Here is a 60,948-nt window from a genome sequence, read left to right on the forward strand (position 1 = left end):
CCAAGGATAACGTATGCTCGCTCTCACATATGAACACACATGCACCATTTTCCATATGAAACACAAAGTCAACCTTGTGAATGAGCAAACACACACACACACAAACACACGCATTCACACAAACACACACACACACACACAACCTGCTGTGAGCTCAGTGGCAGACATCACAGTCGGACATGAAATACTGTCCAATAGCATCATTCATCTGCTCCCTCTTTCTCTCTCTCTCTCCATCCCTCCATCTTCACCCTCATTACTCTTCTAACTCCTCCTCCCTCTTCCTCTCATCACCATTCTGCTCTCTCAGTCCTTTCCCATGTCTACTTCTCCCTTTCTTCATCGTTTCTTTTATCTCGTCTTCCTCTAACCCGACAACAACTCAGGTTTTGTCTTTACTAAACTGTGTGATATGGCGAAACAATGCCTATCATGTAGGCTACCTTGTTACCATAACAACAGACTGCTCATTTCACATGCTGTATCAGACAATGCTAACTTTTTTTTGCTTTAACAATCACATTTTATAATGACGTCATACTGGCGTCAACCATGAATTATTAGAAATTATTAGATCCATGTAAGTTTTTGGTTGTATCTTTTGTGTTATAGGAATCAGAAATGCAATGAAACATTTATAAATTCATAAATAAACATGATGTTATTTTCTGAATAAACCCATGACACCATATGATTAAGAATACTTGTCTGATCAATATAAGCTATAGATTGGCTTTATTATTTGCAAAGATAGCCTGGGAATTGTCTTTTTGTTTTTCAGACCATATTTGTGTTGACTTCGACCTTTAACTGATCTGCTCCAAAGGTTAATCATCTGGAGATGCTCTCCCAAGTAATACTTCCAACAAGTTTAGTGTATAATTGTCCATGCATTGTTTAATTATTTTGCACAGACACGCACACACACACACACACACACACACACACACACACACACACACACACACACACACACACACACACACACACACACACACACACACACACACACACACACACACACGGACATAATAACAGTACCACCAGTTCAGTATAGTGTAACATACTGTCGGCCATTTTCACTTTGAACTTTGATAGCAGGACCACAGCCCCATTAGACTGTGGCTAATGATATTCACATGTAGCCTACAGTAGATACCTCACTGGCTGCTGCCAACAATGTGTCAACACAACTGCCATATTTTTAGTTCTCAGGTGCAATATTCATATTTTCACACACTATTTTCATAAATTGTACAAAGAGTATATCATTAGGTTTGTGCATGTTGTTGGAGTGTAACATTCTGGTTGATTGATCAAATCAAGCAGAAGAGGAGAACACAACAAGATGATGTAATTAAAAGAGCTCCGTCCCAAAAAATTATAACCATGATGGCAATATGATTTTTCATGTTGTATATTTATATAAGGAAGGTTCATCTCCTCTTGTAACATTCAAGTGACAAGATTCGTCCATGCCATGGTTTCTTTGCAAATCCATTTTCCATTGCACTTTGTTGCATTTTGCTTTCATCGATACATATAAATAAAAAGTTTTAAACTGTGCCTCGACTTACTTGTGAAATTTTGACTTTTTGATTTTTCACTGCAAGCAAAAATGCTCATAAAAATACAAATGTGTGTGTGTGTCTCTGTCTGTCTGTTTGTCCATCAAATGTCTACAGTATATATTTTTTTTAAATCCTAGTGATGTAAATCATCTTTTAAGAGCCACAAAAAAAAATAAGCAGTGATCTGCTCCTTATGACGGATTAAGCATGCCAGTGTTGACCAGTAGCAGCTTGCTGGTGGATTGATTTCCCATGAACCCTAGGAAGAAACAATAAGACCCAGTCATCCTGGGGGGAAACAGTGTTGCTTCCTGATGCCACCTGGTGGAAGAACAGAAAACTATAATGCCATGTCTGCCATTACACATCGGTGACAGTCATTCTCCTGTGACCTGTGATCTTATTCCGGGAACTGAAGATGATTGTGCCGTTGGATTCAGGAAAAACAGTAGTTCAGCGTCAATAAGACACAAGAGAAGCAACTGGAGAAACTACACACATACACACACACACACACACACACACACACACACACACACACACACACACACACACACACACACCACAGCCAGTCACCGAGTCTGTATTGTTTCAATGTGTATTTAGTCACACTATTAGAGAGGGAGGTCCAAAGATCACAGGTCTTGGATCACGCCCCTCCTCAATGTCCACCCACACAAACACACACACACATACACACACAGAGAAACACACACACACTGACCTCTGACCTGCTGACTCCTCATTTGTCTCACTTTTGCTGTCTGACCTTCTCTTCTTTTCTTCCTTTTACTCACCACACCTCTCGCTTGCCCTCTCTCTGTAGTTTTTTTCCTGTCAGGTCATATATTTACATAGATAATTGCTCTTTTCATCTTTTTACAAGAAGTCCAACCTGATAAACTCTCATCTTCTGTCTGTGCTTTAAAAGATAAGTCTCTTTTATGGTTGACAATTACAAACTAATAACTAAATAACAACAATGATCTAAAACAGAAAAAGCTTATTACTGCGGCCCATGCAGCTCCACTGTTGTCCAATAAACTGTTAAAATCAGTGAGCCTCATGTTGGACTGAGTGACAGTTCCTTCAGTATCATAAATACAAACTCTAGTTTATTTTATTTATTCAGTCACCGTCCACTGCCCTGCATCCACAAGTAAGTAGCTAGGTAGATAGATAGATAGATAGATAGATAGATAGATAGATAGATAGATAGATAGATAGATAGATAGATAGATAGATAGATAGATAGATAGATAGATAGATAGATAGATAGATAGATAGATAGCATGTGTTTACTTGCTGATTCTATTTGGACAAGCATGGCAATGGACGGGGAGAGCAAGGGGCATATATGTACAGGGTTCTCTCACTATAACCTCTTTTTCAGTCACCTTTTGAACCTTTGACCAGCTGCCAGGTTCACCCGTCTACACACACACACACACACACACATTGATCCATAAGCCCTTAGGAGGGGTCATCCAGGGGCTACAGTGACCAGTGCAAGGGTCAGTCTGGGGTTACTACGTTACCACGGCAAAGGAGGCAAACCTCTGTCAAGGTCAGTGAATGGTCATTGCAAACATACTCGCACACTATAGACTTCTGTCACACTCTGGTATGCAAATATGACATAATTATACGTGTGCAAATACACACACACACAAAGATACTTTTTTTCCAGACTTAAACTCAACTCCGGATAATTCCACACTATATTTAAATTGTAAGTAATTACAGTTATAGATGTCATTTAAAAATTATGACACCAGCAGATTCGGTGTCAGTGGACAGCAGCTTTGATAAAAAGATGATACATAGTTATTGTTATTAGTATTTTTTTTCTTTCATCTAAAACCTGCTGCTTGGGATACAGAAATGACCAATTCCCATCATATGTAATGACTTAGTAAGAGTGGAAAGGGAAAAATCACTTTTAGGAAATCTCGAACAGACGCAGACCCGGTGGCCATTTGCCTTGACTGGTTGGGGTGAGCGGAGAGAAATGGGAGAGAGAGGAGATAAAGGAGGGAAGAGAAGAGAGGGAGAACAGGAACTATGCTGTTGTATCCAAGCTCTGTTGGACTGGTTGTTATCGTGCTGATAATAATAATGATTGTGATGCAGAGGAAAATCCAAACCCACACTGGGACTATGCAACTCTGCACCGTTACATTGGCAGTGACCACTTTGTCCAGAAGGTGGCTCTGCATCCCTCTCCAGGACAATGACCTGGCATGTAACGCTACACCTCGGCCTAGGCACAGCGACCTGGCCTTCAACCCTGACCTCTGACACCAGCTGGGTTCAGCCCGGGGTCGGCTCTCACACACACCCACCGGTTCAGACAGGGGTCAGTGGGTAGGCACCACTGAGGGTCCCTACAATGATTCAGCTGCGTGATGCTCTTTATCAAGCACAATAAGCCTGACACTTTAATGAGACAGCTTCAAATGAGCATTCGCTGAACATCAGTTTGTTTTGATTTGGTCATTATCAACATTATGGATAATGCATTAAAATAATAGATTAGATTAAAGCTGCACTGTCAATATCGTTGTATTAACGATTGATCAAACGTCTATGTGCAATGTGAAAGAAGATTGCCTTTGTTGATAAACCCAATTATCACCAAAGTCTGCAGCTTTTCTCAGCACTACAAGGCTTTTTGGCTACTTTTAGGGAAGTGATTTGGTTTCTCATCGACTATCATCAACCCTGGAGCGGCCATAGAGAGAAAGAATCTAAACGTCGAGGCCACATTTTACGACATTGAGCACTCAAATTGCTACTGCGTGCACACCAGATTAAATTCATTCCAATGGTTTGATGAATTTGTGCACAGGAGACCCAGCACAACAAAGCAGCCTTTCCCAGAGCGAGCTGATATCCTGAGGTAGAGACTTTATTCTGTCATTCTTCTCATTTTCCAAAGACAAGTGTTGCAGTATGAATGTCTTAGAGAGGCTGTGAAATCTTAATTACACCCAAGCACACCCCATTCAATATAATTTATCAAATTGTGTCAGACATGGTGAAGTTAATGTGAGGATGCGTGTGACTGTGTATGTGTGGTTATCCAAATAAGGTTTTACCGGAAACCAAACACATTGACTCGTGGTGTGGTTTTGTATCTGCACGATTCATCTTTTGAATGATGGATTTTATCTTTGGAAAGTCTTACATAAAGTACATCATAGAGGAGCAGAGCAAATTAAGACTGCATGTAATGTCGCCATTAACACGCCAGTCCCGTGCATTTCCATGGCAGCCAGAGTTGGTGAAACAATCGCCTCGGCAGCCATCTTGAGTGGAGCACATGGCTCAGTGAGGAATTGTCAGCTTCAGCTCTTTTCCCCTTCACTGATCTCAGTCCGGGTTTTTATTTATCATTCATATTTATATCATTCAGAAGTGCTTCTTACAAAGAAATCCACCTCGTGCTATGCAAACATCATCATCACTTCCTCTTTAAATGGTAATTCATATTCATTTATAGTCATTGTTTGCTAATGCGAATATGCCATAAAGCTTCAATTTGATAAAAGGAAATAAGTCACCTTCACATGAAATACTGAGGCTGTGTGAGCATAGAAATCTCTTCTGCCACGTTAAATTCTAAAGCCAATAGAATTATTTGTCAAAAACATAAATATGAGAATACCTTGTTGATAATTGTTCATGTCAGTAAAAATACACTGAACCAGCTTTTTGCAGATAAAAAAATGGAACGTAAAAAATGTGCTTCATGGCCCCTTCTTCTACCTCGATATGTGGTAGAAATACACATATAATTTATAAACAATTGTATTCCTTTAGATCATAATAAAACAATAATATCAAAGTCTAGATGATTGAAAATAATTTATGTTCTCTACTTCCTCTGCCATCATGGGAGATGCTGACAATAAGACCAGACATGACAACTAAAGCATGCTTATCATTTTTGTTTCTTAATGACAACTCAAAGTTCATGTATAAGGTTTGGGAGAGAGAGTGTGTGTGTGTGTCTTTTTTAAATACGTTTTTAGGATTTATATATATATACATATATATATATATCCTAAAAACGTATTTATGTATTTACATACATTTGTTGACTTCCATTGTGTCCTATGTTGAGTGTCAGCAGAGCTTGAAGTTGAGTCTGGGTTCAAATCCGGGTCAGAACACAGAGAGCCGTAGTTCATATTGTCTTTAGATCTAATCGACAGTGCCACTACAATTCAAGTTGAATTGGTTTTCTGCTACATCACAGACTCAAAGTATCAACTTGTATTCTCTGTTGTCTGCAGGGGTAGTGTCTCCATTTTTTTGTATTCACCTTTCATTTAAAAAAATTCATTGGACAGTGGAACGTACATTCTGCGGCTGGTGTTTTCCAATGATAATAACATTACTTATATTGTATAATTAAGGGGGAAAACCCTTCAAAGAGACTTTTCACTGTTGAACTGCACTCTATGTTTATTCTACACTGAGAGTTTGAAGTTTGAAGTTGATCTAATGATTTTTTAATCGATAGAAAAACTGAGTATCCTCCATTTATATTTAGATTTGCAATAAAGGCCCATATAACCCATTCCTGCAACATGCACACAGCATACTGTCTTATATATTCCAAACAACAGGTACACAGAGAGGGCCAACTACCAGTGAGATTTGTTCTGATATACCCCTTACCTCTCATGTAGCCTTATACACACAAATCCCATTCTGTCACACAACTTCAATGTTATGTATCATGTGCGTTATTATGTAAATTTCTTCTTGGGTATGCAACATACACCTGTATATCACGATGACTACACCACCGTGCAGCACAAATCTGCAAAAAGATAAAGTTAGCAAATGAACACAGGAGCATTTAGCAGCTGAAGACCCAAGCCACTGTAATGGCGGTGGTGGAGACCAAAATGTAGCTTCAAGAGGAGTGGACATAGTGATATCAAGTCCCCTGAAACACACCTTCAAATGAGTGCTAATGGTTCTGACTTTGGTGATCCTCTGACTTTCCATGCGGAGTTGGGTTAAAAGTCTCAGCTGTTCCTTGATTGTTAATGTTTTTGCAAAATATCTTAAAAAATATTAACAATCAAGCAACAGCTGTACTTTGATAATGACCAAATGTCAGCAATCACACTAAACTTAGAACATGGCAAGCATTATACCCAGTATATTGGGAATAAAATTGTTCATTAATGTGTATAAATTAAGTTACTGGAGGAAACCTCTCGACACACCAAAGAGCCCACATAGTATGCAACCACCAGATTTCTGTAATCCAGGGGACAAACATGTCTAATTAGCATTGGCCCCACAAAATTATTTTTTTTCAATATTGCATAAATGCAACATTTTTGGGTTTCTTTTCATTTCTTTTTGTAAATTTCCATGATGATTTATAAATAAACAGTCAATGGTCTACAGCTCTTTTCTTGTCACTGTGAGGCTTTGATAATAAATCGTACGGATGCAGGTGATTGCAGACTTGATCTTTAAGCTTGTCCTCAAAACCTAAACTGACCCGATCGTTCATGTGCCTATTGCATCTTGTGAAGCACCACTTTCAGAGGACATATTAAATGGCACTTAAAATAGACGCAGGGTATTCAAGGCAGACATCATATGCACACAAACTGGGTAATAAAACAATATCAACAATTATCATAATATAATTTTCATCAATATAATAAAGTCCAATATATATCAATATAGTTCCTATACTTTTTGCAAGCCCAGTGAGGAGGTTTAACACATAATTAACATTCCTCAGATTTGTAAAACGTTTTGCTGTTTGTCTTTTCTGTTCATGAAGAAGAGATTGAAACCACAACCTTCCCTCAGGAGCAAAATCAGGCTTAAAACTGATGTGACAATTATAGTGATAGTTATCAATATCAACAGAATTTTTATCTTGACATAATTTTTGGCAATATGGCCCAGCCCGAACACAAATGTGTAGTAGTAGCAAGTATATGTCTGGCCCTACAATAATATAATAATATTTATCTTTTTGTATAGAGCCCTTTTCAAAACCAAGTTACAAAGTGCTTCACAAGGCAGCAATCAAATATAATCATCAGATTTAAAAGTTTAAATTAAAACCAAAAAGAAAGTTCAAAGAAAATTCAAGTAGGATAAAATCAGGAAAGACTGAAATAAAAGTTTTTGTCTCAAGAAGGGACTTAATTAGCAGTTACAGGTTCATTAATTTGCTAAGGCAGATTTTTTTCAGAGCCTTGGAGCCCTAACTGAAAATGCTCTGTCCCCTTTTCAACCAAGTTTTACCGGATTTCACCTATAACTAATAACAGATGGATTAAAACAGGCATCACCTGAATGACTGAGGACAACCATTCACATACCAGGATTATGGTTGAAATTACAAACATGACAAGTTGCATGCCCCTGCTGTGGACAGACGTCACTGGTAGTTTCAACCTGAATGATCACAATCTCTCAGGAGCAGATTGTATAGAGTCTCCAACAGCAGTAATTGAGCTTGTTTGTGTGTTTTATGATACTACACTATACTGTATAAGTAGGTATATATTAATTAATTTTCAAACACATTAGGGCCCATTCACATTGTTATAGAGCAGAAGAAAGGAAGTAAGACTGGGTCTGGGTGTATTCATTTCTTCATTTTGTTTGGATGTATTGGAAATGAAGACGTGCAGAAAAGATTTCAGGGCTGCGATCACTGTGCAGCAGACGTGAGACATGAGAGAGAGATGGAAGAGGAAGACAGAAACGTACTGGGTTCAACAGCAGGGCAACGACTCTCTTCATATACTCCATCACACACGCACGCACACACCCTGGGGGCACACAGCACAGCATGCTGCCATGCATTAAGGCATTTTTGTATGTGAGTGTGTGCAGATATACCAAATGAGCACCTTCTGGTTTCTCTGGCTCAAAAAAAAAAAAAAACCATGGAGGGAGAGCTGCAAGCAAGAACTAAAAGAAGAGTCAAGGAAGAGAAAAAAAAGCAAGTAGGAGGTGGAAGAAGGAAAAACAAATTGATGATTACCAAACTGCATATCACCGTTAAAAATGACAAAGGATGCATGAAGACAAGTGACTCCACTTTACATCAGTGTTTGTATTCAGCTCTTTCAAATCAGCATGGATTACATAATACGCCTGGGGAAAAGAAAATTAAGAGAGAGAAAACAAGAGGAGGAGGGAAAGTAGGTAGAAACCAAGGATTAAGAGAATAAACATTAGCTTACTTGATTGTGTGTGTGTGTGTGTGTGTGTGTGTGTGTGTGTGTGTGTGTGTGTGTGTGTGTGTGTGTGTGTGTGTGTGTGTGTGTGTGTGTGTGTGTATATATATATATATTTAGAAAGTTGTATAATATTTTTTATTTTTGTATTCATTCATATTTAAGATTTAAAAAACTGAAATCTCATTTACATGAGGTTCAGAAAAAATAAATAAACTTCAATTAATTGTACCAGGACAAAATTACATTATAAAAGTAAGTCATTGTGAAAATCCACTATTTGATAGGTATGCAGCTTTTATTAAATGATTTATACAATTACATATATAATTAATGGTATAAAAGAACTGCCAGATTAAAATCAGTTTAAAAAGCATTTTCTACATTACAGGTGGTGAAGACAATGAGGATCACTGGAGCATGAACTCATCTGACAGATTCAGGGTTCATGGGACAAAACAAAGTTGGGAACTAGGCTTCTCAAATGGCCTCAGGAATCTACAGTGCTGGGCTTGGCTGAGATTTGCTGATAGTGTTTTGCTACTGACGAGGCTTTGTCTAACCTTTTTACTACAACTCTATGCTGACCAGTGGTCTCTGCTGTTTCCGTAGAATGTTCCCTCAGCGCTGCCCCAATGGAATTTGTCTCACAACACTTTGATGCTCCTGCCACAAAGTCCTTTGCAGCCATACTGCAGAGAAGCCTTTGAGAACCCTAACCCTAACCCGAACCCTGAGGTGCTTCGTCTGCTCTTCGACCTGTGTGCTCTTTGTAGTCTCTCTGATCACATTGTGGTTATGGTCCGGTGCAGCATGGAGCTGCGCCTCAAAGCTCTCTGTCAGGAACTTTTTTCTCTTTGTGTCATACTTATGCTCACATTTCAAAATCATCTCACCTGACGCCCACTGGTGTGTGTTGGTGATGTGGTGCAGGGCAGATATCCACTCTCCTTCAGCTTAGTCACACTTCTGTTACATGAGCTAGCACAGCATGGATGCATGGTGATCGTCCTCCAATCAAGAAGCTTCTCATTGTGGCACTTCGGCGGACTCTTTTTCACACAGTAGACAATGTGCCGCAGATCATACGTGATGTTGACATACTCCTCTCGCATTAATCTCTGAACAGACAAGTGGCAATCAGTTGCTATGGCACAACGATGGAGACAATGTGTTCCTCCAGCTTCTCCAGACCTTCGACCTCTAGCCAGTAACTGCTCTTCACTTCCATGACGTTCACAGTCTCAACCACCAGCCCTGACTTTGTGTCAATCAGTGAATGGCTGCCATATGATGCATCGTGACCTGGGCTTTACTCACTACAGGGATGACATCAGGCCTTTTGGATGTTGATCCACTGCGGATGTGTTTAACAGACCTCGATGAATGGAGTGCATTTATTCCCTGTAACAAACGCTGCAGGAACTGACTGCACTCCATTACACCCTCAACATAGAATAGGAATGCCAGGTATAGCTGTGGCCATTGTGCATTATGTCTTCACCTCCATCTCAAATCCATTATTACAAACTGTTGGCAGCTGCATAAGACATTGAACTATCCCAACAACATGCAGTGCAGAGTTCTAATAGCTCTTGTGTAAATGCTACGCTCTATCTGTCTTCTGGCTGATTGAACTCCTCACCCTCAGATTCAGTCAAGTTAATTTCCCTTTGTTCTTCACTCACGCAAAATTCATCATCGGGCTCATCTACGCTCTGCACTCTCCTCATGGACCGACCCCTCACTGCTCATGCACTCAAATGATATCTCACTGTGGTGATGAAGCCCTTGGCATTGGGATGCTGACCAACACAATGAGGTCATCTACTGATGTACAGTAATGGTTGTTGATGAAGGAACACCATGTTATTTTTCTGTCATCAATGACTGTGCCAATGCTCACATGTGCCCTTTTCCTTCCCCTCAATTTTATCGTTCCAGATCAGTCTGGGTACTGACATTCACCATGTTTCTGCTGCCTTGACTTTCTTCCACTTCCTGACACGCTTAACCCCCTTTTCACCGCTTACATCTGGCTGCTGTCTGCAAACTCCTCTCCTAGCAATGGGAAAGGAGTGAATTGTCTTTTTTTAGCACATTTAACCCGTTAAGGTTGATGTAGAATTACAAATTTCTTATCAACTGGCGCTCCGCAAACACCCTGCTCCCCATGGTTATCTGACATTTGAAAACAGATAGTTCAGTGCTGTTAGGCAAAAATAATTTTATCAAAGGATAATCCACACTCTCTATACCCAGCACAAATATATTTATATATAGAAGTACATTTTTTTAATGAAAGGATAAAATAGCTCCTGTTTCCAGTTTCCTGCAGACTGTTGTTTGCCTGCGTTTCCACTGCAGTATAAAGACCACAAAGACAATGCTATATAAAGCAATACAACATACAACAACAGTAATCATGGAGGAGATTCAAATCGTGCTGCTGTTGATCACAAAAAAGACAAACAATAGCAACAAATTATATAAAGAAACATGTGAAATGAACCTGAAGTAAGGAAACTGATTTTATGACCTATATATTGCAAATATGACAAAGCATAAATGGCATTGTGTGGCTGAAAATAAAAAGTGCAGTACTTGACCAATCCTTCCTTTTCAGTACAGCAAACCCCACTCAAAGTTTCCCGTACTTTCATTAAGTATTACACCCTGAGCAGGGACTTTTTGGGGGGGGGTAAAAAGATTGCCTCACAACCTAATTTAGACCCTTGTCCCAGCGGCGGAAAGGTACAGAGTTCCTGCAAAGGTTAGTTCCTGAGGAAATTGTCTGTGGTGGAAATGCATTTTATGTCCAATCAATTAAATTTGCCATGGGCATGACTCCAATTAGTTTGTAGATACATCTTAGGGATAATTAAAGCAAAAGGAATACATAGAACATCATTGGGAGGGCCACAGCAAAATTTCTTTATACTAATCGATTTTTAAGTTTGAATTTTTTTACTTTGTCATTGTTAAGTGGATATTGGTGGGAAAAATACCATTTCTATCCAACTAAAATTATACCCACAATCAAGTGTATTGTACAGTACATACAGTATGGATACACACACACGTATACAGGAGTTGAAGAGAATAAAAGGAAAAAATGACTATTCATACATTTTACTGAAAAATGTGACAGTACATATACACATTTGACTGCCTTAAAAGTTCAATCATGCACTGTATGTAAGTTTAAGCCCATGGACGCACGAACACACGGTTACCCTCTCCCCAAGGCTCAACACATGACATATATGTGTGTGTTGTCATGGCAACGACTGTCACGCCTCCAAGTTCTCCCTCTCACCCTTTTTCTTCAACGTACTCGACCCAACGAGCGTCTTCATTAGATTGGAAATCGGGGAGAAAAAAATGACAAACAATAACTACCATTGTGTGTTTGTGTGTGTTTGTTCGTTCCCAGCATCTCTTTCCCTTCACTGTCTACACTCTCTATCCCTCTCTACCGATCTATCCTCTTCCATTATCTCTCTCTCCATCGTCAGGTCATTGTGAGGTCGGGAGGAAAAATGAGGTGCCTCGCTGCCACTGATGAAAATCTCTCTCTCTCTCTCTCTCTCTCTCTCTCTCTCTCTCTCTCTCTCTCTCTCTCTCTTCAGTGATTTCCCATTTTGCCTCTTTCCTCTCCTCTCAGATCTCTTCTTCATATCTTTCTCATCCTTGTAGTTGTCCCTCTAAACACTTTAAAAAGAGGAAACCTACAGTTACGTTTAAGAGTTTTGTGAAATTTAAATCAATGTAGATTTTAGACTGAGCGACAAAAATACGGACACAAAATGCAATGAACTAGAATTGTGCAGACTGTTTCTGCTCGCAAATTCACTGGATCACAGAATGGCCTGTGTGGGTTATGCCTGTATGTACTGTATGCCTGAAAATAACTACTTCCTGCGATGTACTCACACGTGTTCAGCTGCCTTGAACAGGCACACAGGAAGGTGGAGTGAAAATCCAGCTCTCAAAGAGGCAGGGGAGATAAGGTAGTCATTTGTCGTTAACTTCGTTAGGCTTTATTCTGCTTTTATAACAATAACAGCAACGTAAAAAACCTAATCTCAAAGAAATTTCATTTCATTTCCAAGTTGATGTTGATGTGAAATTTGGGTTCATGCAATTTAGAATTTTTACAATACGCTGCACCAACTCCAAATTCAATTTATTTGAAATGTATCACTTATTTGGCTCTATTTTAAATATTAAAGCATGTGGTCTAAAGCACATCGCACCGGTACATTTAAGGGTGTGTATCAAATTGGGCATGTTTTGGGCATAGCACACCATTTCCTTTAAAGGTTCAGTGTGTAGAATTTAGTGACATCTAGTGGTGAAGTTCACCCGCCCCTTCCGAACATGAAAGAGAACCTGTAGGAACCTTCAGTTGTCATAAAAACTCAAAAGGTGCTTAGTTTGTCCAGTTCGGACGACTGTAAAAAACATGGCAGCCTCCATAGCAGCAGGTCCTCCTGATGTAAATATAAAGTATTTAAATATAAAGGGCCCATTCTAGGGTAAATAAAACAACAATTCATACAATTTAGGTGATTACACACTAGTGAAAACATCATCAGGATTATTTTAAATTAAATTTCTGCCAACAGATCCTTTTCATCTGAACCTTTAAAGGCTGGATACTCTTGAAACGTTGCAGGTGGGTAAGAGAGAGGAAACTGTTTCACTTTGAGGAGATCATCTCTTTATGTATACGCATTGTGCTCCTGCCTGTGTAGACACATATTACCATCTTGATAATTCCACCTTAAAACAATTATTTAATATTGCCCCACTGACTTCGGACCAGGTTTTTTGGTACGTTTTTGCTGCCTTTAGATAGCAATAGACCAACATTGGGCCAGACCACACCTCATTTGAACACAAACACAAGGGCACAGTGCATTTGAAAAGCCAGATGTTAATGAGTGTAAGTGTGAAAGGAGCTATAGAGACAAAGAACCTTTCATGCTCACATTCCAACCAAAAGGCAATCAACGTATCCTACTTGTCTTTGGACTGTGAGAGGAAGTCAGAGTATTCAGAAGAACAAGGCACAAGGATACATGCCCGAGACGGACACAACCTTTGAACCCAGGACCTTCCTAGTGAAAGGTGACAGTGCTAAAGGCTGCACCACCGTGCCCCAAAGTCCATTTTAAATCGTTGACTCTACATCTATGCATACAACGTGGTCTGGGTTCCTTGTGGCTCTGAGAGGGATTCGAGACAGATGTAGCTTCCAGATTTCTGAAAGTTCTGAAAGTGAAATTAGACCATTATATTCAACTGTATTTTTTTATTTAGTATGATTTGTGAACATTTACATGCCAAGGTTAGCAGATTAACACAAAATCAGAAAATTTAAAATGTCTGTTTGTATATTATATATTTCATATATATCAGTATGTTTATATGTGGAATATGTACTGCATAAGTCCTAATAATGTTATTAATGAAAAAAAGATATAGCAATTGTAGTTTATAGTTTAAATTGTTCAGTGCTGATGCCCCCCAGTGAATATATGCATGTAGTAAAGGTAGAAATAAAAAAGATTCGAAGGTTCTCAACGTTCAAACTTTCAAATCTGCTTTTTCCCCCTTTATGCTCATCACCACTTTCAGCTGGAAACATCATACAAGGTTGAACATGTCCAGCATGTTTCATACATTATTAAATGTATTCAATTATTTTATATCATTTTATAATTTACAAAACATAAATATGCTGAATTTAGTTTCCACTTCCTTTCCAGTGGATTGGTTGTGCTCTGCACCACTGCACCATCTGCTGCTAGAAAGTGACATTATACCAACCAGCTGTGACCTGTAACAACTGGAGTCCCTGTTTGTTGTCATGCTGGCATCAATAATGTGATCAAAAATAGCAATAATAAAATAAAAGCATATAAAAACAACCAGGGAATATTAAATGAATTTGAATACACTGAATGGTCAAATGGACAATGCTTTGTGTTAGTTATGTAACACACTAAATTTAGAACCTTACAGTTTTATTTTATTGGTTTGATTAATATATTGTTTTAATGTTTTATTTTATATTTGTATGTACATAATATATATATATACTTAGACAGTATACACTATATGTGAGTTCATATACGTTTGTATGTATGTGTGTGAGAGAACGTGTGTGTTTATAATACATTCATGAAGAATATAACTTATATATATATATTTATTATATTATTAATATTATATACAAATAACAATAGCTTTCTAAATGAATTAAATGAAATTAAAATAAAGGTTTAGTTATAATTTGTTTCATGTTTTGTTTTCATTCTTTGTTTGTACCTGAGAAAATACCAAATAAAACTATAAAAGAGCTGCTGTATATTATAAAACAATAACATAAAATTAAAGGGCAATTTCACAAACTTTATAAAAAAAAAAAAACTTTCGATTTATCTGTTTGTAGACACACACCCCCACACACACACACACACACAGACATTATTTGTTATATTTTTTGTAGAATCATTGGACTGATTTCCTCCATCCCTACATTCCCAGCAAAAGGTACGTGACGGAGCAGAGTGTGCTTTCACTGTCGAGTTAGAGAAATTTGATTTGTCACAAAAGAATATGATGATGATAAATCCACACACTTCTGGGGTCACATGGTAACCATATATGTTATTATACTGTGTTTCTCATAGCAAATGAAAGCCATACATTTCAGCACACTTTCAGGTATCAGGTTATTTCTTATTGCTGAATCCCCCGCTGATCCTCAGATACTGACGCCAGCTGTAATTTAGTGTTCAGTATTCACACTGACTTTATGCCTCAGCGCAGAGCTTCCCTTCCTCTCACCTCTGCATTTAGCATGCCACATATGACATGTAACTGGGTATGTAACATTCACACAAGAATGTCAGCTGTCTGACAAAAGCAATATGCATGAATCAGTCTTAAACACACAGTAACTCTGTGAGCTTACCTTACCACTGGCAATAATACCTGCAGTTTCTGTGTAAAAGCCTTCATAAGATCCAGTGCTAGAACCAGGAGCTAACAGCTAACACCACTCTCTGCTCTAACAGGCAGGTGTCCTTCTTTAGATCATGAACATTTTCCAATTATTACTTTTCCTTTCCAGTTTGATGACCAGAAACCACTCCTCATATCGTCTCATTCATTTTGTTTTCTCCTCATGTTTGTGTACACATCTCACTGATGACAGCCATCAATAGAAGATGTGACAGTGATAAGAGTATCATAGCTGCTCATACTGACCGTTGTGGGTTCTAACAGTATTAATATAACATGTGAATGATGCTTGTCATGTTTCAGGGTTGAATCTGCAGGATGAGGAGTAAACTGGCTACCAAGCCCCATCTGGTGGTAGAAAGTAGAACTGCAGCCACAAGAAATGATGTGAAGATCAGCTGTCAGCGTCACCAAAAAGCTCAAATAAAGTCAAGTGAGAAGAAGGAGGAAAGAAACAAGTTGAGTTTCTGCATTTGAACACATATCCAATATCAATATACTGGTACAAATCAATGCTGAGGTTTCAGCCTCAAACCAGTATGTTTTTGTCCTGAATATACCAATAGATGAAATATTTTACTTTAAGTCATTTATTCTTTGACTGGCTACAGAAAATATTGAAATCCTTTCACCTGTTGCACACTTTATTGTATTGTTGTCTTAAATTGATGAAATTGCCCGTCAATCTAGACTCAATCCATGAGTGAAAGCATGTTTCAAACCTTCTTTTACAAATTTATCAAAAATCGAAATCTCTCACTGACAAAGGAATTCAGACCCTTAATTTGGTACTTTGTAGAAGCTCTTTTCGGTACAAATCACAGCTTGTGTCCTCTTGGGTAAATCTCTACATGCTCTGCACACCTGGATTTGGGCAGTTTATCCCCAGTCTTCTTGACAGAACCTTTAAATCTCCATGCAAAGGGATGAGATGTGTCTGTGAGCTGTCATCTTCGGGCTCTCCACAGATGTTCAGTGGAGTTTAGGCCTGGACTTTGACCGGACAACTCAAGAATAGCGACAGACTTGTTCATAAACCACTACCACTTATTTTGGCTGACAGCTTTGGGTCATTGTTGTGCTGAAAGGTGAATCTCCTTCCAGATCTTAGGTCACATGAGCAGGTTTTCTTCACCTCTCTGTATTTGGCTGCATTCATCTTCTCCAATCATTCGGACCAGCGTCCCTGTCCCTGCTGCTGAGAAGCTTTACCCAGGTGATGAGTTATAACTGTCATGTCTGGAAAATAAATAATTGTTTGAATCAACAGACAATATAATATTTCTCACTTGCTTGCAGAGTTCTTGAAATGTCTTTTCAACTCCAAACAGCCTGTCATGTAAATGTCGTGGCTATTATCTGACTGCTCTATCATAACGGTCTGATTGATAGTGTTCTGTTGAGATGGCCGTCCTTATCCTTGGTCAGTCAAGCTTGATCCCAACTTCTCCTCCACCCTCACACTCACCACCGGCTCTGCACCAGGCTGCATGCTGAGTCCAATTCTTTACTCAATTTATATTAACGACTGCACAGCAGTTCATGTCACAAATTCAATAATTATATTCACAGACAACACCGTGGTGGTCAGACTCCTTTCAGGAAGAGATGACTCTGCCCATCAATCAATCAATACATTTATATTCATACAGTTCATATTCACAAATCACAATTTGTCTCATAGCACTTAACAAGGTGCAACATCCTCTGCCCTTGACCCTCGACTAGAGTGAGAAAGAAATACAGAAAAAAACTGACAAAATAAGAGGGGCAAAAACGTGAAGGAGAAACCTCACAGAGAGCTGCATCCCTCTCCCAGGATGGATGTGATAAGGTGAGGTCTGGAAACATCCAATGTTTGTGCTCCTCAGGTCTACCAACACCACGGCTGCTGTCAAAAAGCACAGCGGTGTATATGTACTTCCGAATCCTGAGAAAAAAGCTGCTAGTGACCTTTCTTTGCTCCACAATAGAGTAGTTGAACTTATCACAGACAAACAGCTCTGCACAGGGTTGTTAACACAGGACAAATCATCAGCTGCTCTCCTCCCTCACTCCAATACTCTGCAAACACCCACTATACCTGTGCAGAGCCCAGGTATAGTGGGTGTTTGCCCCCTCCGGCTGGAGCTACAGGTCACTAAAAACCCCTGAACAGTTTCTTCCCTCGGGCCATTCAGTCTCGCAATCAATATTCAAAATAAAAAAACTGTCATAGTGTAACTGTCACAATGGCAATAACATTCTCATTAGGTTTCACTGTATTGTGACCTGTGCAATGTTTACTATGAATTGTATGAACTGTACAATGACCACAGGGGACTGTGCAACTTGCTGACTGAGGCACTTTATCTGTTTTTTATCTATTTTAGGTTTGTTTTTAACTGCATGGTATAATTTGTGGGATTTGTTTTGTTTTTTTACTTTTATTTTGACATTTATCCACCAACCTGGACTAGCCCTCTGAATTTCATTGTAATTCTTACTATACAAAGTCAATAAAGATTTTCTATTATTCAATTCTATTTTTATGGCTATTTTCTCTAATCTCTGCAGAGGACGACTGAATCTCTATGTTAGAGTGATCAGTGGATTGAAACATCTTCCACATCTGGTTTTATACTGTTGTTCTGATCTACGCCTCATCACAGCTTCATCACTTACTGCAGGTCTACACAGAGAGTTCCCTCAACATGCACTGAGAAGTGTAGGACCCTAGATACAGAAGAGTGTGCCTTTCTGAAACTACGTCCACTTCATTTTGTTTAGGCATACTGGTATATTACTTTTGCAGTTCAATAAAAGACTCACAAAAGACAGATTAATTAAATAACCAGGCATTTTTTAGTTGAGGGACGATTCACTGATCAGTTCAAGGGAGAACATCTGTGGAGTTAAAATGATTGTATGAACATTACATTCATTTTCCACAACAGATAATTCAGACGTCCTCCTGAAAGTCTAACTGTTTTTGCATAAAACATTTACCGGCAGGTTTCTACATTTAGAATCATTTTAAGTGATCCATCACTTTCTTAAAAACTCTCCAGAATTGTTGTACTTCAAAGCACAGCTGGTGTCATTAGCATTGCATTTTTATAATTGATATAGAATTGGTGTGGTTCGTGTGAACATTAGGAAGACTCACAAGAACTTATGAACATTTGTATTTACATTAAAGCTATTGTGTCATCATGAACCGTCTCATGTTATGAAGGTTGTGTATATTGGGATATATCCTAGCCTATCTTTTATCAACTTATTATCCAATATATAACGTGTGTAGCTGCTTTATCTGCTGCTGCTATCTAGCAATAATTATAAGACTGAGTCGTGACTTAAAAATGATTAGAACTTGATCCCAGCTTCCAAATGACCATATTAAAAAGGGTTTTTGAGATATCCTGAGCCAGATGCAAGTCACCAGCAGATGGCAGTATTGCATAAGCAGAGGCAAGAGACACGCACACACTCAAGTCAAGACTCAACAGTTTATATGGCCTCAATACTACATCACTAAATTTAAGCTTATATGAACCTATGAAAAATATCCCAAAACAGCATGTCTAGAAGTGTCAATATAATTATTTACCAAAGGAACATAACTTCTATAAACTCTCTTCCTGCATATTGGATGCAATGAATGTTTGATACTCTTTCTAATCTTGAGAAGGTGCGCATGAAGCTGAGATTTGTTTAATGTGATGCAGCTCTGACGCATTGAAGCCTCCTTTTGGCTAATTTGGTGCTTGGAGAAGTGCATTGTGGGAAGACATGAGGATTATGACTCCAACTCTTTGCAATGATGTAGCTTTTAGTTGTAAGTAAAAAGTAGAACAAGAGACTGACTACACATCATTTACTGTGTCCAACATCATATTATGCTTCAAGACCGTAGTAAATAACATCATTCATTGTAATGAATATTAATAGTGTACATGTAATGATAGACTGCTACTATAGGCTGACCAAGATGAGTAATAGTATAGTGATCAGTAATGATGACCTGAGATGAGATACAATACAAGGTGAAAGCTCATTCAGCAGGTAATTGTGAAAGGGGCCCTTGTTGCCCCAGTTGAGCTGCTAGAACCAGACAAAGTACATGTGTGCTTGTGTGATAACATTTTGCATATTCCTACTCTGCAAGAACAAAAGCCTGCTACAACATTTGAATATTCTGGTGATTTGGCCGGAGGTTTAAGAACATGCAAAGCATGTAATACTAACCGAACATATTTGTTTAGCCTTTTAATGATGATGTGCCTAACAACCCAAAACATGAAATTACTGAGCTGCAAAGCAAGGACGAGCTCAGAAGTTTGCATCTCTGTTTAGAACAACCTACTTTTGTCAGCAGTTCTTTTAAAAGCAAAGACTCAGTTCCACTCAAGAATGACCTCACGACCTTGAAAACCTGCTGCCAGCACCACCATCATCACTACTATCTGACATCAGATGCCTTGCAAACATTTCCAGCAATCATATCAGAGAGGAGAGTTGAAATTGAAATCCCTGTACAATAATTACCTCCTATTTTCAGCCCTGTCCGTGTGTTTGTTGGTTGGTTTGTAAGCAAGATAACGCAAAAACTAATGGATGGGTTACCACGAAATCAGGAACATCACACTTGAACTCTGTAAGACAGATTGTTGTAATGAAAATTATCACAAGTCGCATGTTAGAACTGCTTTCCTGTAAAAAAACTGTGGCAGTAGACCATGCCATGGGGCTCTCACCACAGCAGCCAGAGACAAACCATTCCGTTTTGAGCATATTTTATTAGTAACCACAACATAAATTCAAAACGCAAACTTAAACTTCCCTGAGCTTTCCAGCTCAGTAGCTCAGTGTCGCTGAGAGTCCGTGCGAGTACTGAGTCCTGTCAGTCCTCCCCCGAGGCAGCGCAGACGCTGCCTTTTAAGCGTGAGGACCAATCAGCTAACAGCTCTCACCTGTGCTGATTGATCCTCTGTGGTGCAGGTGAGGGTGCTCTCCCAGCCCCCTCACCTCCACATACCCCCATCACCAAATTCAGGACAGGGAGCTATCCGGCCTGACCTACTCCCCCCAGGGCAAAGCCGCACAGGCGCCCTGGCAACAGGGGCTGCAGGGCCTGCAGGCGTCGGCCTCACCACCGACGAGGGACCATGAACAGGGGCTGCAGGACCTGCAGGCGTCGGCCTCACCACCGACGAGGGAACAGGAACAGGGGCTGCAGGGCCTGCAGGCGTCAGACTCTCTACCAACGAGGGACACGGGATAGGGGCTGCAGGTGTCGGCTTCTCCACCGACGAGGGACCATGAACAGGGGCTGCAGGACCTCAGGCTGGGCCTCAGGGGATCACCAACGGACAGGATGGCAGGTGTGCTCGGAAAGGGCTGCAGGACCTGCAGGCGTCGGCCTCACCACCGACGAGGAACAGGAACAGGGGCTGCAGGGCCTGCAGGCGTCGGACTCTCTACCAACGGGGACATGGGATAGGGGCTGCAGGTGTCGGCCTCTCCACCGACGAGGGACCATGAACAGGGGCTGCAGGACCTGCAGGCGTAGGCCTCACCACCGACGAGGGAACAGGAACAGGGGCTGGAGGGCCTGCAGGCGTCGGACTCTCTACCAACGAGGGACACGGGATAGGGGCTGCAGGTGTCGGCCTCTCCACCGACGAGGGACACGGGACGGGGGCTGCAGGGGCTGCAGGTGTCGGCATCTCTGCCAACCTTAGGTTAGGAACTGGAGCAGGGGGCGTGGAAACAGGAGCAGGGGACACTGGCTTCACTGCCATCTCATCATGCAACTCTTTCAGTACAGTGGTCTTATACCTCTCAGGTAATACCAGCTGTGTTTCGTTTGTTGTCTTCCTGCGGAGAATGCCATCTTCATCAATATGAAGTCTTTCCCATCCATGCAGTAGACATTTGCTTTGCATACTGAAGCTGTTAAGTCCTCGTCCTGTTGGTTTTTGGTCCCTCAACTTGCACTGCATTATTGGACCAATGTTCTTGTCATCTTGCTGTGCTTGTTGAATCTCAGCCCCTGAGAATGGTTTGTGCGTCTCTTCACTCACTGCTGTACATTGGAGAGAGGTAAGTACTGGACAGACCCATGATGAGCTGGAGTCTTGAGTCTCAACAGCTTGGGTTGTCGCTGCCACACAATCTGATGCCAACTCTTCGGTACACTGTCCCATTATCATCTCGATATTTACGGGCATTCTTGACAGACTGTCAGCATTTTCTTTTCCTGGCCGATATCGGATGGTAAAATGGAAATCTGCAAGCTCCGCTACCCATCTGCATCCAGTTGCATTGAGCTTGGCACTTGACAGGACATAAGTGAGTGGATTATTATCGCTAAACACAGTGAAAGTAGGTGCATAATACAGGTAATCTCTGAATTTTTCTGTGACTGCCCATTTTAAAGCGAGAAATTCCAGTTTTCCTGAGTGGAGATGGTAATTCCGTTCAGAGGCAGTCAGTGTCCGGGAACCGTAGGCTATCACACAGAGTTTATCATCCTGTCGTTAATATAGAACTGCCCCGAGCCCTTGGGTTGAGGCATCGGTATGGAGGACGAATGGCAGTGAAAAGTCTGGGAACCCGAGAACTGGTGGTTCGACCAGACAGTCTAATAGCCGTTCCAATATGTGTTGATGCTCATATTGATGCACACAATTGGTTTGTTTGACGGCACTCCTTTACTCTTCACTGTAACTCGTCTTGTGTTTATCCTGTTTTGTGGCACATTGTTGTCTTCTGTTGTCCCTTTCAGCAGGTTGTACAGTGGCCCCGCGATACGGGAGAAGTCTTGTATATTTTGCCTGTAATAACTTAACAAGCCCATGATAGCTCTTAGTTCTCCTACGTTGCTAGGTCTCTTCTCTTTCAAGGCTCTCACAGCTATGGTGTCGGCTGGATCGATTTTGCTGCCTTCAGCTGACACAACTCTTCCCAGATAGCGGACCTCATGTTTAAATAATGAACACTTGCTGGGTTTTAGTTTGATCCCGTATTTCCTCAACAGCTGAAGCACTTTTCTGACATGGTTTACATGATTCTCAAATGATTGACTATATACTAGTGTGTCATCTAAGTAGGGGATGCAGATGTTGTCTCGCACGTCTTCCAAACACTCCTCCATACAACGTTGAAAGGCTGCGGGTGCATTCATTAGCCCAAATGGAATCCGTATCCATTCATACAGGCCCCATGGAGTCACAAATGCAGTCAAAGGCCGGCTGTCTTCATCCATAAAGCCCTGATGGTAGGCCTTTCCTTGGTCTAGCAATGAAAACCACGAGTGGCCACCAAGACTGTCAAAGATGTCCTGCACTCGAGGAATCGGTTGTCTATCAGGGTGAGTCTTTTTGTTTAGCTGTCGGTAATCTATGCAAAGGCGTAGGCTGCCATCTTTTTTTCTAACACAGACAACTGGTGAGGCATAAGGTGAGTTGGATTTCGTCACCCATCCTTGCACAATAAGATTGTGCAGATAGTCTTTCATCTCTTTATATAGCGGCTTCGGCACCGACAGGTAAGTGCGCGCTACAGGATCCATATCCTTTAACGATATGCTTAACTTCAGCTTCTTGATACATCTGATGTCATCATCTGATTTAGAAAAAGAGGAGCATTCTTCACGAAGCATGTTCTGTACTACTACTCTTTCAGGTTCATTTAGATGGCTCAGGTCTATTGGTGGATTCCATGGAGTGTCAGTAACTTGCTCACTCTCTGTATTCACTTGACTCACTGACACTGGAGGGCTATGACTAGGTTTCTCAAAAATGGTAGCTGGGTACACAGCCTGAACTTGCTGTAAGGTACCCACGACAGTTCTTCCTGACAACTCAATATCATGATCAGTGGGATTTTGCACATCCAGCACAATGTAAGGTGAAACACCACTGCTGAGCTTTACCAACGTCTCACAAAACTCAAGGCCTTCAGCCCACTGTGGGTTTATGTCGGGTGCGTCAAGTAACTCAGAGACATCTCTTAATTTCTCACATGGCAAATGTCTCCTTTTCCACTTTTCATCAACAATACAGACTTGAGAGCCTGTATCCCATAATGCTTGAGTCCTACGGCCTTGTATGAAGCACTCAACCATACACCGTTCCCCTACCAGAGCAACAAGGCGAAAATGACTGTCCTTCTTGGTGCGGGTGGCATTTGCCCTTGGGTGGGAGAGCTGGTTTACTTGTGGGTGAGGGTGCTGGTTGCATCGTTTTCTATGTTTTGGCCAATGTTCAGCTTGACCGATTTTAGAACAGTAAGTGTCTTTTTTACAGGATGCACATGTTTTGAGTCTTTGGTCTTTCCCATGGACACCACAGTGGGAGCAATGCTGTTGGGACATTCCACTGTTGCCTGTTACTCCCTGTCCCGTGGGGGTAACCCTCTTCCATTTAACGGAACATCATTTTCTTGTCTGGTTCCTCTCACCCTGCAACCTGCGAGAAAGTGTTCGCTACTACCGCATCTGTAGCAATGAGTGCAATATTCACTTCCACTTTGCTGACAGCCACTACATTTTCTCAGGCGTGCACGATTCGGAGCAGGATACTGGTGCTGTGGTAAGAAGCTTTGTTGATATTGAGCTGTATCTCCCCTTCGTCCTTGTCCTGGGGGAGGCCAGTAGCTTTGTGGTGCATTCTGGAACTGGGAAGGGGGAATGCATTCCTGCGCCACAGGTAAGGCCAGATACTGTGTCTGTGCGGAGTTAGGCTGTCGAATTGACTCTCTGATTTGTGCAACCTCAGCGCTTAGATTTTTCAATAATGCCATGTCAGAGCACATTTCTTTTAATTCATTTAATACATCAGGCTGGATTTTGCTGGTGTGTTTTTTTTGCTGAATTTTCTTTGCTGAATTTTTTTTTTTTCCTTTTTTATCTACAGGTATGTCATTAGACTGAGCTGAGTGCACAGTGGTTGGCCGCTGTTGGGTAAGTAGTTTATTTTTATTTTGTCTCTCTGCTTCGTTTGCGCAAGCAATGTTGAGTTTCTCGAGGAGCAGCTCATCACTTGTTGCCGTTTGTTGCAGGTACAGCTGGAGTGTGTGTGTGAATGGGTGAATGTAAAACTGTACTGTAAAGAGCTTTGAGTGGTCCTCAAGACTAGAAAAGCGCTATATAAATACAAAACCATTTACCATTTACACGATGTTTCCTCTCTGGCAGCTTCATTGAGAATGGCACTGTGGCTGAGAGCTCCCCTATCCGGCCTCTGCAGGTATGACTAATCAATCACCAAATGTCACCTCTCAAACAGGCTATATGTAGATTACAGATTAGCTCATCTGGCAGGTAGAAATCCTTATTCTTTTAACAAAAAGGTTTTTAACTCTGTTAACCCTTTTTGTTTAAAACTTTAACCTTTTTCACAGGACTTTGTTCTTATATCTTAAACATTTTAACCCATTGTAAGACTATAAATGAATTCCATTTATTTTTTATGTCCCTATGACTGCTTTTATTGCCTATTGAATTTATATCAATAATCAGCTTCCTAATAAAATCAATCTATCACATGTGCATATCCATCTGTCAGAAGCCTTAAATTATAAGGATAAGGGATTGGGATCTCCATCTGTATTTGTTTATTGTATGTATTATTGTGTATATATTTGTTTCTTTATATCCAAATGTTATAAATGGGGGGAAGTGATGTCTCGACGGGGGGGTTGTTTTGTTTGTGCCGGCCGGTGAGCGACCAGCGACGTTCAGTGAACTACGGACCTGAGGACCTACAAAGAATTATTTCCAAATAAACTGGATTATTGCCTGAGCGAAACTTTCAGGGATTACCGTGAGGACCGGACTCTTTTTCTGGGCGGTCAGAGGTGGTGAGAATAGCGTGGACTATTTGTATATTATTGTTTGCGGCAATCTCACCACGCCACACCTGCTTAAACTTTGCGTTTTTTGGGATTCAAGGCTATAAGGGACAAACTATTTCGTTTGATGAACTGAGGGACTGTATGAACCTGGGGTTTGGGGGAAATATTGATGTATGTGATTTGTTTTAAGTTGAGTGGTTGTGTTCACTTTCTCGTCTTTGTTTGCGGGCACACGTCCAGGTGCTACGTGTGTATGATTAGGTTTATTGAAAATACAGATGATTAAATGCAACGTTCTTTCGGTTAATTTCATTATTATATATATTATTTCATATGTGGTGGGGCCAGATGATGGGGTTATCGGTCCTATGAAGTATTATTCGTTTATTGTAAGATGGTCAGGCGGCGACGCCCCTACACAGCGTGACAGATCCACCCATGCTCCTTTAGAATAGCGTATGTAATTTTCTCTTTACATCCTAAGCAAGGTCAATTGTTACACTGTCTGCAGCTCCAGAGAGAGGCAGAAGAGAGGACATGGAAATACACATTGCAGCAGTTTTTTCGACTTTAAACCACTGATATATCATCTTAGGGGTACCAATACCTCAAATTAAATCCCAGTAAGGTGTAAAATATGGGCCCTTTAACTAAAGGAAGTTAAGTGACATCTATTCCTTAATGGCGGATAGGCACTCTATTAGGACACTCATGCGGCTGACATTGTCTGGCTTGAAGGACATGTATATTTGGGTGTCATCGGCATAGGAATGGTATGATATCCCATTAAAATGGCTGATGACGTTTCCTAATGGGAGCATGTAGAGTGAAAATAGAGTGGGACCAAGAATGGAACCTTGTGGCACTCCACACAACAGTGGAGCCAAGGATGAGGTGTTATTTCCGATGGAAAAGGATATTTGTCTATCTGAGAGATATGACTTGAACCAACTAAGGGCAGTGCCAGATATGCCGAGGCATTGCGATAGTCTATTGATTGGAATGTTATTATCAATAGATGATATACGCTCCTCATTTTCAAATCCACCTTCTGTAACTACATTTCCATCAACTTCATCTTCATCCCCTTTGCTTTCCTCTTTCACCCCGTCTCCCAATCAAGTTCTTACCCTAGTAACCGAGCCCGCCCAACCACCTGCCCCCTTGACCCCATCCCATCTCACATTCTCCAGTCTATTGCTCCTGACCTTCTTCCTTTTCTCACCCATCTTATCAACACTTCCCTGTCAACTGGCTGTTTCCCTAACTCTCTGAAGGAGGCAAGAGTAAATCCTCTCCTGAAGAAACCCACCCTCAACCCGTCTGAAGTAAACAACTACAGACCTGTCTCTCTTCTTCCCTTTCTTTCCAAAACACTCGAGCGAGCTATCTTTAATCAACTCTCCTCCTATCTTCACCATAATAACCTTCTTGACCCTCACCAGTCTGGTTTCAAGGCAGGCCACTCAACTGAGACTGCCCTCCTTGCTGTCTCTGAGCAACTTCACACTGCTAGAGCAGCCTCTCTCTCCTCTGTCCTCACTACTGGGGTCCCTCAAGGTTACGTCCTGGGTCCCCTCCTCTTCTCTCTGTACACCAACTCTCTCGGCTCTGGCATTCACTCACATGGCTTTTCCTACCATAGCTATGCTGATGACACCCAACTAATCCTCTCTTTTCCCCAATCTGAAACACAGGTAGCAGCACGAATCTCTGCCTGTCGGACTGACATCTCTCAGTGGATGTCTGCACACCACCTGAAAATTAACCTTGACAAGACTGAACTACTTCTCCTTCCAGGGAAAGGCTCTCCCGCCCACGACCTGACTATTACCTTTGACAACTCCGTATTAGCGCCCATCCAGACTGCTAGGAATCTGGGTGTGACACTCGACAGTCAACTCTCCCTTACTGCCAACATTACTGCAACAACACGTTCTTGTAGATACATGCTGCACAACATCAGGAGAATACGTCCCCCTCTCACTCAGAAGGCGGCGCAGGTTCTGGTCCAGGCCCTGGTCATCTCACGCCTAGACTATTGTAACTCCCTCCTGGCAGGTCTACCTGCTAGTGCCATCCGAACTCGGCAGCTCATCCAGAATGCAGCAGCTCGACTGGTCTTAAACCTAAATTCACTCACACTACTCCACTCCTCCGCTCCCTTCACTGGTTAGCGCTGGCTGCTCGCATCCGTTTCAAAACATTAGTACTTGCATAACGTGCTGCGAACGGATCGGGACCAGTCTACATCCAGGACATGGTCAAACGTTACACCCCAGCCCGTTCACTCCGCTCTGCATCAGCCAATCGGCTTGCTGCTCCCTCGCTGCGAGCTAAACACTGTCCTGGCTCCTAAATGGTGGAATGAGCTCCCCAATGACATCAGGACAGCAGAAAGTCTATAAATATTCCGCCGCAAACTAAAAACACACCTCTTCCGACTACACCTTGAATAAAAATTTAAACTAACAATTTAGTAGAACTTAAATGGCACTTACTTATAGCACTTTGTAGTTTGACTTTCTTGAAGAAATTGTACTTTCTTGATTCTTGTTGTTCTGGGTTTATACCCTCATGGTTGAATGCACCAATTGCTAGTCGCTTTGGATAAAAGCGTCAGCTAAATGAAATGTAATGTAATGTAATGTAGTGTCAAATACAGCACTGAGGTCAAGGAGTAGTAATACCGTGCATCACCAGCATCGGCAGACATTAGTAAATCATTAGTAATTTTGAGGAGAGCGGTCTCCGTACTGTGACGTTTACGGAATCCTGACTGGAATTTGTCGAAAATTTTATTATTCTCAAACGCGTCTAGCAATTGGGTCAGAACCACCTTTTCAAGAATTTTGGATATGTAAGGGGGTTTTGAAATGTGACTTTAATTTTGTGGGAGGGATTTGTCAAGATTCGGCTTTTTCAATAAAGGTTGAATGGTAGCTTTCTTAAAGTAATCGGGGACTTAGCCAGAGGAAAGGGAGCAATTAATAATTCTTAGAAGGCTAGGGCCAATAGTATAGATTACTTCTTGTAGGAGTGATGTGGGTAGGATGTCGAGAGGGCTTGAGGACGAGGGGATGTGCAACACAGTGTCGATGAAATCAGGAAGTGAAACCTGAAAGTTGCTTAGTAGAATGGGACGGGCAGGATACTGCGATATTTTGGATGATGGTGGTCACTGGTGCAATGTTGGTTCTAATGTCATGGATTTTTTACTTAAAGAAAGATAAAAAAAATTCACAGTCAGTATGTGAAGTGGCTAGAAGGGCAGAATGAGCAGGGTTTATAATTCTATTGATGGTTTTAAAACGGATTCTGGGATTGTGTTGATTACTGGTGATTAGATTGGAGAAATATTTTGCTCTTGCAGTTTTAATTTTGTTATTATAGGAATTCAGGAGGTCTTTCATGTACAAATAGTGGACATGCAGTTTAGTTTTTTTCCACTTCCTTTCGCTTTTTCTGCACAGCCTTATGAGTTCTCGTAGCCTGTCATCAACCCATGGAGAAGTGATAACAGGTGATTTCATTCTTTTTTTAATAGGGCCTATGATATCTAATGTGGTTTTAAAGGTATTATTAAAGCCATTGAGTAAAATATTCAGATCGGATGACTCGTAAGGGTTATGGTCAAGAAGACGTGGAAAAATTAGATGAGAATTTTGAGGCACTTTATTCATTTAAAATGCTTGAGCTTTTAGTGGTTTTGATATTTTTTTGGCCAACGTGGAACAGGGAGTCAAACTAAAGGCAGAGATATCTACACTACATGGACAAAAGTAGTGGGACTCGCCTTTTAATCACTGAATTCAGGTGTTTCATTCAGTCCCATTGCCATTGGTTGGACGATAGGCCCCTAAGTTCCAGTGAAGGCAAATCTTAATGCTTCAGCGTACCAAGACATTTTGGACAATTCTATGCTTCCAACTTAGTGGGAACAGTTTGGGGAGGGACCTTTTCCGGCATGACTCTGCCCGAGTGCACAAAGCAAGGTCCATAAACACATAGTTAGGTGAGTTTAGTGTGGAAGAACTTGACTGGCCTGCACAGAGCCCTGACCTCAACCCCATAGAACAGCTTTGGGATGAACAAGAATGGAGATTGCAAAAACGCCATCAGTGTCTGACCTCCCAAAGGCTCTTCTCGGTGAATGGGCAAAAATTCCCAACAGGCATGTTCCAAAATCTTGTGGAAAGTGTTAAGACTAAAATCTATGTTTTTCTTTGTGTGTGTGTCTGTGAAGATGGCAATGAAACTGAACTCTAAACAAATGCAGTATGTTAGACAGGGGTGGGGGCAGGGGCAGTTTGGGCTGAATATGTGGAGAATGTGTGGCCTTCACATAGTGACTTTTAGTAGCCGTTGCTGGCAGGTTTTAATCTTGAAGTTGGTTAGTGTGTGTGTGTGTGCGTCACATCGCAGTTTAGTCTTGCACCTGTCTGATAATGCCTGTTGTGGAGACTGTACATCTGTGGCATACAATACACTGTACTTTAACTTGTTCTCATACCTAACTTACTATATTACAGCCTAAACTCCATTAGCTTTATTCAAACATCACACATACATGAATGCACTGTTTTCATAAGAAACTGTGACCTACCCTTAGAAAGAATTCAAGCAGCTGCCACTAGGTTCTGAAGGACAGATAGGAAAGGCGTTGTTTTGTCTAGAAAATGCGCATGCTTACGCACACAGAACATACAGCCGATAACGCAGGAACAAGGTTTCTCACTCCAATGAACAAGAACACCATATCTGCAAAAATACTGAAGACCCACAAGGATTCAGCTGAAGGCCTGTAAAACATGAAACCAAACACTGTCAGAATGTGAAGATTTTCCCAGCTACTGTCAGAGGAGGGGCGAACCTGGGAGCGGCTCCTCATCATTCGCAGATTCCAGTGCCAAGAGGCTGGGGACCACGCCTGCGCACCAGCAAGGGAGAGCCAAGGTCTGAACCATGATGACTCCCCCTCGTTATTGACCAATGAAGTTATACCTACTATTATAAGTACTGTACCTGCCGTCCGTTCGGGGCGACTCTTGACTACCCCGTGCTACTAGAAAGCTGAGGCTGTGTATTGAGTGCCCATAGCTATGTGCACATAGCTATGCTGTACCTTTTCATTGCTTCTGAATAAAAACTTGTTGAACCAAACCGAGACCGGCTCTTCTCATACCTCGGGACAAAAGAACACGACAAAAGCCTTCCCAGAAGAGTGGAAGTTGTTATAGCTGCAAAGAGAGGAACAACTCCATATCATGACCTATGGATATAGAATGGGATGTCATAAAGGCTCCCGTAGGTGTCCCAATACCTTTGTCCATTTAGTGTATGTGTGTGGTGCAGCTTAGTTGAATACAGGGGGACTGTTGGGTCTTGGTGGTGGTATGCGCTCCACTGAGAGCCATTCTAGTTTAGTGTGGACCTTTTGGGATGCACGGGAATCGAGAGAGCTCAATGTACTGCAAGTTCAGAAAACATCTTCATCAATTTGACGACACATGCGCTGTAAAAAGTCACAACACACGCAAATACAGACACGCGCTGCAAATAGCAAAACGACAACGGAAATGTTTCCAGGGGGACTAAAAAATTGATAAACCTGGCTTTGTGAAGTTATTGAAGTCTGCTACTCGTCAGTGGTGATGGAAATTCACAAAGCATTAAACTACAGCCAGGTTCAGCACCTTATTCGGGTCCCCTGGAAATAGTTCCGTTTTGTCGTCTTGTTCCTGTGTTTTGAGTTACATTTTGAGTATAGCGTGTGTTTCCCCTCCATGTCTCCTCCTGAGTGGGTGGGTCTGGTTTTGTTAGTGTCTGCAGCGGGTCGTCGGCTCCCTCACCCATTCCCCCCCCCCTCAGTAAAAGTAAAACTTCACATCCCACAATGCACTCGCCACGCTGTCCACCACCGGCGTCACATCCGGCAGTGCTGTTGGCGGGCAGAACGGGAGCTGGTGCTGGTTGTTAGCGACGCTGGGGCTATTGTGTGATTCAGCAGCGAAGCACACTGAGGAAAACTCGCCCGCAGACCTCCGCCAGGCCCCCGGTAGCACTGTGCAGCAGCCGGCGCGTCCTCGAGCTGTTACCCGGTCACAACACAGGATTGCATCGGTGCTCGTCCTCGGGCCCAACTCAAGCCCACTCCAAGCTTTCCCCGTGAAGGTAAGACTCACTAGCCGCGGTGAGAAAACACACCAGCCATGTTGCCCCCTGGCTGCCGGAGCAGGGCCGCCACACAGGTTTTCTTGTTCGGTTTTTTTTTTGTGTCTGTGTGTTTGTGTGTGTTTGTGTGAATCGCTAAATGTCGCGGCGTAATCTGGAAAATGTCCGAATCTGTTTCGGCTTTCGTCGGCTGTGTGGTGGTGGTAGCAGCGCGCGAGGCTGCAGCGTGCTCGTGCAGGCGTTTGTTTGGCGCTGCTCTCGTGAAGCAGGGGTCTTTGTGTGACTTTGTGCACATCGAACCTTCAGTGTGCAGATGTTACAGGTTCGTGCACAAGTGTGTGAAACTGCGGCTGTCGCGGTGTGTTCCTTTTTTCATCTGGTTGCTGGAGAGGGGCGTTTTACTTCTTCCACAGCAAACCACTAAACATGAGGTGTTTGAATGACACACACACACACACAAACCCACAACTTGCAGGCTGACAGAATTAGATTTTTTTTCTAGTTGTGTGTTTTCATATTTAAGACCGAACTGTGTGAATATATAGTTCAATGTCCTGTGGTGTTGAGCCGCTCCAACTCAGTGTTTGAAATCGAGCTGGATAAAGTACAGACACTCGGCGCCACAGCAGCCGTTCGTGTCCTTTCTTCCACATCTGGCACGGGTCACTAAAACGAGTAAATGGGGTTCCGCGGGTTCATCCCACCAACGGCACCATTCTGCGCTGTAAAACCTCACTTTAACATGGCGGCTCCTGTGCTTTTCTTCGGAGCCTGTGAGTTCAAGAGGAGCCTGCGCTCAACCCTCCCCCCCTGTGTTTCGGGGGGCGCCATTGCTGCACAGAGATCCCACTCTCTCAGGTGGGCTCCGTCCGAATACTGTCACCAGAGTGCAGCCTCCTCAAGCACCTCAGCTGCAGCCGCAAGTGTCCGTGTGCAATCACACAGTCGGGGGCAAATCCTTGTAGCTTGTACCTGGTTTGCGTTGGGCAAATGCAGCTGGAAGTGGTTAATCAGTATGATTCAGTATTGTTGTTAGTAGATGAACTTGCATATATTACATTATTCAAGATGCTTAAATTTAACTTAGCATAGTGCAACTTCATAGTAGTTGTCGCTAGTAAACTGTTGATTATTTGTGGCATAAATGTCGTCATCCACTCATGTCTGCAAGGGTACACATGGACCCCCATGCAGAGCCAAAATTTGTGACCACACTGACCGAAAGGTACACGCTCCAGGTACAATATGTTTTGTTCTTCAATGCTTTCCAGTCGAGCCTGTGGAACGCTCTTGGTTTGGTAGCAAAGAAGCCGTTGTAAATCTCTTGGAAAGATGGCTGCATGCTCGCACTGCACAGGACTGGAATTTCCAGCCGACATACACGGCTCAATCAGAGACGATATTCAGAAGTTAGCAAGCGAGTCACAGAGAATCCAGTTTGTAGTAGTTGTCAGGCACTGCGCCCTCATTTGTTTTGGGGGCGTGGCTGTGATGAGATGGGAGGGGTGAGATGTGCCGGTTGCATTTTTTTTCAAAGTGTAGCCTACTCTTGCTGGCTTTTCCAGCATTCCAAATCCGTGCTTTAAAACATGCTCAAGTTTAGTTCACTTAACACAATTGAGCAGTTTTCAGACATGAAGTCCAGAGAATGTCCGCAGAATTGGGTCTAGACTTTCTACGGAGTTTGTCTTTCACATATGAACAATTATAGAGCTTTTTTCCTATCTTTATTCAAGAGCGTGGTCTTTCAGTTTGAGAGCATGACTTGTTGAATTTATGTTCAGATTTTGTATAACTTTTCATCAAAACCCTGCTCTTGCACTCAAATAGCCCCTGTTTGCAGTAAATTTGCTCTGCTTCTGCTCAAACTGTGTGCTTGCACTCAGATATATTGTTGCTCGCACGGATTTCCGGTGCTCCAGCTTCGTCTGCTCTTGGATTTTTGCAGTCGCGTTCGCTTTACTTCAGAGCGTCCCGTGCGGGCGGTTACTCTTTAACCGGGTTCATCCACTCCCGCCCTCCACGGCTTTATTATATCGACCATCTACCACACAGAGTAGCAAAAAACAAAACGGTGTAGCTATTATTATAAAATAAAAAGTATGTGCGCTGGTATATACAATAACTGTCTATTTATTCCAAAAGTCAAGGAAAAAAGCAAGGGGAAGTCCATATAATAAAGCCGTGGATGAACCCGGTTAAAGAGTAACCGCCCGCACGGGGCGCTCTAAAGTAAAGTGAACGCGCCCGCAACAAGGCAGGGATCCTTTCATTCATTTTCATACATTCAACAAGTCATTCTCTCAAACTGAAAGGCGTGGTCTTTCAGTTTGAGATAAAGAGCTCCATGAGGAATGCAGTGGGAGATTCTCAACGCATATGCATTCACAACAACACAAAATTCTCTCGGAGGATTCAGGTGAGGGGTGGTGCAGGATGTCGGACGCAGGACATAAAGACACCTGCCTCAAGATTTTTTCACCTAAAGCTCTCTTGATGTCTTTGTCTGTTTTTTTTTTGTTGTTTTCACTTTTGTGTCTGTCATGTGTTACAAACATCAGCACACCCACTTGCTTGCAGTGAATTCTCCGGAGGATCTTCTGCTGTCTTTTCACATTGTCTCCTTTTGGACATTCTGCAGAGTTTTTACTAGGGGCTGGGGGGAGAAAGTGCAGAAAGTTCGGAGGCTCTCACTTGGACATTTGCATTCTCACTTTTCCTGTAACATTCATCTCTGGAGAATGTCTGGAGGTTCTCCAGAGTTCAGGGCATGCCGATGGCAGCTTTAGTTGTTGTAATCATTTCATCACCATTTCTGCACTTTCCTTTTTGGTTCAGCAGAGGCTCCCTCAGCAGACGTCAAGCTGGCGACCGTAGCAGCCAAGAAAGGCAAGAAGGCCGAGGAGGAGGAGCAGCCTGCCGCACCTGCAGCAGCCGCACCAGCACCACCACCACCAGCAGCAGCAGCAGCAGCAGCAGCAGCAGCACCACCAGCAGCAGCAGCAGCAGCTCCGGCCGTGGCAGAAGCAGCAGCAGCAGCAGCAGCTGAGGAGGAAGAGGAGGAGGAGTATGTGGTGGAGAAAGTTTTGGACCGCCGGGTAATGAAGGGCAGAGTGGAGTTTCTGTTGAAATGGAAGGGATTCTCAGAGTGAGTACGAGTCTGTCTTAACTAATAACTTTCACTTTAACTCATTAGGATATGATTTCTGTACTGGTTGGATGTTTTGGTCCCAGGTGGAAGTCTTGTAATTTTTATTTTCAGTTTTAGATGTAATGCGTTTACAATAATATTTCTAATATCGAGTTTTGCTTTAACAGTTAAGCATTTAGAAATTTACAATTTTGAGTGAGGTTTTATCAAAGCAGCTACAATTTTTGTGTGTGCCTTTTTCCAGCGAGGACAATACCTGGGAGCCACAGGACAACTTGGACTGTCCTGACCTTATCGCAGAGTACATGCAGAAACACAAAGAGAAGGAAGAGAAAAAGAAAGAAACCAAGAGGAAAGCTCCCAACGAGGCCACAGGAGACACAGCAGAACGAGGGAGTAAGAAGAAGAAGGAGGAGGTAAATGACAGAGAGGTTGCCTCAAACTATCTCAGCAGCCAGCCAGATTACAAAAACGTTATTTTTTTTAACTTAGCAGCGCACAGGGGGCTTTAATGCTCATTCTAGGAGCATAGTCTCCTGCCTGTCTGTTTTTGTCTTCTTGAGTCATCCTTGTTTTCTTTTACTTCCTGTCTCCAGGGGGAGAAAGCCAGAGGTTTTGGTAGAGGTCTGCAGCCAGAGAGGATTATTGGAGCAACAGACTCGAGTGGAGAACTGATGTTCCTCATGAAGTGGTGGGTCTTCACTGTCAGTTTAAAAGGATCCAGTGAGAATCCATAAGGCTAATTTCATTTCAGTATGCACAGTATGTTTTACAAACAATGCGAATTGAATGTAATTTAGACCTCTGTCTGGTCTGAGTTATCAGGAAATGAGATACCCCCATCCTTGCATACGAAGTACTGAGGCTGATCATGTTATTAGAACTGCAGAATCAAATGCAGGTTAAAGGTCATCTTAACTAATAAGTGTACAATAATTTTTGTTTTCACACTAAAAAACAGAGGTTGCAAACCTGTCGATCAATACCAACTGTTCGATCTTGAAAGCCTTCACTGTCGATCTCCGTAACGCTCTGGACACACTGGCTGTGGTTGTCTGTTGCTCACACGGGCAGCGTGTCTACTAGAGCTGCTGGTATATTTCCTTCATTATAAGTCGAATTATGTACTAAACTAAATGCCAGGACTCTACAGTATGAATACGTGCATCTTCATTTCTTGCGATAACAATCAAAGCCCTGTTAGAACAAATGAATAGATTCAGAAAGTGAAACGCTGGAGTGCTTTTCTTTGAAAGGGGTTGGGGAAGTGTTGGGAATACATATGTTTGTGACATAGACAGATAAACATTGTGTTTCACATAGGGCTGGGTGATGTGGCTGATGTGTCTTTTTCATCTCTCCAGGGTAAAACCAGATTGGCATAGGTAAAATGAAGTCCCTCAGTCCCATGATTGGTCTTTAGGGGCAATCTATAAATGACAACAAAAGGGTGAACCACAAAAGAAAAGGGGTTGTGGGTGCTCTTAAATCAAAGAAATACATATAGTTAAAAGAACACTCCCAACTTATAGTTTCAAAACGGTCTCATCAGCCTGTCTCTGCACAAAACAAACAAAAATTGAACCTCACCCTGAACTTGTAATAAGAGATAAACAATGCAGACCTGGACAGTGTGTACACAATGCAGCTGTGCAATATTTCTGTAAGTGGCAGGAGATTTGTCCTCCTGTGGACTACAGGAGAGAATGCTGTCGTTCGTTCCTGAACTGGGCTCAGTGGCCTCTCTCTCAAACAAGTTAATACTCTACTGTTTGGTAATAAGCATAATGTCTGCTCATAGTGTTAAAGTGGTAAGAGTGTTGTCGGTGGTTGTTGATGTTCTGGACTAAATTATCTACTTTTGGTTTGTTTTTGTCTTTCGGATTTTATGTCCATGAGGAAGGGTAGAATATTAGAAACACCATGACAACACCACTGTATGTCATCAGTGGTCAAAAATATACATTGAATATAATATTAGGAAAACATGGGATATGCGATAACGTTGTTGAATGTTGCGATGACTATATGACCCATGTAGTTTAAAGTTAACATGTTATGATCTTGGTCTTTACAATAATCCAAATAATATACAGCCTAATGCTATAAAATGAAGCCTACATAAAAACAAACAAACAAGGAAACACTTAACAAATGAACTACAATTTTATTGAGTATGGAAATAATGAACCATACTCATTTATAGTTAACCCTAAATTACATTGTAAGTCTGGCATTTCATGGTTATTAAGCTCAGACCCAGGATTAGCCTGCACACTACTGGTAGCCTCACAAACTAATTAAACCCTCTGCTTTTGCAAACCCATTTTTTTACTACAGAAGTCTGGTGCCATTGGCTAAGATAGGGCGACTTGCAGTATCCAAACAAAACTATTGCGGTCGTTACAACACTAATTCCTGCATTTATTTATTCCTACTTATTTTCCTCTGATAGGCCAAATATATTGACATGCAAAGCGTGCATGCATGTCTCATGGAACACTATTTTTCGCAGTTCAAACAGTCTTGTGCAATACATATATTAATATCGCGATGACGGTAAATTTTATATATATATATATATATATATATATATATATTATGCAGGTTGTAGTATCCCTGTTCACTTGGAATGTGGGAAAGTATATAAAAAATAAAGGACAGGTCTAAAAATTCACAACATGTCATAGCTTTTTGATGAAAGTTTCTGTCACTACACTCACTCTCTGACATGTTTCTTTCTCTCCTCTGCCTTTTATATTTTTTCTTTCAAATTAAAAATACAGGAAGAATTCAGATGAGGCGGACCTCGTCCCAGCCAAGGAGGCCAATGTCAAATGTCCCCAGGTGGTCATCTCTTTCTATGAGGAACGCCTCACCTGGCACTCTTACCCCACGGAGGAGGAGGAGAAGAAAGAGGAGGAGAAAAAAGACTAGATGAGTAGAGGATGAGGAGGCGGAGTTGTAGGGCAGAAAATCAACTTCAACTACATGCTGGTGAACTGTTGTGCAAGTTAGAAGACTCCTGCAGCCACTTTGGCAGAGAAAGTGATTAAAAAAATAAAAAATCCCAAATCATTGGGATTGAACTGCCAATGTAGCTGAGAGAGAGAAGAAGTGTGTTTTCCTGCCCTGGAAGGAGACAGCCCTGCTTTCCTCAAAAGATGCTCCCACTTGTGTGTCAACTGAACATGTAAGAAACACTTAAAAGAGGTATGTTGACACTTAAGTTCCTCTCCTTTGCTTTACTTCCCTCACCAAGAACATGTCACTTAATGGGAGTCGGTGCCTTTGTTCTGCTAGTATTTTTCATTGTCGTCACAAACTATTAAACTGAATCCTGTGAAATTATTAAAGTGTTTGTCTCCTACATTTAGTGACAAGTGCTTGGTGTTGGAAATAACAGGGATACAGAACAGGCTGTCAATTTACCTCTTTAATACATGCATTCATGTGAGAAGCAAGCAGAGTGTTTGGCTGTTGCTGGCAAGTTTGTCACTCCCCCCAGTCACCGGTTCTCTTTTAGACGTCCTGTATTAGATAAGAGGGTGAAAGTGGATTGTGGTGGTTTGGTGAGAACAAACTTTCCTCCCTGTTTTGACAGAATACACCGGAGGGAACTTCTTTTGAATGGGAAAGAAGTGAGGTATTGAGGAGTGAAAGAATGGACAGAAACCTTTTCTCACACTATCTGTTCTCTTTGTGCCACCTGCATTCTCATTATCCCGGTTCTACATTTGAAACTCCACACATCAAAGGACTGTAAATTTCAGACTAGCTAGATACAATCGTTACGTGAACAGACCAGTTGTTGGCTTTAGCCTTTGCGTGTCCTACCAGCCAATTGTGCAGCCAACCAGCCAGTGTTCAGATGTCCTGCATTTTTTGTGCTTAACTTTTTCTTCTTTTTTTTTTTTTAAATACCTGACAGCTTTTTTCGTCATTGTAGCCATGGACAAAGCTCCAGCTTGTACTTTGCTTCGTGTTAGTTTTATTTTTTAATTTTTGAAAATTAAAACTGTTTTTTTAAAAAAGTATTTTATCAAACCTGAGCTTAGTTTTTTGTGCTCATTTTATGGAGGTTCATTGGCAAACATTTTTTGTGAATGTAAATCTGTTGATCTGTTACAATATACAGAGTGGGTTTAATGTAAGTGCACAGACTTCAGTTCATTTCCTGGTAGCTGTGGCAGGTTTGATCCAAAAACTTCTAAAGTTGGTTGGTGAGCTGTCAGGTGGCTGGTGTGTGTGTGTGTACACACTGAACTGCTTCAGACCGATCAGCAGCTGGCTGGTTGTCATTTCCACTGAGTGATGGGTACACTGTTTGACCTCAATTGAAGACTTGCATGGGGCAGATTCTCATAGCAGTGTAGAATTGGCTCAGACTGGTAGCAGTCCAAGGCTTTTGTCGAACCAACACCTCCAGCCTGAAGAAGCTGAGATCCCCTTTGACCTAAAGATTAGAGGGGAGATGAGTCGAGGACCAACTCATGATCCTTCAGATAGAAACACATCATGCAGAATGACACTGTGCCAGGCTGTCAATACTGTATCTTTTTAAAAGCACCCAAAAAAGATCTAAAACCTATCGCCCAGACGGTCTGACCAATATTAGCCTATGGCAAATATATAAGTTTTCGACAGAAATACCAAAGATGTTTGCAAACTGTAATCTTAGCATTTGTCCACCTGACAAATTGTTTTATTTTAACTGTATGGGACAGAATATGGTATATGACTAAATTGTCCTCAGTACATTCCTTTGTCACAAAACAAATGAGTATTGATGCATTTGTAATCATTGAATTAAAAAAACTCCAATATGTCAATGTCTGTATTGGCTTCAGCAATCCTGCTTAATATTAATAATTGTTATGTTGGAGTGTCTGTTTTTGGTACAAGGCCGAACAGGCGATCAATCTTTTTTTGACGCCTTCTGTACCTGTATTAACAGTGCAGGGTGGGGCTGTTGTGTTGTTCACCAGTGATGAATTCAGCTGTCACTATTAGTCATAGGCTCTAGTTGTTTTATAGATCTACGGTCAGCCTCTTGTTTGGCTGATGAGAAGGTGAGAGTTGCCTGTTTGGCTGGTTAGGTGGAGGTTCCCTGATGAGGTCAATGTTCTATCACTCAGTGGATATGCACTCAATAACAAATACAACTGTTCTCCTGCCCATGGAGGATAAAATAAAAAATTATGAAAAATCTTCATTTCCAGAACCTTGTTTATAATCTTTTCACACATGTATTTTCTAGGCTGTATTATTTAGCTTGCACTTGCCGGGCGACACTCAAGACATAATGACTCTGCAAATTTTCAGTAGCTCCTGGTTCCTCTTGCTCGCAGATCGTACTATGTTCCACACTCCCTTTCATATTTGCAAATAGGGTAATAGGATAGAGCTTTTGAATTCTGCATGATCAATATAATCACTTCATATTGAATGTAGCCCGGCTGTGCTTATTTCCAGGTATACTCTATTAAAGCTAATATTGTAGCTCACTCTGTTAGCGGACCTAGGTTAGCAAGTTCAAATCTCCTTTCCCATAATAGTTTACTATGGGTGGCCTTTCCTGCTTTGAGTTATCTTGAAGAGAGAATTTAATTCTGAAAAATATATTTCCATAATTATATTTTTCTATTCCCAGTGGATGTTACCTCTCTGCTTCACCTCACACTGCGTCACATCACGATCCTAGACAGAGCAGCTATTTTTAAATAAAATTACCCTTTTTCCCACAGAATTTGGTAATTTTTAATGAACCCTAACCACGTGTGACATGTTGAAGAAGGTATGTAATGACCTAAAGCAGTAAGTTGCATAAAAGACGGTACAAGTGACCACAGGTTGTGTAAGCATAATCAAATTCCTACTGCATTTCACAAAACTACTCGCTATACATTTAACTGGTACCACATTCTGAACCAAAAACGTTTTTTAATCTTGTCATAATAACGAGATCTCTGACTCGTGTGCAGCCCAATTACAGTACAGCGCTATTTTCAGAGTGCTCGCTCGAGCTGTCATGCTACCGCTAGCTCGCACTATGGTCCACCGTCCACGCAGCAGTTGTGGCATGCAATGCAGTTCTTTACCTCACGCGAGAACTTATCTGTCACTCTTCAGTCTGTACACCTGTCACTGTGAATCTGTTGCGTGTGCAGTGCTCCCCTTGCTACCACCAACTTCTTCCTAAATCATTCTGTGAGACACTGCAACATCCATTTGTCTTTTCATCTGGGTCCAAATTACAGGTCTAAATGTCAATCTGAAAATTTGTATTCTTTTAGCCAGTGTTTGTTTAGCTGTAGAAACGTTGGTTGTTACAGGCTCTTGTCTTCACTGTGTGCACCAGTCTTATGACTAAAATATCCTGCAGTCAGACTCCCCCTTGACAGGAAGGGATTGAATTAGCTGTATCTGGGTCCGCTACTTAGCTTTTCTATCTTGTCTCTGAAACTTTTCTCAGTGTTTAGCAGATTAGCTTGTGTTATCTTGTTGCTTGTATATTGGTTTCACGTGGATTGTCACTGTCAGGCTGATCTTACTTTGTCTGTTTTGGACAATAAAGTTTTTTTGTTTTCATAATAATTTGTACTGTGGTGTCTCAAATGCTTCCGGTCAAATGGCATACAGTAAGAAAGACAGCCACCACATCTCTCTTTACATTTAGGAGCTGTCTGATGGCTAAAACCATCCGCCTTTGTTTTGTGCTGCCATTTGTGTCCAACAAAACAAGTTTGAGCATGTCACATTATTAAAAACTCGTCAGTATCAACATGGTATCAGTTTTAATATTCCCTGAATGTATAAAACCCAGTCTGCAGCCAATGCTAACAAGAGTGTATATTTTGTTAATACAGTCAACATTTGATTGCCAAGTTCTGCCAACTGTCCTGGTTATACACATAATTGAAGCTCAGTGGGGGCGGCTGTGGTCCAGGAGGTTGAGCAGGTCGATCTCTAGCCAGAGGGTTGGTGGTTCGATCCCATATGCCCAAGTGTCCTTGGGGCAAGATAATACTGAACCCCAAATTGGCCCGATGGCTGCGCTGACAGTGTGAGTGGTCACCAAGACTAGAAAAGCACTAAATATACAGACCCAGTTATAATGCACAACAGCAAATGGCAACATTTGCGCTGATACCGGTTTTTCTAACCATGTAAACACAAGAGAAGGAATTTAGTTTTTAATATTACAAAAGTTGAGGTGCATGTCCTTGAATACTACCAGGCACAGTGGGCAAACACAAATAAAAATGCTTAACAACCACAACAATGAATATAATCTTGTTCCATCTGAAGATGTGAGGCATGCATGCAGGTTTAAACGTTCTCAGTCAAAATATTTTTTATTTTTGTGTAAACAAATTCATTCCATTTACTTGCCTCTGCTGTTCAAGGGGCACAGGTGTATATGGAGAGTAATGTGATTTACAAACAAGGTATCCACCAAGTGAAGCATCAACTTTTTTTTGTCCTAAGAGTAAATGAAACGGGAAATAATTAATGTATCACAAACTGAAAATGTGTTTTGACTGTGTACTGTATAGGGGAAAAAAACAACTAGCTTATCCTGGCTGTGCTCATTCCTGAGAAACTCCTTTTCACTATCTTTGAATAAAAGACTTTCCCTGTACATTTATGTCAAAGTTTATTAGCACCAACAGGTCAAACTGCTGCCAATTCCTTGTACTAGTAATTGCTCTCTGAGTTCGGTCTTGCTCAGCTCTGTCTACAACCACCAGAGGGTGACATGCTAACTTCAAAACTCCCTCACTATCCTTGAAGTCTTAGAACCTGATGTTATAAATCTGTCGTTTGTTCTTTGTAATTTGTCTCTAAATTGATACATCTTCCACCTTCCATATCCCCAACCCCCATACAGGAACATTAATAGCTTCACAACTTAACTCTGACGTGGTGTATTTATCCCATATTTTACAGACCTGCCATGATTGACAGTAGGTTTCATTAATGGCAGAGCCACCCCCCCTTCTGCTACATTTGGAAAACAGATTCCTGCCATCTTCTTTGGAACAGGCACCAGGAGTTCTACAGTTTCACAGACTGATATGTTGTAAATTTGTAAAAACCCAAATCCACATATTTAAAAAGGCACAGTTAAAACCCACTGCTATCGTGCTTTCAGTTGACAGGAAATAGAAAACCAATGCCGACACAACTTCTTCAGAAAATGAATCATTCGTCATTCAGTTAAACAGTGTATAACAAAAAAGCTCCGTCTGTGATTCCAAAAGCCTTAAATATTTGTACACCGAGTTTTTTTAGACTTTACTTTGTACCTCTTCAACACAACAGTAAATTGGAGGGAGGGTCCACCAGCCTATATCGGCTGTGAGTGGCCAGGTGTGGGGCTCCAAGCTCCCTGTCCACTAAATTCTTCATTGTCTTACTTCCATCACTTGCTTTGTTCACAGCTGAATCACGTGATGAATGGTGACATATCCCACCTTCTTCTCAATTTGTTCATCATACCAGCAATCTGTCTTTGGTGGCTCTGTCATTGTCTGCACTTGGCTGAATTAGCTGACAGCCAGGGTCCAGCCTGCTGTCAGCCTGCTGGATTGTCCCTCCTCGTGGGCAGGTGATAGGCATAGAGAGGTTTGTTTTTAATGATGGTCCCAGGTCATCAATTGTCTGTTATTTGGAGTCCAATGAGTACAGACATCCCAAATTTATCCCAGTTGTATCCCACACCTGTCAAGAGTTGGATGCAAGTCTTTTTCCAGTGTAGAAAAATGTTTAGTGAAAAATAGAGAGCAACTCATCCTAGAGGAGAAGCTCGCCTTATCATCAACATCATCAGGACAATAAAAAGAACCCTTTACTGCGTCAAAGAACCCTTTCCTGCGTCTTGATTCCCTCTCTAGCCAGCCACTTATCTCTTTGGGTGTTTGAGGATTTAATGTTATCTTTCAGCATCTTCATTTAACACCATATAATATTTCCTCCTCACTTCTTCTTGTTCCTCTGTTTCTTGCTTGTTTTTTCTCCCGTCAGTGGCACCAATCCTTCTTGTTGGTGTGAAGCCACCATGACACTACCATTGGGACCAAAATTAAGAGAGTACTCTGCAGAGTCCAGTGGCCTTCCTTCTCCATCCCTCAGCCTGGAAAAGACTTCCTGATACAAAGTGCCCAGTCTGCGTTTCATTTCTTGCAGATTCCTCAGGGTGTCCTGTTTGTCTCGGAGCAGTCGCGAACGGCGGCGCCTCAAACCTGAAACATTGTCCTCCAGTCCCAGCAGCACACTCAGTTTCCTCTTCCTGCAGTTCTGGGCTGCTATCTTGTTCTTACCACGGCGCCGTATGTCCCTGATGAGGCTGAGCTGCTCCTCATTGAGTTTATAATTGGTCAGCAAGTCATTAAACTCTTCCACTGGCAAATTAATAATCAGTTCGCTGGAGAAGGGGATCTTCAAGCCTCGAGCACGTCGCTCATCTCGGCTCCGCATTTTGGTCTCAGAGATGTGTCTGGAAGAGGAGTAGTGGTAATGGTTGGGATGTTGTGGAGAGGATTTTGTGTGTTTGGTGGGTATATTGCGTGATGGAGAGGAGGCGGAGGGCAGGGGCTGGTTGTACGTGTGATCATGGTCAATCTGCTCCAGCCAAGTAAAGCCATTTAACAGCTTGTGATCACCATAGTTAACAGGGAGGAGTTTCTTAATATCTTCAGGATACCCTCCTACTGCCCCCATCTCCTCCTCATCCAGCTCCTCCTGCTTTATGGTCACCTCCACTTCCATATCTGAAGCCAATAATCCTTCCTCAGCATCTTCTTCCTTGTCTTCATAGAAGGGACTTTCCACATCTGAAATAGAGGATAATGAGGAGTTTGATGCAGACGAGGAGGAAGATGAATAATAAGAGGACTCAGAAGCAAATGGAGAAGCAGGGCTGTAGCTGAAGTCCAGGGAGAGACCAGAGTCAGTGTCTGCCTCATCATCACCATCTAGAAGCAAAGATCAATGTAAGTTCTATGGTTTTACAATAAGGACTCAAATTTAGTTTTGTGCCCTCAAAGGAATGTTCACAGTTTTGTAATACAAAAGAAAGTTGAAACTGTTAGTTGGCTGCTTATTTAATTACCTTGCTGATGTCTTCCTGGTTCACTCTGATCCTCTGTGACTGCCGTGGAAGAGTGATCACCATCCCTGTCAGTGTCATGTTTGGCTATTTCACTGTCAAGGTAGCCCTCCTCCTCCAGCCGTGCTGCCATCTCTGGACTGAATCCTTCCTCCAGAGCCAGGTCCAACAATCTCATCTCATCCAAGATGGCAGCATCCTCTAGGAGGTCACTAATTTGGCCAGGGAGATCTTCATCACCAACATCCTCCTCATCAACTAGAAAGACACTGGAGGGAGATATCGGAAGGTTCTGAGTCATATCATTCCTGTCTGGGGACAGGGAAGGACTGGGAGCTGTTAAGTGACGTGAATTTAAGTTAACGTTAAAGCTAGCGAGGTCTCCAGGGTAGGGAGCATATTCTACACACGGACTTTCTTCCAAGTTATCCACTGGATCTTGAGCTAACAGGTTTATGTTGAAGGTATTCGAGTTATCATCTGCATTTTGTCCCATAGAGAAATCTTCTGAAGGTTCCTCAGCCAAGAGATCCATGTGATCTGGAGGCCTGTGTAAGGTATTCACGTTTGGGTTTTTTGAAATATCCCATGTATTGAAGGCTGAAGTGTGATCATCCAACTCCGCACTGGGAGTGAGGGGGAGAAGGGCTGGTTCGAGCTGGGGCTGGCTGGCAGGCCACAAGAAACCTAGAGAGAAAGAGACGTTGTTTAGTTAAATGTAAACGATTATAGAATATGCAACAGAACTTTTCATATGAGCATTCGTGGAATATTGATAATAAAAAAACAAGATGATTTATTGTCTAGTTTCCATATTTTATAAAAGGTCCAAATATTAAATATTTGTTGTTGACCAAAAGGTCTAACTTGTTTTGATTTTTCATTGGAGTTTCTCAATTATGACAATGATAATATCACATTGTCTATGTGTGGAATTTGACAACTAAACAATGTCCAGACGAATTAGCAACTTTATCCATAAAGGAAAACGAGATGTGGTAGATAAATAGGTTTGACCTTCTTTTGAGACTTTTATTGTCAAATGCTGTCTCCAAGGTCAAGAATCAATATTTCAGCTCAGTTGTGAGGTGAAGTGTTTGTCAACTGGCTAGGAATTCTGACAACAAACTCCTGATTTTGAATGACTTACCATGCTGCAGGGGAGTTTCTACTAGATGGGCATCCTGATGAGCATCGGCTATGCCATTGTCAAGGTTGTTACAGTTTAGGTTCAAAGTTTCTGACTCAACAGGCGGCGTCACAGGGGGTCTCGACTCTAAGACGTTGTCAAATGATCTCATCGTTTCAACGTCTGTGTTCTGGAGAGGAAGGATACACAACCAATGGAGTTTTGTTTGTTTCTTGACACATCTTTTTTTGCTAAATGGAATTTCACATTTGTTCTATCTTCCACTGACCTCAGGTTCCATGATAGCAAACAGGTCCTGCCAGTCAAGCTCCAGGTCCAAAGTGGGGTTATCAGTGGGGATGATGGGGGACAGCAGGGGCTCCCTGCCTGAGTGGTGACGTCCCAGGTCTCCCCCTCGACCGCCAACATCACTTAACTGATGGACATAAAAAGCAGTTAAATAAGTACAGTTTGAGGCTGGACAAGGAATCATCAGAACGGACTGAAAAGAAGAGAGAAGGCTATGGCAATACCTGTTGTTCCTCTGTGAAGGGAAAGGTTTCCTCCAAGAGCCTCAAACACTCCTGAAGGGGGAAAGAAGTCTGAAAATAAGGAAAAAGGTAGGCAAAGAGGTTTAGAGAGAAATGGCAAAGACATTGATTTGTGTTTGACTAGCTGGTTGACTTCTCCAGTAATATCTATCTTTTATTAGCCATGCTAGTGGCATGGCTCAAGGGGTGGCACTGTTGGTCTGTCTACCTGCCTGCCTGTCAATCATTCCAGACTATACTATCTAAACAATAATCCTGTCGAGAACATGGTGTCCATATAAAAGTCATGGCAATCAATCCTATTTAAAATTTTCAAAACCACACGTGACAACCTAATGCTTGCTACAGTATATGCCATGGGATAACCACATTCATAAGGATTAATCCTCTGGGGACCCTGAATACATGTATCAAATCTTATTGCAATCCATCCAATAGTTGATATATTTTAGTCCAAAATGTCATCTCTCATATCCTGCAGCTATTCATGGAAATAGAGCTATTTTGAAACTCTGGCTATTTCTTGTTTCTGAGAGAATAAAATAAAAAATTGAAAAAAAATGTGGCTCTCTAGAAAACGAATTTCTGTTTAATTCTGTTGCAAATAATGATGACAAAAGAGTTTACCATCACAATCAGATATAGAGCAGCTCTGAACATTCATTCTCAGTCTTTGGATGTGGTATCCACAAGTTGCCTCTCACAAATCTTCCTCTACCAAAAGGCAGTCTCAGCTTAACCCACATGTGGCGGTATGAGAGCGATGACTCAAAATTCACCTGTCAGGTTCTTTCTCACACCAATGGAGGTTCTTCACTTCTAAGAAATGTCTGTCTAGTCTTCCCATCTTCCCCATTTTGAAATTATTTCAACTTTCATTTGTAACACATAGTTAAGCATAGCTATATGTATTACAAACCAAGTGTAACAGGCACCCTGGCATGCAGCTGCCTAAGTGTGTCACCCACTATTTTCTATTCTGCTGAGCTGGCCCTGGTCCAGCATTCAAAGATGAAGCGTCTGACTCTGATTTCAAGCATGTAAGACTCTGATCAGCTCGACTAACACACACAACTTTACATATACCTTCTAGCCTATACATACTCTATACTCGCCAAGTACCTTTTAGGAACACCTGGAGCTACCAAATTTTTCAAACGATATTCGGTTTGGGTCCGTCACGTTGCCTGGGCTGATTTTTTTACAGAAGTAATAGCATAAAACAAGCAATGGCCATGTGTGTTAGGGACAGACACAAGCGCAGTGCTTTAACTAACTTACATTAACTGGGTAAGTCAGGCTTGAGTCGGGTTTGGATAAAGAAGACAGGATGCTTGTTGGGTTCAGGTCGGGCTTGGTTAGTTTCCTCTCGCTCTCATACAGGTTTGGACAGAAAAATGCAACTGCACTATAAGGCAGAGTTCTTTCAAAGGGCTTCAAAGTCTTAGAAAAATACAGACTTGTGTCCAATGCCAAACTGAAGTGCACGCCCTCTGCTTTATACTCAGTTTCTAGCAAAACTGTATGTTCTCTATTTTGCTTAACTATTTTTTTCCATGTGCCTTTTCACAATGGCACAAGTGAATTCACTTCAATATAATCCGAACATTTTCAACAACATTTACAGGGTAAATGATTCCCAATAAAGGGATTAAACAAACAAGATATTGCACGTTAGTGAGTGAGTTGGCTCTCAACGTCTTACCTGTTCCACTTCATTGTGAGTCAACTCTCTGTTGTTAGCACGGCTGTCAGAACGCTCTGTTCTTCCTCCTCCCAGTGTCCTCATGTAATGGCTATGCATCCTGGCCATGTCTTCCTCTTCATCCTCCTCTTCCTCTCCACTCTCATCCAGATCATCACTGTAATGAAGCTCATTATGTATTTCTTCCTGGTTGAGACAAAAAGGATAAATGCTCAAGTCAGACAAGCAAATGTGCCAAAAGACCTCAACAGTGGGTTAACACGGCAAGTTCTTCAGTGTAAGGTTTAAACAGGCCAGCTTGATGTTTCAAAGCACTGGTTCCACTGCGTCGCAACCCCAAGACCTTCGGCATGTACAGCAGAAGTAATAACCACTACACTATTTCTTGGCCAAGATATAGTCCAGCACATATGCCTTTTATGTGCCTTAAGACTGACTTCCATCTTGTCACTCTCCCATAAAGGTCTGACTGATGGAGTGTTAATGGGATTGTCGTTCTACAACCAGGTTCTCCTGTCTCTCTAAAGGATTTCTGAAGCTGTGTGTGAGTGATTGTGATTCTTGGTCCCCTCCTTATATTGTGTACAAAAGGTGTACATAATGCTCAGTCAATTTGGACTCCAGTCAAGATAGACACATCAAGGATAATTAAACATAATTAAAACAACAATGCTCCACCTGACCACACTTTGATGTCTTGGCAAATGTCTGAACACCTTTGTAAATGAGTTCAGTTTGGGATATTTGGTTAAAGAAAATCAATTATGTGTAATGGATTATTAGCAAAATGGCACTTTTATCTAATTTAAATCTCCAACACAAAATGAAGAGGTCTGAAAAACGTTCTTTTATCAATCTTATAACTAAGATTTTTCCCAAAATGTCATGTAGTACACTGCTGGACTAAGATCTGCACCCAGCATACATTGATTACCGGCAGGGTTGGGGACCAAAACTAAGTTCCTCAAAAATGTTAAATCCGTGTGGTGCTGTCTTCTGTACTACCAGTCTGTATGTTTAGAATGTAAAGGCTCCTGTTTTACCCAGAGACAGACAGCCAGGCTCAGAATAGCTTTAACCTTCTCCTGACCTGGCTTTGTGGTTACAGACAAACCCAGAGACCCGCAGCAGCTGGCCTGAAACGTATGTAGTCTGGAACATACATACATACATACATACATACATACATATGGGTTAAGCCAAAGCCAGTCTCCTTGTGCACGTATTCCTCACTTCACTAAAAGCGCTAAAGTCATTCAATTTTACTTATCTCACCCATTTGCCTAAAAACTAAAACTGGGGGATTTTTGCCTATTTATCTTAATGAGGAGACCCTAAAATTAAACGTAGAATATGAAACACGACACAGCAAATCAAAGTGGTAAAACTACACACATGCTCAGAGCTTGACACTCGGGATAGACGACAGCTCATCACGCTCTCCGGCACGATGAGTCATTAAGAAGTCTTTGTTGAAGTTAATATTAATATACAATCAAATATACAAAGACACCCCCTCACAAAGGCATAGGGCACTAAAAGGCACCAAGCCAATGTCAAGAGGGAGAAAAAACAAGTCATATATATATATAACAACTTGAGATTAGAGCACTGACTAGTTGAGGTCAGTACCAGGATTTAAAGGGTTTGGATCTATTCTGTGAGAAGATTTGGGAATGGCTACTAAGTTTACAGTCTAGGCTTCATTAACATCCAATTAAAAGCCTTTAAATTTGTATTTTCTCTCATTCATTTTGTGACCAAAGACAATTCTTTTAAGTGTCAAACTTGGAATATATTCTGCAGCCAGTACAGCCTCACAGGGTTTTGAACCCAGGGCATTATGCGTGTAAAGCAGACACGATAACCACTACCCTATGGAACACTATATTCAGCCAGTAATCACTGGATATAAGAGTTCAGTCAGCCAACTCAAGTGGGACAGATTATATGTGAATGTAGAACAGTGGCAGCTGAGGACAGCATAGCCTTAAGGTGTGTGGCAGCAAAGGAATGGGCAGAACGATGACAGCTGAAGTACAGCAGCGTGACACCCGTCTCTAACCAGAGGTGAACCACACAATGCAGGACTGATAACCTCTACCCCATGGAACCTCTTGGGACGTTAAATAACAGCTGCAAAAACATGGCAAGAAAAAAAACATGGGAAAGAATGAAAATACTCTGTTTACCTGCATAAGATTAACAAGTGCCCTGTTAAAAACAGAGACGTGACTGAAACCTGTAATAAAATCTTTTATATTACATTTGTAGCTGATTCCAGACGGTCAGTCTAGGACTATTTTTCCAATGGTAGTTTTCCTTACTCTTGTTAAGGGTTAAGGACAGAGGATGTGGTACCTTGTTAAGCCCTATGAGACAAATTATGATTTGTGAATATGGGCTATGCAGATAAAATTTGATTGAATGATTGACATGTTCAAATACCATATTACACACTCAACTTTCACATCATCTCTTTTCTCTCGTGGCATGAAAAACAAAAGCCTGTTTCAGACATGAACTCCAGTTTTGCCTTTCAAGCATAATCGATGCAGCAGATTATCGGTTCCGACGTTTTAACACAGACATCTCATGAGGGTTCAGGTGACGGGTGGAGCAGCAGACAGAGGCAGGATGTAAGGTATAAATTCCACCGTGGAGATCTGGTGTTTTTGTTCACATCACAAGAGTCGACACCGGCATCGACTCTTGTCACCAAAACCTCTCTAGACATCCTCGCCTGTGTCTTCTACGTGTGTGGCTCCGCTTTTTCATCCGAAGATATTTGTTTTCTTCTTAGAAACTTCATCAGTTCCCACTCGCTCGCAGTGAATCCTGAAGAGAATCCCCTGCTGTGTTCTCACATGGGCTCATTCGGACATTATCTGGAGTTTTAACCAGGGGGCTGGCAGGAGAAACTCTGGAGCCTCTCACTTGGACATGCACGTTCTCACATACACCCCCTCATGAGAATATCTGAAGATTATCCGGAGTTCAGTGCATGTCTCAACTAAACCTTTTGGATTTACCGGTATTTATAAATAACATTGTCTTAAAATATATTTAGATCTTCATCCAATTTACAATAATCATTAACAGCATTAGTTGGAAAAAGTATATGAACTCCTCAGCTAATGACATGAAGATAAAAGATATTTATAAAAAATAGGGTTAGGGGCTCAAATAATTTGTGTGTGCTGTTGACATCTGCTGATGTGACGCATGCCTTGCAGAAAATATCTAATATCTGATTGGAGATCAAGATTAGTTGTCAAGATTTGCATGAAGCTGGAACGGTCTGGAAAGAGTCATTGCAATGTGTTCAATAAAGAGATGATCGATTATAACGGTTTGTTGCACCAGCAAAGATCTGTTTTCTTTCTGCACCATCTGGATAAGGAGGCGCAAGTTAGAAGCTCCTTGTTTACGGGTCTCTGCCTCTTTGCATCTGAGTGTGGGGGTGTGTGTGTCTGTAGCTGCAGTAAACAGGGGGATTGCAAAACTGAAAGAGGTAAATGTGTGTCAGTGCGCAATAGGCCAGTGATCAGGTTTCAAAACAAGCCAGTCGGTCACAAGGCGGGAAGGAAAGTAAAGTGTTTGGTGCATATACGTGACTGTGTACGGGTGCCATTTGATATGAGGGGAATTCAACAACACTTTAATATTTACTTTCAGTTTGAGTCAGAGAGGGGAGCCGATCTGTGTACTCAGATCTTTGTGCGCTATATCAAGTTTGATATGTCCTGTGAGTGTGTTTGGTAAAATGACACTGAGCTTCAGCTGTAGGAGCAGCTCCTAACACACTGAAATGCTTCAGTCCCAAACATTTTTTTCTCATTTGTTGTGCTTTCAGCACATTAAGAGATCCTTTTCTTTTCCTTGTGTCACAAAAAAAACCCTCAGTATCCCAAAAAATATACAGTTTCCTACAAAGACAAGCATACAAAAAATGTCTATCAGGTTGTTGTGAAAGTAAATACTCAAACAAATACAAAATATGTATTTGAATATGCCTCCTTGTCTGCATTGTTGACAGTGTTGTGCATGAACGAGTTCAAAAGAACGCGTTCATTGAACACGTTCATTTTTATGAGAACGATGAACTGAACGCAACTTAATGACAAATAATGAATTTGAACGGTGAACACGTTCATATTATCTGAGGTCTAGCTAAAACGTTACGGAATGTTTTCCTTCTCCTGAGGAGAGACGCTGTCTAAATCGAATGCTTGCACCATGTCGTTGCTCAGTGCCCGTAACATTTCCGCGATGTAGCCTAACCTAAACCGACTAACTCGACTTCGCACTACGTTACCCATGATTCATCGCACACACGTAGTCCAAACAAGCAACGTATTCCAAGACAACAGCTCTCGGTCTTTCATAAAAATGGCAAGTGAAAGCAGAGACGCAAACTCAGCGACTACATCCGATGCACCTTATTATTATTTCCGCATCTAATTTAAAACGGCATGTGGAGCTGAAGCATCCAGCTAGCCTAAAAAGTTATCTCCAAGTAATTGAAAGTCAAAAAAAGACCAACACCCCCTGCCAACAGCCCCAAATGACCCAAACCACATTGTCTGCAGCCTTCAAGGGTATGATTTCCCAGCAACAGGTAGACAAACTTGTGCAGGGTATGAATAAATAAACAGGCAAAATTAGCAATAATAATTTTTTTAACATTATTATTATAAAAAACAAGTCTTTCATTCTCACTTTCCACCTTAAAACTATGAAATGAACTGAACTAAGAACTAGTTCAGAATTTAAATGGTGAACTATGAACGTGAACTATTCATGTTCACTTGTATGAACTGAACTTTGAACTAGTTCATGAGAGGTGTGAACTTGCACAACACTGATTGTTGATGCCTATGCGTGTTTATCATGTAGGCTTTATCCTGTTGCTGCGGTGTACCAAAATAAATCCACAAACATCTAAACTGAAGTGATGTAATATCATATGTGCACATATGCAAACAGTTTCCCAAGTAAATGGAGCTTGTTGCTCTGCTTGACACGGGAACTCTTCTGTGTGTGTGCGTGTCCAAGCTGGACATGTAGGCCAGTATCTAGGTTATTTATATATGGTACAGACAGTTTGTTTGCACCAGGCCTGCATTGTGCCCAGTGCATTTTATGGAGCCCTTTAGGAGTTTTGTTTTGTTGTACTTTACTGTGTGATTCTAAATTATGTGATTGAAGTTGTTAATTTCATTGTTAATGATGATGGATCATGGCGACCTCATTTATGACCAAAACTAAAATGTAATGGGTCTTACAACAATCAGAAATATTTACATGTATCTTCTTAGCATAATATTTTGTGCCTAACAGTGTAGTAAGTATACATCCAGCTTCACTCTGTAGAATTTCTGCTCAACTCTGTAAGCCTCAGGGTGAGGAACGGCTCCTTTAGCTATTTTTGATGTCCCTCCATACACACAGAGTTCTACAGATTCATTTCAGTTTCAACATGTCTTCTATGGCCACAACATAAGTCAGGTACTGTAAGTTGGTGTCATTGGAAAAAACTTGTCCAGGCCTGTCTGAGGTGTGGCCATTAATAAATGGTACTCAAAGTACAAGCTCATGCAAGCAGGAACATGAGGTCCGTGGTGCCAAACAGATCGCTTCCATCCATAACACTTATCCTTCTTCAGGGTACCCACATGTAGGACAGTTAGGTGACCTGGATACTACCCTGGTCACCTAACTATCCTACATGTTTATTGAATTAGAGCAGGGATTTACCATCAAATACAATAGAATAGATAACATTCATAAGGGGCAATATTAAACTTTTGCTATTGCTGCATAGCCAACAATAGCATTAACGAGTGGAAATCAAGAACAGTGTTAACTGTTTCTTTGCCTCTATGTCTATCAACTCTTTCCTTCTATTGCAGATTACATAGAGAACCTTTAAACCAGGTACAAGATTAAAGAGATGTGGCAACAATTTAACGGAGTTCAGAAATTCACAGCTCTATCTCTGACTTGGAAAGACAATGAAATTCGAGATTAGTGTTGTGTTGACAGCACATCAACACTCGTGTCAACACAGAGCAACACAAACAGCAGAACTGACATGAAGTCCTTCCACCAGCATGCTATACCGAGGCACCAGACCTTGTCTGATTCTTCCTGTTGTTGTGAATGCATGTGACCCGGATAGTCTCCTGCTGCATTCTTCATGTGAAAGGCAAACTCTCAATCTTCTGGACATTTTCCAGAGCTCCTGTCTGAAAACGGCTTAAGCTTCATCTGCGCCTTCCTAATACTTTTTCTGGGAAGACCAACTACCCTAACAAGCTTATTCTTAAACCACGACATTAAAATACTTAAAGTGGGTCTTGTACACATTGACAGCTACAGTAGTGTAAGCACCATGACTGATAAGAGCACCCAGGCTGCTGTATGTGCCTGTGTTTAAATGTGTTTAACCGTATTCCCACCACCAGGGTGCGTTAACTGTACTGATGGTGCAGCTACAATTTCCTGGTGAGGTCATCTATGGTGAGGCAGGTTTTCTGATGACTCATCTAACTCTGACTCATTATTTCACGTGACATTACAGTCAGTTTTGGTGACAGACAAAAACAGCACCATTTCTCTACTATAAACTCGTAAATGAATAGCTAGTTAATTCCCAAATCTTTAGGTCTATAATCTTCAAATCAATGTAGTAATATATTACAAACAGACTGTTTGAAAACAAATGATTTTAACTTCTAGAAGCAACCTTTTCTTATATTAGTGCCAAGGACTTTGGTGATCTCTTGGCTATTTGTTTCTTGCACCACCCAACGTTTTGGTTTTAATTGAATCATCTCAAAAGCTATTGAATGGACTTACATTCTACTATTTGCTAAACCAAGAAGGTGATCATGGAAAGTATCACACCCATTGAAAACTTCTGCATATTTGCACAGTCACCATGACCATGTTTGACTGCAAAGATTAGCATCAACTAGCATGGCTGTACTTTTATACTTTCAATTTTACAATCTAGACTACAGGTTTTTGGAATTTGAAATGATGGATTCTGAGAGTGCAGAGGTCAACACTGTCGCCTCCCCACAAGAAGGTTCCCTGGTTCTGCCAGGGTCTTTCTGTGTGGAGTTTGAATTTTCTCAACGTGTCTGTGGGTTTTCCTGGGTACTACAGCTTCCTCCCACAGTCCAAAGACATGCAGATGGAATTAGGTTGATTGGAGACTCTAAATTAATTGTCGGTGTGAATGTGAGAGTTGAATGTCTCTGTATGTTGGTCACTGTGATAATCGACCTGTCCATGGTGTACCCCGCCTCTCGCCCAGTGTCAGCTGGGATTGGCTCCAGCCCCCTGTGACCCTCAAAGGATAAGCATTGGACATAATGGATGGATGGATTCTACATTAAAATGCCAAGTTTCAAATTTTATTTGATTGGTTTTAGTCAATATTGAAAGAATATGTGAGATAACACAAAGCCCAAATTCCAATGGTTCAAACTTAATTGGACACTGACTACTGTCTCTTGCCAGTTTGAATCACTGGCTGCTGAGGATTACATTGCAGTGGTGATTGTGTCTGCTTTACTCATAGATGTGGCCAATGTGACCTCCATGCCCACTAAACACAGTGATTGATGAGGTGTTGAAAGAAAGTAGGCAGGATTTAAACATCTCTCTCAAGCTCTCTTCTTTGATTCTTACCAGGCAAAATTTGGATAAAAAGATATTTTTTCAACTTGCATGTCTCATTATTCTAAACTCCCACCCTTTGCAACCTTTCAAGTGTGAGTGCAACAGCTAATAATAGTTTTGACTGCAGAAGCGGTTGGACCACTTGCTGTATGGAACAGTTTGTTTCAAGCAAAGTAGCTGGAAACTATTTCATAATAGCAGAGACACCAAGTTTGAGTCTCACGGTTGTAAAAGCTGTGCACAAGGAAGATTATTGCTCCAGATCCCACAGATTTATGGCCTGGGTCAATGTCAACAGACACAGCTGATCTGAACTGAACATAACAGCATGAACCCTTGTACCTGAGCGGAACTCTGAGGAAATCTCTGACCTGGTTAATATTCAGTAATGAATCTCATCTTGTGGCAAACAAAACAACTGTATAGTCACACTCAAGAACCAGAGCTAGAGTTTGGTGTGGGAGATTTCTCATTCGGACTACAGTTTGCTACCTTGCCAGCATTTAGTTAGTCTAGAACTTTCTGCCTGACATCCCATCTCCCCCGTGTGTCTAACCTTTCTTTGGAAAATTGTAATATGTATAACAGGACGTGTGGGAGGGGCGTAGGTGGCTGGAGGGTGTAACCAATCATGTTCCGGCTTCGTGCCTCCCTCCCAGGGTCCTGAATGGAGCGGCTTCCGTTCCTGGTCTCCCATCCAGTGCAACCAATCAGAATCCGGAACTGGTTAAGACAGCTCGACAGTCGAGACAGCTTTCACTTTTATTTGTTTGTATATCTTGTAGCTATATTTTGATTTGTTGCAACTAGTTATCTTAGAAGGAAAAACTATCTGGGACTTGCCCAGGTTGAGTTAACACATACACTGATCTGCACTCACCCACAGAGAACCAGTAGGGGTGCTGCTTTTTCTGTTTTCACTGTGTAGAAATAGAGGAGTTAGATAGGTGTTGCTGCCTTTTTCTATTTTACCCTAGTTACATACTGTAAATGATTACCGTTTTTACTCGAGTCCTCATTTGGTTATATTTATTTCTTAGATCCAAACAGCATCTTTTATTCCCATTTCCCCTTTTAGTTCCCCTTTACTTGTTTGTTTGCACAATTTTATCTGACCTCTGTAAAATAAAATAAAAGTGTTTTTGCAGAGAAAACCTGGGGTTATGAGTCAAGTTATAACACTTAGTAAACATCCTTCAAGATCGATGTTTTTTGGTCATAAAATGTATAATTCCTAGAAATAAGGTGGGATTTGCGTGAGCTGTTGAGAGCACTGATTTAAAAATCCTGCTCAACACAGTAGAAACTGTCCCGGTCTTGACTAAAAAGGCAATTTGACCCAATAAAACATCCTTAATTGTGCAACTCTGATGTTACTCAAGAACATTCTAAACACTAAATGTTCTAAACAAGACAGTGCGAATTAAAGAGCTGTACCTCTTTTTCTTCAGCCTCAACTTCTTCCTGCAAGGTACCAAGTCCAGGTCTGGGCTCCACAGTCAGACCAATCAGGTCTCTCTCCAGCCGGGCAGGAGCTCTCTCCAGCAGGGAGGACTGATCTGGACGTTCAATGGGTAGAGGATCTGGCTCCCTCTGGACCAGCCATGTCTCCAGCTCAGCATGAGGAATCTGTGGAGAAAGTTAAGATACAAATTGGCACTCGTTTCCCCCTCATGAACTACAGGCCCTGCTGGTAGTCCAACCAAAAACTGCTTATTGCATGCATTGGACCTGTATAGCTCACATGGTTCCAGACATTTACAAATGTGGAGCTATAACAGTCGTTTAACAGTAGAGAACATTTTTATTCATAGCTTTTGATAATTAGTTAGAGAAGAACCATAAAAGATCTCTTGAACTAGCTTTTATTCCATTTAACATCTGAAACTGCAGTTACTTATTTTAAATCACAAGTTGTGCTTCAAAGCAAGTGAATTACTGAGAATCAGAGGTGATGGTGGACAGTGTTAGTGCTAATCTAGCCATTCATATTATGTGGACAAATATAATACCTTGTAAATCTAATTGCATCTGAATGTGAGTGTTCAGCTAAAGCCTGACAGGTTTCCTACCTGTAGTCTGTCCAGAGAGCGGACCCAGCCCAGCAGCCTTCTTGTTGTGAAAAATCCGTCCAGGTCTACATTCTTGGGGTGCAAGCCGTGGCCATCCTCCAGGTGGTTGCGGAGATTGTGGAACTGCGTCTGGGTCAGTGCCGAGGTCTGACCCATCATTGATTGCAAGGAGGGAGGCAGGTAGGGCTCCAGTCCCACGTCGACCCTCACTCCACAGAGACTCAGCAGGATGGCCACCTGGATGAGGCCCTCTGTGAAGTATTTCTTTAGGCACAGCATGGTCATTGCTGTCTCCGAAGACAAACAAAGGAGTAACAGGTGGGACCCTAGTCCCCACCAGTCAGTTTGTAGTGTTCTTGGGAAAGTTGTAAGGTCCTTAGCAGCTCTGTTGGGCACTGCTCTGTAAGAAGAGCTCCCTGTGGAGGGAGAGGGGCTGGGAAAAAACCCTCAAATCCCCATTCACACTGGGCCTAAACTAGAAAATCGCTTCAGTACTTAAAAAAAAGTCTAAAATTAAAGTCCTTTTTTTTATAACTTAAATACTAATTTAAAATTGGACCTGATAGTTATTAATAAAAATCAAAAACAGAGACTTGCTGTTGAAGATTCTTCTTCTCACAGGCTCATCCAAAAGAAGTTGGTCTTCATGGAGACTCCACTCTTCCTGTGAACAAATACATCCATTTACTTCAGAGTAGAAGACTGACTAACAAAGTGCAATTCTGAATGTTCACTTCCTTTAATGTTTTAGCTTTTCTCTCAATCTGATAATCGTTTGCTCAACTAATCAATACATTCTTTAAGACATTCAGCTTGCAATCACAGAAAACAGAAAATCTTCATGTCTGCAAACCTCAAACCAGTGAATTTTGATGGTGTTTGGTTACAAAAATGATTTTATTAACATTAAGTACTTTGTATTTTTATGTTGTGCTTCTGCCATTACTTCAACAACTGCTCCTATAGTTATTAGGCAACTTGTTCACTACTATTACTGCTGCAGTCTTCTATACTGCTATTCTGCCATACACTTATCATGTCACCGCCACCACTCTGCTAATGATGATAATAGCAGGTCCAGTCTTTTGTTGTCTGTGACCTGCTCTGCAGGGAGGCAGCAGTTGTACTGTAGGTTTGACAGTGAGTGTGGGAAGATAAGGCAGAAAGACACACAGACAGGGCAGAGCCGAGCAGAGCAGGCTTGCTGCACCACCCTCAGAAACTTCGACCTAGTTCCAGAAAGGGTTTGGTAACCACCTGCCTTCCCCACACTGCCTGGGTTACTCACTGCTGCCACATGATGTAATTCCCAGTGTTTCCCTGTCTCCTCCCTCACAACAGTCACTGGGTTTTCATTCCATGCTCTGATATTCAGTTGACAAAGTCTGAGAAGTCTTCAGCAACACTATAATACCCAGCTTTACAGAAAACCAACTATACTCATAACTGTACTGTATCTTCTCATACCCCATGTAGGCAAATATTACCTCATACTGTGTTGTACAGAGGAGATTATGGTCTCAGTATTCCATGGTTACATGGTCAACAATAGACAAAGGTGGAGCCTACAAACCTAGCAGGTCATTTATCCCTTCCTCAGCTCTTAGACACTCATAACTCTTCCCATGTTAACCTTGTTGTTTCACGCTGTGTGTGGTGTATCTTTTCACAAACTGTCACAGAGGCACATTTCCCTACTGGTCAACAATCAGGGTGTAATATCCTGCTCTCCTCTCTGTAAAGCTGCACAGGTCAAATAAAGTCAATGGAAAGTTAAATATCACTACCAGTTTTTAGTACTATTAGTAACGTTTTATTTGAATATTTTCTATGACTATTATTATTAGAATCAATTAAAAACAAAAGTATTATTTTTAATCATATTTTTTTAATTTACAGGCTGCATACATTCGAGCCCTGTGTAATACACTAGCATGCCTTATACTGATGTGTACTTTGTCAAGTACAACTAACTCAGTGTCTGTCTGCTTGTCGTTGTTGTTCCTGATTTCCTCCTGCGTGTTTCTGAAAACACAGGAAATCTACACGAGCCGGACCAACAAGTCTCACAATGTTGCCGCCAGCCTGTGACAGACAGTGAACTGTGGCTGTGATAAACAATGACAGCGACACAAACATTACACACAAATAAACAAACAAACATCAACGTGAACTCACCGGAAAACAAAGTAATATCCCTCCGCTGGCGAGTAAGTAAGAAGAAGAAGAAGAAGAGATAGAAGCAGCTGCTGTTAGAACCAACAGAGTGAGGATATGAAGGATGAGTCTCACCAGACTGAGGAGGTGGAGGAGGTGGAGGGAGGTGGAGGAGGTGGCGGTGAATCTCTGCTTCTGTGGCTGTCTGACAGTGACTCTGTGCCGGCTTCAGTTTCTCTGTTGCTGCGGAGGGTGCAACTGCTTTAAAGCGCCACCCCGTCATGACGTGTATAACTCCTCCCCGGGAAAACCCACTCACTAAGTAAGTAAGTAAGTTAGTGTGTGGGTGTGTATGTCTGTGTGTGCGCGTGGGTGCGTGTGTCTGTGTGTGTATGTGTGTATGTTTGTGTGTGCGCGTGGGTGCGTGTGTCTGTGTGTGTATGTTTGTGTGTGCGGGCGCGTGTGTGTGTGCGCACGCGCGTTATATAATTAAAAACTTTAAACAAT

At 41.6% G+C, this 60,948-nt stretch overlaps 2 protein-coding genes across 3 annotated transcripts; one reads left to right on the top strand and one right to left on the bottom strand.

The window, feature by feature from the left end:
* Window positions 1-33,011: 33,011 nt before the first annotated feature.
* On the top strand, window positions 33,012-41,612 carry cbx1a (chromobox homolog 1a (HP1 beta homolog Drosophila)). Its single transcript, XM_047343885.1, has 5 exons — window positions 33,012-33,105; window positions 34,706-35,015; window positions 35,263-35,434; window positions 35,615-35,709; window positions 37,805-41,612. Exons 1-5 carry the CDS (start codon window positions 33,012-33,014, stop codon window positions 37,953-37,955), a joined length of 822 nt encoding a protein of 273 aa, XP_047199841.1. The 3' UTR covers window positions 37,956-41,612.
* Window positions 41,613-41,800: 188 nt separating this feature from the next.
* nfe2l1a (nfe2 like bZIP transcription factor 1a) lies at window positions 41,801-60,688 on the bottom strand. Of its 2 annotated transcripts, none has more exons than XM_035181611.2 (9): window positions 60,577-60,688; window positions 58,285-58,948; window positions 57,650-57,841; window positions 48,518-48,703; window positions 46,795-46,863; window positions 46,551-46,697; window positions 46,283-46,451; window positions 45,136-45,819; window positions 41,801-44,998 (listed from the first exon to the last, which is right to left on the bottom strand). In XM_035181611.2, the coding sequence occupies exons 2-9, from the start codon at window positions 58,567-58,569 to the stop codon at window positions 44,001-44,003; spliced, it is 2,730 nt and encodes a 909-aa protein (XP_035037502.2). In that variant the 5' UTR covers window positions 58,570-58,948; window positions 60,577-60,688; the 3' UTR covers window positions 41,801-44,000. The 2 variants fall into 2 exon arrangements, with proteins under 2 accessions (XP_035037502.2, XP_035037501.2); XM_035181610.2 differs by having other exon boundaries at window positions 60,463-60,687.
* Between the last annotated feature and the right edge of the window lie 260 nt (window positions 60,689-60,948).

This window comes from Hippoglossus stenolepis, chromosome 16 (assembly GCF_022539355.2).
Source record: "Hippoglossus stenolepis isolate QCI-W04-F060 chromosome 16, HSTE1.2, whole genome shotgun sequence".
NCBI lineage: Eukaryota > Metazoa > Chordata > Actinopteri > Pleuronectiformes > Pleuronectidae > Hippoglossus > Hippoglossus stenolepis.

What these genes read in the sequence shown, in the direction of transcription:
- cbx1a (XM_047343885.1), top strand. Translation starts at nt 33,012, where the DNA reads ATGTCGTCATCCACTCATGTCTGCAAGGGTACACATGGACCCCCATGC. An exon ending in AAATGGAAGGGATTCTCAGA is followed by an intron (nt 35,016 to 35,262) that starts GTGAGTACGAGT and finishes GCCTTTTTCCAG; the next exon opens with CGAGGACAATACCTGGGAGC. An exon ending in CTGATGTTCCTCATGAAGTG is followed by an intron (nt 35,710 to 37,804) that starts GTGGGTCTTCAC and finishes TTAAAAATACAG; the next exon opens with GAAGAATTCAGATGAGGCGG.
- nfe2l1a (XM_035181611.2), bottom strand. Translation starts at nt 58,569, where the DNA reads ATGACCATGCTGTGCCTAAAGAAATACTTCACAGAGGGCCTCATCCAG. An exon ending in GCTCTCTGGACAGACTACAG is followed by an intron (nt 57,842 to 58,284) that starts GTAGGAAACCTG and finishes CTTTCTCCACAG; the next exon opens with ATTCCTCATGCTGAGCTGGA. An exon ending in AGAAACTCCCCTGCAGCATG is followed by an intron (nt 45,820 to 46,282) that starts GTAAGTCATTCA and finishes CTTTCTCTCTAG; the next exon opens with GTTTCTTGTGGCCTGCCAGC.